Below are 62,896 nucleotides of genomic sequence, written 5' to 3'. Positions count from 1 at the left end.
GGGTCTCTGATACCTCTCAAGAAGGGGCTCTCTCTGGCATCAAACCAGCAGCTCCTTAAATACTTTTCGTATTCCCCAGATCCCTAGCCGGGGAATACAGTTCGAAGAATGATCTCCAATCACACGATGGCACTGATGGTACCACCCACGGCAGGGCGGTCCTGATGTTTCTTCGCAGCTCTGTCGAGGGAAAGGGAACAGGACCCGGTCACGTTGTCGTCCCCGCGGCTTCCAGGTGGCCGTGCACGTGCGTCCGGAGGGCACCTGCATGACACAGGAATGCAGGCTGTCTCCCCGCAGGTGTCGAAAGAGCTTGCACTGGTGACCGGAACGCGGAGGCTCTGTCGCAGGTGCGGCACTCGCGCATTGTTCAAATCCAGCGTGACTGAAGGGGACCACACTGATACCGCACTTCGTCGTGGCGAGGACCGGAACGAATACGCTTATGGTCGTCGCTGGCATTCCTGTTGAACGCTATCGTCGCTGCTTCCGGCATTCCTGTTCGAACACGTGGGGTCGCTATTGTCGTCGTTCCCTCTGGCAGTCCTGCAGTCACGTCTCCCCCAGAGGCTCACCCACCCTCGCGGTGGTATTCAGGAATCCTCCCATGCCAACTTCGCCGAATTTTACAGCAGGAAGGAAGCGGGAGCACAACAGCGGGCAGTGCCGCGGACAGAGCGGATAGAAGTTGACGAAGACGATGCTCTGAATGTACAGAGCAAGAGTGCGGTGGAATTCCTTTAATACGAGGCATGTTTCCGCTGTGGCGGTAGCCTCAGTTGTAGCATCACAGGCTACAACTTAGGACGTTTATGACAGAACAGGCTTTCTGCAGGACTGGTTTCAGCTGTTGAGGTGTGTCTATGTTTCCGCCGTTTTAGTTGCGTTGCCTTTTGTCGAGCTAGTGCTGTGCAGCCACTAGCTGAGTGCTTAGTAAATAATCTGTATATAGCACCTTTCTATACATACATAACCTCGTGCAGTAAGCTCCATGTTGAAAAAAGGCGGTGATCGATATCCAAGTAGCCTGGCGCAGCGGCCTTTGTTCGCGTCTCCGCGGGCTCGACTCCCATTCTTTGATATTTTTCTTTCCTTTTCTTCCCCTTTTTTTCCATGCTCGGGACGGAGTGGACACACAACGGCAAGAGACGATCTTCTCTAGGCTCTGAACTTCCGGATTTGTGCTTTCGCACTTATACATGCCCATGGAATAATTTTACACAGCCCAAAGGAGAGCTCAAAGTGAGAATTTGTAGAAATCCACGTACCTGGCATGGCTACGACTGTATGTGAGAACGCCGTTTTAGTTGCGTTGCCTTTTGTCGAGCTAGTGCTGTGCAGCCACTAGCTGAGTGCTTAGTAAATAATCTGTATATAGCACCTTTCTATACATACATAACCTCGTGCAGTAAGCTCCATGTTGAAAAAAGGCGGTGATCGATATCCAAGTAGCCTGGCGCAGCGGCCTTTGTTCGCGTCTCCGCGGGCTCGACTCCCATTCTTTGATATTTTTCTTTCCTTTTCTTCCCCTTTTTTTCCATGCTCGGGACGGAGTGGACACACAACGGCAAGAGACGATCTTTCTAGGCTCTGAACTTCCGGATTTGTGCTTTCGCACTTATACATGCCCATGGAATAATTTTACACAGCCCAAAGGAGAGCTCAAAGTGAGAATTTGTAGAAATCCACGTACCTGGCATGGCTACGACTGTATGTGAGAACTTATCTATAGCGTCAATGATTAGGAGCTACATTTTTTGGCCAAAGTCCTAAAAATGACCTTAATGAGCTTTCGAATACAGTTTTAGCGCTGAAATTCGTCTCGCTTCCACATTCAGCAGACTGAAGCGAAACCTTGCGAAATTCGTTTGACAGTACTAAAAAAAACAGAAACTTTGCAACCAACAGCGCAGAGAGGGATTGTAACCGACGGCGCCACAAACTGGGCATTCTTTGTTTCCGTACGCTTCATACCACTGAGCCACAGCCGTGGCATCCCGCGCTATGATAAGTGCTTGCTGGTAGGAGTTACCTATATGGTCGTCATCGTCATCTTTAATCGGTTCGATCCCTGGTTCGGAGCGGTCGTGCAGTGAAAGCGTACGAGTGATTAACGGTAATTTAGGGCTCGTCACCCACAGCAAAAAGGCGAGAGGCCGACCATTTCTTGTGTGATGTGCATACTTTCAGTAGTTTTAAGAGCGTTAGCTCTTACTGATCACGTTCCGAGATTTTTTGGCGCCTGCTACCACCTCCTTTTCGTGCGCAATTTTCTAAGTCCGAGGAATTCAAGATGGCAGCCTCCATAGTAAATCGATACTGCAACCCATTCGGTGATTGACAGGCAACATCTTGAGTATATTAAATTGGTGATTGAATGGTGACGTCACTTATAAATCCAAGATGTTAGATTCGTATTTCCATTGCTGTACCTCACTTTCATCTAATTCATATCATTTCTAGTAAACCACACAGCTAACGCTCGTTACTTCAACGTCTTCCAGACGGTGGCGGCATCTTTTCTGACAGATGACCGCTCAACGCAGGACGAAGAAAGCGCGTGCACGCCGCGTTAGCTACGACCCGACTTTTTTTTTGCACCCCAGCGAAGGAAGTGAGTAGGGCCGCCACACAGTCTGTCCCCCTTGAACAGGCTGGGTGAGAAAAGAAAAAAAGAAACAGAAAGGCAAAGGGGGCCCTCCACGAGAAGCTGGGCGTGAGGGGAGGACGCACAAAGTGGACAATGCGCGAAGCTTATCGGCGTCTCTCTCCCAAACCAGCGAGGGAGAATATAAGAGAAGAAGGAGGAGCTCAACTTCATGCGGCGCGTGGTGGCGGTTTTGTGAACTAGCGGCGCATGAATCAGAATCCTGGCCATGTTTGCCTATTTAGACGATGTTGCTCTCCTTAACAGATTACAATCCTCCGTACACCTCATATTTATTCACTCTACATGCTCCAAACGTTGTCAGCCTCTTTTTAATACATTGCACTCCCTATTTAATATCTTGTAGCAGTACTCGTTAATGCACCAAAGCCCAAATTCAATTCTATTTTGTTACATTGTTTTCCTTTTCCCTTTTCTTAGTTCTATACTATACAATTTTGTGTGCCTCTCTCCTTCCGTGGTGAAAAATGCTGATGAATTTTTCATGGCGGCTAAAATTTCTGCTTTTCATTAAACGGTTTCTCTGTTTGTCTCACTACGTGAGGCAGTTGAAGCGATACTCTTGAAATATTGCTAGCAGGTTTTCTGCTGATCAACGACAATACAAAAGGCCACAAATTTTGCAAATCACCAGCAGCTACCAGGTAATGCTAACTCATAGAGCTTAGCCATCTGCCCTTCATAACAGTCCTGACTCCGAGGGATGACTTTGATGACTCTAAGAAATTTCCACGAGGGAAATGATTTTCTCGTGACAATGCATTAAAACAGGTCGCAGGCGCAGTGGACCCTGCAGCAACAAAAAGTGTCCTTTTGTTTACATGGCATCTGATCCGTAGGAGCAAGGTGTGTGGAAGTCGATGCGAAATTTAGTGGAAAATTTTGTTTTCGTATTCGAAAACACCGCTTTGCTCCGGGTGGAATATGTGTTAAAAGGCTTACAAAATGCCCACTTCAGACAAAAAAAATATACAAGTCCTGCTGCCATAAAAATTTATGTACGCACTCAAGCACATTGTGGTTAATGCGTTGAGGAAATCAAAGTACCCTCTCCCCCAATCCTCATAATATTGGTTGTATGAAGCATTACTTCAGTCAAGAACGAAAATATACGCCACTATAAGGTGGTAGTGCTAACCATTAGTGAATAGACTTTAAGATGACAAAGTAAACACATTTCACTGCCAATGGTAGGCATATTACTTTCGCAAATCCCGATGTACGCAAACTTTCGCGAGAGGAAAAAGCTGCGGGCTGGGCGTCTCCCGCAAACAACGTCAACCCGGACGCGGATCTTTCATAATTCCTACTTTCTGGTTGCCCACCTGTGCATTGTGGAGGAGCACGTCTTCACCTCGGCAGACTCACTGGCCTGGAAATCGCCGCTGTATTAACGTAGGCCTCAAAAAGATTCGCCATGCCTTTTGCCGTTGCTGTAAAGAAGAGCTAGCATAAAATTCTTGCGGATTACTACGTACGTATTGTGGACGGGCGCCTTACAGCAGTGATATGCGTGTTAATTAAGACGGGTACATGCGTTCGGTGTTCAGTACGTATCCCTACGCTTCATAGACTGGTGCAGAATCGCAGATTGTGATAGCTTGTTAAATTACGAGGAGATTGAGGTCACAGATTACGAGACTATTTACGTCGCGTCGCCTCTCGCCGTTTACTTGCAGCCAAGTGCTCGCCCCGCTCAACCGGGCGTGAATTTTCCGATCAGCGTGATTTGTGGGAGTGCGAAGATGTAATGGGCGATCGAACTTATCTTTGCAGGCCGTCGAAGGCAGCGGATGTAGCCTAATTGCGTATACGTTCTGAGGGCAGTGCAGAGCAAGCAGCATGACGGACATACTTCGGGCGTGACTTGAGCTAAAGGGACGTGCTTACCTTTAATGAGAATCGACTGGGTGCGGCCGACGTATCTTTAATCTTAAAAACCACCGTTTGCTTCAGCAGTAACCGCTGCACATACGGTGGAATGGAGCGGTTGTGCAACTGCCGACGCATGACATTTTGACATGAGCCAGACTATCTAGACCATGAGAAGAGCCCTAAACAGCGTGAATGGCTGTACGGATAACAGTGATTAGTTTGCTAAGCGCGTCCGCTATCCACTTAGGCGTAAATAATGTGGGACTAACTTCAAGCTGATAAGCTGGACAAGGAGCCACTGAAAGAGCTGCCATCGGGAGTTAGGCAGCATTACTTCCGACTTCGAAACACAGGATTGAATCAGGAGGCGTTGTTTATCTTCACAGTCACATTATTTCCGGCTTCGAAACGGCAGGAAATAAGGACACGTTGTTTTTCTACATAGTCACATAGCGCAAAAAATTTGATTACGGCATTTCCCAGATATACTCCTAAGCAAAGCAGTTCATATATTGAGCTTTGGAGTTCAGTTACCACATGTCCTGTTGAAATTCCTATATAAGCAGATGTGTGTTTTGTGTGTATTCTCCCAGTAAAAGCTTAGAACTCTAACTCTCAAGCAGGCCGGAGCTCACACCAGGCAGGATTCCCGTCAGCCTCCGACTATTCAAGTCTAACACTGAAACTACAAGTTGAACACTGCGGAATCAAGCCATACCCCGTTACCCCCCCCCCCCCCCCCACCGAACCATCCAACCCACTTCTGCCCCCCCCCCCCCCCCCCCCACACACACACACACACCAGTATAAGCATCTATAGCCTGTCGTCCAACAGTGCCCTGAGGGCTAAACTTACGCATTTTTACTGTGTAATATCACCTGAATTTGGCGACTAAAAAAAAAAAAAACTCGTGTTTTAAAGCAATTATTAGTGAGGGTTTAGGTGAGGAAGGGTTGGAAATGTGATGGTGAGGGACAGCAAGCAAGTTTTGCAAAGTGTGGGTGAAGCAGCAACTGTAAAAATGCGGGCATTTTTTTCACCTCTGCTGCTAGCAGACGACTTCGGCCTGGGTCAATAACAGAGGGGGGAGGCCGTCTCCTGCAGCGAATCTACAAGCAGCGGCTGACAAGTAGGTCACGTGACCATGACGATGTTTCCTGTCCGAGCGGAAACGGAGTCCTGTCAGCAAGTAGCCCGGGAATAGAAAATCGAATACGGCCAGCAGCTATACGTAGGCTTTTCATTGGCGTCACAGTTGCTATGGCAAGAAGCAATATTTTTGCTCAGCATTGGCGTCACAGTTGCACGTGCGGTGCACAAGCAAGATTTCTGCACGGCTCGGACGATCGTATGACTGTTTTCGCATTAATAGACAGCAAGATGACAAAGCCGTAATGCTAAACCGCACCGCTGACTTTCAGCACGTAATACAGCTTCCTCATTAACCTTGTTTCATACAGGCGCTATTCATACGCTGAGCGGAATGGCGGTTCAGCAAGACCGTGAAAGGGAGCTAAGACCAAGCTATAAAATTAGTACAAGCAAATTTCAAGCATCCTTTTTTTTAAACAAAGAACCTAATTACATTTATTCATGCACACGACAATACTTTACCTGTGTTGTTAAACTATAAAATACTTTTCAATTGCGCTGTAGTTCAGTACAGTTTTACCTCCATTCCCGACGTTCCTTACTATCGCATTTTTACAGTGGATGCCACTGGCAATAGTTTCTGGCACGCTTTTGATCCTTTCTAGCGCTACCAGTTGATGGATCTTGTCGCTTCTATGTTAAATTCGCCCGCAAGCAATGCGAGGTTGTGCAATATTTTGGCATCGCACCAACGCTGGATCCCATCATCTACTTCTACTTATATTTTCTTATCTTAGGTCGGCCGAAATTTCTGGTGTCGCGTCAAGTCGGGTTTCCCCTATCTGCGTCTGCTTTTTCTTATCTTCGCCCCCACCATGGACCCTGTCCTCCTACCAGCTGTGTCATCGGATGACAGGAAAGCTCGACTCAAGGGGGGGGGGGGGGGGGGGGGGGAAAGCAGCTGTCGTCGTAAAAGGTTGAAGAAATATATGGTTCAAATGTTACCGCGCCCTCAAAGACTGACGGAGAAATTCCCTTCTGAGGCTAACTGCACCAATATTTCGGTCAGAGGTTCATTAAAGAAATTAAGGGACGAAGAATAGCGGAGGAGAGGAAGTCGGCATGCACAATTTCGAACCTGTACTTTCGAGAGCATGATATCTTATAAATCGCTCATGGGACGCAAGGGGACATATGTCCTCGTTTCGACACGCCGTCTTTCTCATCGTGCTCCCGAATTTGCATCAACCCGCTGCGCCTTTTCCAGGACAGCTCTCTGATATGGGCCTTTTTTGCTCGTTCAAAGGGTTGTTTTTTGTCAGTGGCTTCGTGAACCTGTATCGAAAGGGTGTGCCGTTTTCACGTGTTGGCTAAGATAGGGGATGAAAGAGGGCGTGAGTGTTTTTCAAGAAAATGAAGCACCGCATGGAGCCCAGACCGCATTGGCATTCTGCGCCGCATGCGCAACCGTTCCAGCGGACTAGATAACCCAGCCAGCGGTGCAGTTACGCTAGAGCTGGCAGTCGTCATTATCACCAATCGCCCGCGCACTGGGATTTCGCCACTAGGCAGGCTTAGGGCCCAAGAGGTGTTTACACGTAATTCATGGAGAACACGCTCGGTCAAATCCTGCTATCTGGGGAACAACCAAGTCTGGACACCAGATGACGTCCGAGTTCCCTGACAATAAAGCTAAACGTCGTCCTCGGTACAGCACAGAGCCAACACCGTCTGCAAACGAACGGCACCATGACGGGCGGCTTCGGAGCTCCATTCACACGCGCCACCACTACCTACATTCTGTGTTCTCACCAATGCTTTGAAACTCAGGGTGCCTGTAAAGTGTACACAGTGGCGTTTGAGAAAAGAGGGGTGAGCGAGGCCTTTTCAGTGGCGCATGCACCTATCGCGGACGTCAAGGAAGTCTCTTCTCCCCCCTCCTCCCTCATTCGCCGCTTCGAGTCATTGCGCAAGGCGTGATGAAATGCGAATCATCTTCCGTGGGTACCTCACAAAACATTCGCGGATTACTTCCGGTGGTTTCAATTGTTCGTGCTTGGCGCAATAACTTGCATGTTTCGGCGCAGTGCCCATTCTTCCGGAGGAGCTGCGTCGCCGGGGTTCGAACGGAACGCAGCCGCTGGGCATGCTGCTCGCCTCCAAGGCCTTCGTCGAGCTGCTTGTCAATCCGCTCGCTGGAGCCTGTACAACACGGTGAGAATGGCGGAAGAGGGCTCATGCTCTTTTTGTAAGTGAAAAATTTGAATGATTTCAGCTCGCATTCTCGGGAACTGCAGTTAGGCAAACTGCCTGCGAAAGCCTGGCCAGTTCGCTGGCAGAAAGCTGCGTTCGGCTGCCGTCGCAACTTCGGAAGCGGCAGCACAATTTGGGTCATAGGCGAGCTTTCTCATCTCCTCACTCATCTGGCTACACTGCACAGCCGACGCGGCAGCAGCAATACGATAAGGACGGCAACCACATTGATTAGGGCAGGCGTAACGCCGAGGCTTAGCCAGGTGAACTGCGATGCGCTGCTCTAAATCTATAACAGCCCTCCGTTCTAACATCGCCCTCGCCAGCACGAGGGATTCAATCCTACATCGCTGTGCTGATGATGGTTGCTGCAAGCGCCCTCACCCGAGAGAGAAGCCAGGGCTGAAATGATAGGAAAATGTATCAGAGTGCTGGGCGCAAGCAAAACGCACGCGACCACACAGGTTACCAATTGATATTATACACAAGGCACGTTGAGACTGCTGCATTCGGGAGAGCACAAAATGTGCGAGTAGAAGCCAAGGTCGGAGATCCAGGTTAAGCTTTTAGAAAACTGTCGAGCATTTGGAGGAAGGGCGTATCCAAGGGAGCGGTGGCACTGATCACCCCCATCCACGAAATATAGTTGACACTGAATTTGTAGAGGCCGTCAGCAGTATTGGCACGCTCCCTTCGTCAACAGCAGTTTGCATGTAGCCAGGGAACATAACGGTGGAAAAAATATCGCTGGCATCTTGCACGCAGTCCACGGCGCCATCGGCTCACGGCAGAAGACAGGCAACTTCTATCTGATTCAGGTAGCGGTAGTCTTCGCAGAGGGGCCAGTATTCGTGTTTCGTTTTGATCAACACCATAGGGATCCTGCAAGACTCTATAATTTTGTTCGCCAGCATCTCCTACACCTATTTCTGGATGACGTGGCTCTCCAGAATACAGACACAATAGAGCGATTGGTGTATCAGGCTGGAATTGCCCGTTGATGCGATGGGTCACGTTAAAAGATTGGCTCAGAGGACGGCTCCGAAACTGAATATGTCTTTGTAGGAAACTACACAGACACCTGTAGGAACAGTCCTGATTTACCCCCCTCCATAACGAGCACGGCATCCAAGTATTATCTGCTGCGCTGCTTCTATGGCGGCCGCTGACACTATTACATCTTCAAGCATTAAGGGACTAGCCAAAGCAACAGTTTTACTTGACTTTATCAAGTTACACTGGCCAAGAACAAAAGAGGTAACAGAATACGCGATCAAATCATCGTAAACGAGGAACGACATCCCCAGGGCTTCACCTAAAATTGTCTCAACACCTCGATGGATACTGCTTTCCGACAGCAGTGCGGCAGAGTGCGTGGGCCAGCATACATGATGTCATTCTGTCTGTCCAGGCATCTACCGGATATACGGCCCCTTCATTAGTAGCACCCAGCATAAGAGTTTTCTGTACTGCAATGCTTCTTTGAACGCCGCTGACACTATTACATCTTCAAGCATTAAGGGACTAGCCAAAGCAACAGTTTTACTTGACTTTATCAAGTTACACTGGCCAAGAACAAAAGAGGTAACAGAATACGCGATCAAATCATCGTAAACGAGGAACGACATCCCCAGGGCTTCACCTAAAATTGTCTCAACACCTCGATGGATACTGCTTTCCGACAGCAGTGCGGCAGAGTGCGTGGGCCAGCATACATGATGTCATTCTGTCTGTCCAGGCATCTACCGGATATACGGCCCCTTCATTAGTAGCACCCAGCATAAAAGTTTTCTGTACTGCAATGCTTCTTTGTCGGCCGCTGACACTATTACATCTTCAAGCATTAAGGGACTACCCAAAGGAACAGCTTTACTTGACATTATCAAGTTACACTGGCCAAACACAAAAGAGATAACAGAATAGGCGATCAAATCATCGGAAACGAGGAACGACATCATTAGTGTTTCACCTATAACTGCTGCGAACTGGGCGAGTTGGTATTGATTCATATTTTAACAGCGCAATAAAATGACGGGACACAACGAAGAAAGGACACCACAAGCGCTGACTCGCAACTAGATTTATTCACGTCAAAACATCTTAAATACTAAGTACGCCAAACACAAACAAGAAGGAAAAACCAAAAGAAAACAACAAAAAAGCTACTAATCATGCCCAGAACGGTGACAATCGGCACGTGTGCGAGACTACACATCTAGGCCGGATAAAGACATCATCTCTCTATCAATTAGTGTGACAGAAGGATCACTAATGCAGCTATCTGATTCCAAGCGGATGTGAAAAGCCTCCAAAATTTCCCGCGTTCGGCTGTCATTATGTTTTCCTAGGATGACGATGTTAGACAACAGAGAGGGGTGCAAGTGCCTTCTCTCTAGTGACGGGCAAGGTTACAAGAAGACCCATTATCTCGGGACCTGGGGTGCTCACTTAGACGAGCGTTAACGCAACATCCTGTCTGGCCAATATAACTGACCCCGCAAGTGCACGGTACCCTGTAGACAACCCCCACATTACAGGGCACAAAAGGGCTCTTATGGTTGGTCTGACAACCCCCCCCCCTCTTTTTCTTCGCAGTTTTTTCCTTAGCCTTCTCTTCCACCTTCCTGCAAACACCTCTAAGTTTTCTAGGGGCTGAAAAAACCACATCAACATCGTATCTCGCCGCAACATTCTTTAACCCCCCCCCCCCCCTACCATGTGTGTAAGGCACCGCCACAAACTTCCTTTTTCTTCTTGTTTTGGCTTATCCCCTCTCTTGATCCATCTAAGAAGCTTATCCCATTCCCTGGAAATCACATGAGAAGGGTAACCGCTAGATTTTAACCGGCCAACTAGACGCAAATTGCTTTCGTTGATTCTTTCAAGGCAAGACTTGTTCATGGCAGATTTCAGGCTAGAAAAAACAATGCCATTTTTTACCAGTTTTGTATGGCCTGATTGGTAATTTAGGAAAGACTTGATAGAGCAAATGAAGTATTCCCAGCACACATGACGCTCTTCCAACAGCAGTCTTAAGTGCAGAAATTGAAGTACATCTTTAGGAAGTTCAGTCGTGAAAGTTAGGCCCATAGCGCATTCTTTGAAAACCTTCAGTACTTCTACCACGCTACTGAAGGGGTACTTGAAGTGTAGCGTGGTAGGTGTACTGAAGGTTTTCAAAGAATTCGCTATGGGCCTAACTTTCATGACTGAACTTCTTAAAGAAGATGTACTTCAATTTCTGGACTTAAGACTGTTGTTAGAAGAGCGTCATGTGTGTTGGGAATACTTCCCTCGCTCTACCAAGTCTTTCCTAAATTACCAATCAGGCCATACAAAACTGGTAAAAAATGGCATTGTTTTTTCTAGCCTGAAATCTGCTATGAACAAGTCTTCTCTTGAAAGAATCAACGAAAGCATTTTGCGTCAATTTGGCCGATTAAAATCTAGCGGTTACCCTTCTCATGTAATTTCCAGGGAATGCGATAAGCTTCTTAGATGGATCAAGAGAGGGGATAAGCCAAAACAAGAAGAAAAAGGAAGTTTGTGGCGGTGCCTTACACACATGGTAGGGGGGGGGGGTTAAAGAATGTTGCGGCGAGATACGATGTTGATGTGGTTTTTTCAGCCCCTAGAAAACTTAGAGGTGTTTGCAGGAAGGTGGAAGAGAAGGCTAAGGAAAAAACAGCGAAGAAAAAGAGGGGGGGGGGTTGTCAGACCAACCAAAAGAGCCCTTTTGTGCCCTGTAATGTGGGGGTTGTCTACAGGGTACCGTGCACTTGCGGGGTCAGTTATATTGGCCAGACAGGATGTTGCGTTAACGCTCGTCTAAGTGAGCACCACAGGTCCCGAGATAATGGGTCTTCTTGTAATTTGCCCTTCACTGGAGAGAAGGCACTTTCACCCCTCTGTTGTCTAACACCGTCATCCCAGGAAAACATAATGACAGCCGAACGCGGGAAATTTTGGAGGCTTTTCACATCCACTTGGAATCAGATAGCTGCTTTAGTGATCCTTCTGTCACACTAACTGATAAAGAGATGATGGTTTTATCCTGCCAAGATGTGTAGTATCGCACACGTGCCGATTGTCACCGTTGTGGGCATGATTAGTAGCTTTTGTGTTGTATTCTTTTGGTTTTTCCCTCCTGTTTGTGTTTGGCGTACTTATTATTTAAGATGCTTTGACGTGAATAAATCTAGTTTCGAGTCAGCGCATGTGGTGTCCTTTCTTCGTTGTGTTCCGTCGTTTTATTGCGCTGTTCAAATATGAACCTATAACTGTCTCAACACCTCGTTGGATACTGCTTTAAGACAGCAGTCCGGAAGAGTGCGTGGGCTAGCATACATGATGTCCTTCTGTCTGTCCAGGCATCTACATGATAAACGGCCCATTCATAAGTACCACAGCATAAAAGTTTTATCTACTGCCCTCCTTCTTTGTTGGCCGCTGACACTATTACATCTTGAAGCATTCAGGTACTAGCCAAGGCAAGTTTTACTTGACTTTATGAAGTTACATTGGACAAGAACAAAAGAGATAACCGAATAGGCGAACAAATCATCGGAAACTGGGAACGACATCCCCAGGGCTTCACCTAAAACTGTCTCAACACCTCGATGGATACTGCTTAAAGATACCATTCTGCTGTTCAACGGTTGCAGTCCGGCAGAGTGCAGGGGCCAGCATACATGATGTCTTTCTGTCTGTCCAGGCATCGACCATATAAACGATTTGGTTTTTTATTCATTTGGTTTAGCGTTTCAAAGCGACTCAGGCTTTGAGGAACGCCGTAGTGAAGGGCTCCGGAAATTTCGACCACCTGGGGTTGTTTAACATGCACTGACATCGCACAGTACACGGGCCTGAAGAATTTCGTCCATCGAAATTCGACCGCCGCGGCCGGGATCGAACCCGCGTCTTTCGGGTCAGCAGCCGATCGCCATAACGACTAAGCCACCGCGGCGGGGCCGGCCGTATAAACGCTAAAGACCACTAACACGAGATATGCAAACAAACAAAACCCATTTTCTTCACCGGGCACTGCGACAGCCCGATGGCCGGAGGATGCGACGGGCCGTCCTTCTAGAAGACAGGCGCGCATTGGCTCGCTAGTCAGCGGCTGGTTGATCCGGGAATCGTGCGGGCGCGCTTCTCTGAATGTTAAATGGCGGCACGGGCTGACAGAGAGCGGTCAACACCCTTCATGCAACTATATAGGCGCGCTCCACGGCTGTTCGTTCTTTGCGCCAAGGCAGGCGCGCACGTATACGAAGTCTTAAATCTACAGTTTCTTACTCATTCTCGCGCGACGCGCGTCGCCATTGGTTAGGCGTCGAGGTCGTCTTCCCGAATGTTCGAGTCATGGAGGAAAAAACTTTTTAAAAGTTTATTTTGTTTTCCTCCATGGTTCTAGTCTTGCTTGCGATACGCCGCCGCCGGCGTGCCAGCGAAGTGGAGAGAGCATAACTCTGCATGCTCAAGGCTGCGCCCTCTCTCTCCTTTGGCAAAGAGTAGCATTTACTCCAGCCTTCTCGATTCTTCTACGGCGCACGCGGACATGTTTCCTTTGGCGCCACGTTGACGAGCGAATTCGAGAGGGCAGCAACACACACAAGGTTAGGCCTCTCCGGGGTTCCTTTCGCCACTGTTCTAGATTTTTTTAGGGCGCGCGCTGGCGAGATTGCTTCCGCGCTGCACCGATCTTCGGTATGTACATGCACCGAATTTTTTTACATTATGTGTTTTTGGTAGGAGGAAATCTCTTTTTGTCTGCGTGTATGTTTTGTAAAAATTCCTGCATGGGTCCGAAAGGACCTCAAGTGTGGTTAAATAAATAAATGAAATCTGCCGCCGAGTATTGGGGAGAGGTCTTTAACGCTGCGAGGTTAGAGGCAGGGCAGAAAGTGATTTGATGACAGGGGGCGCAACCGATCTCGCAGGCTGGGCTGCAGGAACCTCCTTGCGCTGGGCGACGCCGTGCTGCTCGTCTCCTGCATGCGTGAGCATGGTGTGTCCTGCCCTTGGAAGTGGCGCGCTGAGTCGCCTCACCCGCAGTGTTCGCCGCGGGGCGGGCGTTCGGCGTGCTGCTAGCTGCCAGGGCTCTTCACGGGGTGGGCTCCTCCTGCCTCAAGATCGCCGGTAAGTGAAGGCATCTGGGGAAAGAATGCTCGCGCCAGCAGACTCTCTCAGGCACAAGGGATTTGCTTGAGAAGCTATGAAAGTTTTATGGACGTACACTGCCACATTTCCTCAGAGAGTCCGCTGAGATATTTTGGCGATTTTGTTCGACAAAAAATGTTCCATAGACCAGAAATCGTAGAATGAGCACTAATATTGAAAAGGCTCCTACTGAATTTAAGTGCACAATTTACAATATATTCAAAAACCCTGACTCTCTATGCGCGCATAAAAACTGTACAATCTGCTTTCTGATGAAAGCAAGACATGTACCTGTGCCATTAGTCGTGAGGGCACATTTTCTGCACTCCTGAATTTTTTGTCAAGAAATCTTGTGGTGCAGATCATATAGTATTTGCATTCCTCATCGATATATATGCGGAATTAGTATCCCTTTCATTTTTAAAGTTACCTTGAGCAACGTTCGATATAGAGTGACTGGCTAATCGTTATGGTAGTCACAGTACAAAACTTAGGCAAAAACTTTGAAACTTTAAATTATAGACCTGTTTCTCTAATCAGGTCGTGTCGCAAAGTTCCAGAAAATATTATAGCAAATGACGGAAAGTAGCGCTCGATCAGAATGGACAAAATGAAGGGGACACCTCTCTAATCAAGTGCTACTTTTCGTCATGATAAACGAACTCGCCCAAACAGCTACCTTCATGTTACCGCAGTCACATAAACTTTTTGTCGATTGCAACACAGGCTTTGTAAAAAATATCTCTAATATAACTAAACTGGCTTCCAGCGTTCATGTCTGCTTCCGCTATCAATGAAGAGCTACGAATTAATGGCGTTCTTTTTTAGATCTAAGGAATATTGGCCTTGTTCCAGGCGCCTTAATGAGAGCAGGGCTAAAGGAAGTAAAGCTCCCTGACACACTAATTAACTAGATAAACGCGTATCTGCCTATCCACATGCAGTCAGAAGTTTAAAGAATGAAAACACAGAACAAGTAATGTTTGCGGTACTGCAAAGTATTGTTCTGGGCCCGTTACGGTTCCTGATCCATTTGAATGGTATTGCGGAAAACGGGGATGATTGCACAAAAGTGAAACTTTGTATTGCCTCATTTACTCGTTTCTCTACAATATCTCTTGCCAGCTATTCTTTAGTGAAACCTCTGTAAAGTTGCAGACTGAGGAGAGCATAAAGCTATGCAAATTAACATGACTAAAATTGCTTCCATGATTAAAAAAAAAGAAGCCACTGATTTTACTCATAATTACCACTGTCATGTCATTAACAAAATCACCCGAGTAAAATATTTTGGCTTGAGGATAAGCGGCAATATTAAGTGTGGAAATGCCCATTGAGAGCGTATGCGGGAGGATTACCAACTAAGGCTCCTGCACAGAAAACTGGCAAAACTAGCAAAGTCAGGCTCGAGGCCTATCGCATCTTGGTTCGCCCGTCTCTCCAGTACGCGACAGTGACTGTTGCCATCCTGGAGCGGATCGAGTCTCCAACGGGCGTCATCCGGCCCAGCGCGCAGGAGCGGGATTGCCGGGGAGACGATGCTTCTTGGCGGTCGTGGAATCCTTCGAGGAAAACCTCACATCAATGCTGTGAAGGTTTCCATTCCAGCCGAACATCCAACTTTGTTAAACATATTGAAGAAGTGAAAAACACAGTATTGAAACAATTTAATGGGCTCACAGAGGACATCATTGCGGCTGAAAAAAAAAAGTTCCAGGTACAAGCGAAGCTTTTCGCCCCACACCAACATAACACTCCCGCGGTGGTTGAGCTGCTTTTTAAGAAATTCGCGTAGTGGGTAGAGCCAGCTTTCCCGCTACGTAATATTTAAAAACTCTATGCATCCAACTATTTGGCGCCAGGTTTATCTCAACAGATTACAGGCCTTTGCCACCGGTTTCTAACATGCTTCAACTGGAGCGGCTACAAGGACAATGTGATATATCAAAATTAAAATTCCTATATTATATCTAATATCAGTAAACAAATTTACAAATAAATAAATATTTGCTTCCCCCTCCGAAAAGATTGTAACACCACAACAATGGAAAGCATTGCTCTCGTACACTCGAAGGACGAAACTGTTTCCAAATTTGTTTTTCCACATATCAGTACCATCGAGAAAGGTAACTGTCGACCTTCATCTATGGTCGAATGCGCCGATGTCTTCGTGTTTTAGCGCTCAGTGCAGACTCTGCTCCTGTAACCTATCCAGCCTGGACAGCGGCGCAGCGTGCAGTATTGCGAAATAAATAAATAGCTAAGTATAATTCGCACTAAAGTACTATACAAAAATTTTTTCAGGTACTTTTGAGCAGATTCAAGAATCTTCACTTCACATATTGGAGAACCTTTGAGTAAACAACGCCTCAACAGAATATAATCGGAAACTGAAATCCCATTTTTGCAACGGTGTGCTGTCAACGTGCGAGTGCTGCAGCACCGCACGGCGCGATAGCCGATAGTGCGATAGCCGCAGGAGTCACATGCGACTCCTGCGGCTATCGCACTATCGGGGCATAAGAGGCAATCAGTGCGCCGATTGCAAGTATCAAAGTCAGCGAGCACCTGCGGGCACGTAACGGCGCTCGTCAGTTGCAACATATCCTTGGCGAGCGCTGCGAACACCGCCAGGGACACTGGGGAGAGGAAACTGACCAGTCTCGAAAGGAAAAAGGCTGAGGCAAAGATTCCTAAATGCACATCCGCAGGGATAGACGAAATTCTAATTAAGCTGAATAATGAACTTGGTCCAAGAAGAAAGGAAAGCTTATTAAAGCATTGGGGATATTGATAACAAATAATCAATTTCCGCAAGCTGGTAACAGCGCAAAATTAATTTGATTAATAAATGGAAAGGAGATAGGATGCAGATAAAATCCTTGAGATCGATTGCGATAATATATTATATGAAGGCTGGCTATGCAGACGATGAAATTTAAAATGCAGTCGTGCGTAGAAATCAATAAGATACTCGGACAACTTCAAAAGGGTTGAGAAGGGGTAGGCGCTTCAATGATAGTTCGTACTTACCCAATGCATAAAAATAGCAAAGGCGGAAAACAGACCTATGTTTTCCTTATAGGACATAAGGAAGGACGTAAGATCTTCATGGACATAAGCAGTGCGTACGAGAACATGAACAGGGAACTCCTGTGGAACATATTAAAATATGAAGGTATCGGTCATAAGGTAATTTATTTCGTACAGGACATACACCGAGATAAAATACCTGAAATTGCAAGGTAAAGGGATAAGAAGTACAACTGTCGGGGTACGCAAAAGATTATGGCAAGGTTGTACTCCGTCACCGCTGCTCTTCATGCTTTATATGACAAATATCGAAAGAAGGCTACAAGAAAGTAGTCTAGGTTATAATCTGTCGCACAGATTAGGCAGAAAGGTCGCTGAGCAACGGGTTGCAGGTTTAATGTATGCGAACGATATTGTACGGTTAGGAGACAGCCAGGAAGATTCTGGTTGATTGATATTCCGGTTAATTGTTATGGCGACGAAGGAGATTCTCTAGGTTTCAGTTTTAGCGCAACTAGGTTAGGTGTGGCAATTTTCAAAGATACAACTGACCAGGAGCTTACAGTGCAAGGCCAAGAAGTACCCAGGGTGGCCGAATACAAATATCTCCGGCTATCGGTAAATGAAGGACAGATATACACAAAACGGAACAGTCTCTTAGGGCAAAAGGGCGAAGAGATGCCGGTTTAATGAAACATAGGGCGTTATCGGGGTACAATAAATATTCATCTTTAGGCAGCGCGAAACACAGGAAAAGAGGAAGAAACACGAGACGACACGAGCGCTATTGTCGTCTAGCGCTCGTGTTGTCTCGTGTTTCTTCCTCTTGTCCTGTGTTTCGCGCTGCTTAAAGATGTATACATTCCAACTCGCCCAGTTTTCTGTTCTCGTTAACCACATTTCTTGTACAATGGGTTCTTTTCCTTCTGTAACCTATTTATTTATTTATATGAAATACCTTACAAGCCCGTAGGGCATTGTGTAAGGGGGGCGGCAGAACTTCAACAACAAATTTAAAAGGGGACAGACAAAGACAAGGGAAGAAGGGACTATACATGATCAGTAAAAAATTGGATACACTTCAGTATAATACAGAACAGTTGACATAGGGGTAAGTAAGTGTGAAGTTGACATAGGAACACCGAAATAAATCCAAAAAAGGGACCCAGGGTACATCACACAAAAAATAAAATTAAAAAGTACATGGCGCGTTTACTAGTGTCAATAAAAATTGGAAACAGAAATACAAACAAAAGTAGAGAAAAAAATAAACGAAATGTGTAACAGAAAGCGTAAAAGAGATTGCATCAACATGTTAAGATGGCTGCAGTGAAATGTGCAATGAGTTGGTGATGGAAGGTATCAGGATTAGAGCGAGGCGATGTTGTCTGGGAGGTTATTCCATAATCTGATGGCTCGCGGAAGTGCTGATGAATTGAAAGCTAATGTGTCACCATAGATGCGTGTAAAACTGAGACGATTGTGCAATATTTTGGATGTGCGGGATGGGACATCTAGGGGAAATGAGCATGATCTATTGGAGTGCACGTACTTGTGAAATAATGTTAGCAAAGCGATGTCACGCCGTATGCCTAAAGATTGCAAAGAATGGTCGGTTTAATCTGAGTGAGACTTGAATGGTAGTTATAGTGTTTAGAGATGAATTGGGCTGCCCTATTTTGAATGGTTTCTAATGTGGTGACCATGTTGTTGTAATAAGGAGACCAAATGGAGGAAGCGAACTCAAGTTGTGGTCGAAAAAATGTTAGGTATGCTAGTTTCCGAATATTAGCAGGAGAATTTCGTAAGTTACGGCGTATGTAACCTAATGACTTTGAGGCCACAGCGCATATGGATGTGATATGAAAAGACCATGAAAGATCGGACGAAAGGTTAACACCAAGGTATTTGTAATGGGATACATGGGAGATTAAGTCATCTTGAATATGGTATGTGTAGTTAGAGTTGTTATGTTTCCGGCTGAATGAGATGATCTTACATTTTGATACGTTAAGGGTCATTAACCATTTAGTGCACCACTCATTAATAAGAAGAAGATCTGATTGGAGTAGCAGATGGTCGTTAGCAGATTTAATAGGGCGGTAGATAATACAATCATCCGCGAATATTCGCATAGAGGAAGTTACGTTATTAGGTAAGTCGTTTATATATATAAGAAATAATAAAGGGCCGAGTACACTGCCATGCGGCACACCGGAGGTAACTGGGGAAAGGATAGAGGACAAATTATTTACAAATACGAACTGTTGGCGATCTGTGAGGAAGTTACGAAGCCATGATAAAGTTAACGTGTCAAGACGGAGTGATGATAATTTTGTAATCATGCGGCAGAGAGCTACGCGGTCGAAGGCTTTGGCAAAATCAAGAAATATACAATCAGTTTGCAGGTTATCGTTCATATTAAAATGCAGGTCAGTGGTTAGTTCGAATAACTGTGTTTCACAGGAATGATCCTTTCTAAACCCATGTTGATTACGGTAAAAAAAGTTATTGTGCTCAATTTGACACAAAACATGAGATGCAATTATATGTTCTATAATTTTGCAGCAGATGCACGTGAGATATTGGGCGATAGTTTTCGACTGAGGTTTTCTTGCCAGTTCTAAACATAGGTATGCCTTTAGCTATTTTCCAGTCACAGGGCAGAATTTCTGTAGTTAGTGATTGCTGAAAAATATGGAATAAGAATTTACTACTTACTGAAATGGTATTTTTTAATATTTTAGAATTAATGCCATCAACCCCAGCTAAAGTAGATACCTTAAGATTATTTATGAGACACATAATACCTTCCTCAGTTATTTCAATGGCTTTCATGTAGCGATAATCGAGATCGGGAACTTCGGGTAAATTAGAATGGTCCTCAGAAGTGAACACAGATGAGAAGAAGGTGTTAAATATTGCGGGGCACTCATTGTTTGGAATGGGGCTGTTGTTAGTTTGTAAGGAAAGGGAACTAGTGTCGCGACTAGGGCATATCTGCTTTCAAAACTTTTTAAGATTAGTTTTCATAAGTGATGGAAGATCGTGTGTGAAATATTTATCCTTTGCTAATGATAAGGCAGAGCAGTAATGTTTTAGGCAGGCACTGTAACTGTCCCAAGCAGAATGGGTACCCACACGCTTAGCAGTCCGGTATAGCCTCTTTTTCCTGTTCCTTAGTTGCTTAAGTTTCCTTGTAAACGAAGGGTTAGTTTTATCTTTGGTAATTGTGATCAGAGTAACATACTGGGTTACCAAGGACGAAACGCTGTCTTGAAAGAGAATCCAGTTTTCTTCAATGCTCCTGCTGTTAAATGAGGGTAGAAATTCATGGTAAAAGAAGGTTTGCAGTTCAGTGTTGATAGCTGTGAAGTTAGCTTTACTGTAGTCGTAAATTTTTTTAGTCACATAGCCCATAAACAGAACCGGAATGTCTACACTTAGTTGAAGTAAATGATGATCACTAAATCCTTCCAAATGTCTGACTTCTCGTATCTTATCGGGTGCTGTTGTAAGTACTAGATCTAAAATGTTGTTTTCGCGGGTAGGTTCCTTAACGATTTGAAAGAGGTTGTAATCGAGTGTCAGGTTACAAAATTTTGTTGAAATATGACAAGATGGTGATAGTTGAGCCCAGTTGATTAAGGGGTAATTAAAATCTCCTATGAGATAGATGCTATCAGCAGGACATAGTTCGGTTGCCTTAGTAATACTGATGCGCAGCTCATTAACGAAAGACTGACTAGAATCAGGTGGACGGTAACGAGCGCCTATCAATAACTTAATGGAAGACATTAGACAGGCTGCCCAGACAATTTCAAGATTTGACTCTGTGTTGATTGCATATGATGATATTGCCTTCTTTATTCCCAGAAGAACGCCACCGCCTCTTTTATCAATACGATCACGCCTGTATATGTTGTATGAATATGCACCAGGAAGAATTTCATCGTCGGTAATGTTAGGATTCAACCATGTTTCAGTAAGAATGACGATGTGAAAATCTCTATCGTGCAGAAACGAAGAGAGGAGATCGCGTTTTGGCACGAGGCTACGGATGTTGGCGTATGACAATGATAGTGGATAATACTTCGTGCTTGCACTCGACTCGCGGGAATCCTTTGCACGTTTACTATGGTCTAGCTATCTGCTTATCGGTACAACACTGTCTGTAATGGTGTCATAAACATAGGTCTTTGCTGCCATGTGCAATTTATCAAAAGACAACCTGAAAGGCTTCTTTTGTGCTTTGGCAAATGTGTACAATTTCTTTCTAATATTTCGTGTTGCTGGCGAGAAATCTTCTCCGATGGAAAATGAAGTTTCTTTCAGTTTACATGCACATGACAGAATCTGCGCTTGGTCCTTGAAAGACAGCAATTTTGCTATAATTGGCCTACGCTTATCGGCGCCATATTTCCCTACTATGTGTACATGTTCGAACTGTGTACTTGTTGCACTTATGTCGAGCCTTTCTGAACGAAACTGGATGATTTTCTGCTCCGACACAACCCAGTCTTCGTCAGAATCGTCTTCCACTCCAAAGGAAAGAAGGTTGCACCGACGCAACCGATTTTCGTTATCATCGCACCTAGATGCATTAAGGAGAGCTGGTCCGAGACAGAACTAAGAGCGTGTTCGGATGTGCCGGCTTCTTCTGAACGTTTCTTGGCGACCGATGTTTCTAGTGTGACTATCCTTTGATTTAAAAGTTCTACTTCTTTCTGCGAGGCCGCTTCCTGGTCTTTTGCTATTTTACCTTCGCCTTCATTAGTCTCGCGCGCCTCCAGTTCAGCCACCCTTTCGGTCAAGTGCTTCAATGCGTTCGCAGCGGCAGCCTCCCTCTCCTTGGAACAGTTGAGCTCCTTTAACAAAGTAGCTTGGCCTTCTTCCAGCTTACGGGCTGTTTCTAGTAATGACGCACACGTTTCGTCCAGTTTCTTTAGTCCTTCTAAGGCAAGGGAAAACTCCTCAGCTTCAGCGTTCGACATGGGACCGGGATTAGATTCAATATCACCCGAAAGCATCAAAAGTACTCCAGACAGTAATTTCCGCATCCACTTCAACAGACCGAGTAACCCAGTGGTGGTGACCGCTATCATAGCAATATGTGTGTGCAGAGCAAGAGCGGCATCTTGGCATGCGAGAAACCAGCAGTGCCCTTCCGACGCCCAAGTTTGGTGCGGTTGGCTGCAGCCCTCCCCTGGGCACACGAGACGGTTGTGCCGTATCCTTTTCTCTGAGTGGTGAAGACAGGCACGTTTCTACAGGTTTTGCCTTCGCGTCCACTGCGGGCATGCAAGGAATGAGCAACACAAACTCCGGCTTTACGCGGATTGGTCCAAGACTGCATGCGGACCGCGTAACCGAGTTTTTATGGAATACCATGCGGCCTACGTGTCCCACTAGGAAGAAAGCTTCAGCAATGAGAGGAACGGTTTGTCTTTTTGGCAATGGGGAGATTGGAGATCGTCACCGACGCACTCTAGAGCTTGGTCCCAAGTTCTGCTTTGAGCCAACCTTAAGACATCTCGAGAAGGTAGCGCTCGCGCGGACGGTGTCTCAGGGCGTACCCGAAGGAGACAAACAGAGGTGTGTCAGTGAGTGCTCAGAAGTCGGCTGCAACTACAAGGGCAAAAAGACGTCAAGACGTATGAAGGGATTGATCAACTACTTGGCGGCTGAAGGCTTGAGGCCTCTCCTTTCGGACAAAGAGGGATTCTTTGTTCTCGCACCAGAAGGTGTGTTCACCAAGAAGGCAGAGGAAGCTGTGAAAAAGAATTTCATACAAGTGGAGTTGAGGCCTGCTGCCGTCAAGAAGCAAGCCTTGAGTATGTTACAAGGAATGAGCCTGGATGGACTATATGCCACCGTCAACAACACAAAAGGTACGGTGTTGGACCTCTTTTTTACGGCCAAGACCCACAAACCCGATGTCCCTTTCCGGGCAGTGGTATCGGAACGTGACACTTGGCTGCATGCTGTTTCAGGCTATTTGCAGCGGCATTTAGGCTCCCTTAAGCTGTCCGATCCTTTTCTGGTGAAAAACACTACTGAGGTAGTTGATTTCCTGTCGATGATGGAGGACAAGAAACATTATGCCTTTAGCATGGATGTGGAGGATCTATTTTACTCCCTACCCCACGCTGAGCTGTTGAAGAACGTCAAGGACTGCATTGTCAACGATAACGACGAAACGGGCTTCATTGCCAACTGTGGCACTTGTGTGGAAATTATTCTTGAACTTTTGTCCTTTTACTTACGTTCTACCTTTGTTGGATGGGGTCAAAAAGTTTTCGTCTAACGGTCTGGTGTGTGTATTCGGTCTCGAGTCGCCCCGGTGTTGAGTGACATTTTCCTCAGCAGGACGGACATGAGACTTGAAGAAGATCTTAAGGACTTAGCTGTTAAAGTGTTTCGCTATGTAGATGACTTTTTAGTGTTTCTGAACCATGGGTCCCCCTGGAGTGTTACCAATGTCATTAAGATTTTCAAAGAGAGGAGTCAGGGTCTAGGTTTCACGTTTGAATTTCCAGACTCGGGTTCTATTCGGTTCGGTTCCTTGACTTAAAAGTCATCAGCCATGAAACAGGAACGTGTTGCGAATATAGCCCTAGAACGGCTAAGCCGCTCCTAACTTCCAATTCAGAGCGCTCAAAATTAGACAAGGCGGGTATAGCGACTACGATCGTGTCTCAAGGCTTCATTGCATAAATCGTGCTCTCACAGGGTTGAGACTAGCTTCCAGGGACAGGTTCAGAGGCTTAGGGGCGCTGGTTTTCCAGATGTGGCTCTGGCTCAAATATTGGAAAGGATATTGGCTAGGGGAGACAATCTCGCAAAAGAAAAAGAAAAAAGACGACGCGTTAACAAGAATAGTCGGGATTCCGTACCTGCATGGATTGTCACACCGGTTGAAGAAGGTAGGGGCAAGATACGGGGTAAAAGTAGTTTTCACAGCTAAGAATAAGCTTAGCAGAGTCTGCAGTGCAGTAAGAAAGAAGCTTGAGGGCCGGGATGACCGAGGGAGGATCAGATGCACAGTTGGACATAAAAAATCGCTTGTAGACTGCGACACTGGAGTGGTTTATTCTATCCCGCTTTCCTGCGGCAAGACGTACATCGGCCAGACAGGCCGCTGTATAAACGAACGGCTGTTTGAATATCGAAGATCAGTAAAAGGGGCAGTTTCGTCGAACCTTGCAGTGCACTGCCGGAAATATAAAGATTGTTTCCCCCATTTGTACAGGACAAATAACTTGTTTAGTCACCCAGACCGGACCTGCAGGGAGTTAATTGAAGCATTTATGATAAGGCAGGAGTCTGAATCTTGTGTCGCTTCGCCTTCTATCAATCTTGTGGAAAAAGAGATTCACGCTCTCGGGGAATGTGTAGTGACCGGGTCATAGCTGGGTGCATGTCATGTGTTAAGATTGCTAGTGTGCTTTGTTAGAATGAGGCGATTAACCTCCTGCTGCAATAGCGCTCGTGTCGTCTCGTGTTTCTTCCTCTTGTCCTGTGTTTCGCGCTGCTTAAAGGTGTATACATTCCAACTCGCCCAGTTTTCTGTTCTCGTTAACCATTAAAAATATGAACTACTGAGAGGTATTTGGAAAGAAATAATAGTGTCGGTGCTTACGTTCGGGAATGGGTTTCTGTGCTTATAAGCAGAAGTTGTCGATTTCATGTCCCCGGTTTCGGCAGTTGAGGTCGATCCGCTTGAAAGATTTTAGTAGCCAGCAGACATCACCGCCTCGCAGCCATGATTCCAGAAAAACCGGATTCTTACTTCCATGTACCGAACTGTTGATGATAGGCGACAGAATCTGTAAAACTAACCCTGCGTGGATAACCGACATGGTCGCTGCAGTGCTGCCGCTCCCAATGCAGACAGGGACAAATTGGGCTGCTTTCATGTCCTCGGTTTCGGCCGTTGAGGTCAATCCGCTAGGAAGGTTCCAGTAGCCAGCAGTGACGACGTAACCGCCTCGTAGCCATGATTACAGAAAAACCGGATGCTTGCTTCTATGTACCGAAGTGTTGATGACCGCCAGCAGAATCTGTAAAACTAACTCAGCGTGGTTAACCGACATGGTAGCTGCAGTGCTGCCGCTCCCAATGCTAACAGAGACTAATTGGGCTGCTTTCATGTCCTCGGTTTCGGCCATTGAGGTCGATCCGCTAGGAAGGTTCCAGTAGCCAGCAGTGACGACGTCACCGCCTGGTAGCCATGATTCCAGGAAAACCGGATGCTTGCTTCTATGTACCGAAGTGTTGATGACAACCGACAGAATCTGTAAAACTAACCCTGCGTGGTTAACCGACATGGTCGTTGCAGTGCTGCCAGGGAATAATTGGGCTGCTTTCATGTCCTCGGTTTGGGCCGATGAGGTCGATCCGCTAGGAAGGTTCCAGTAGCCAGATGTGACGACGTCACCGCCTGGTAGCCATGATTCCAGAAAAAGCGGATGCTTGCTTCTATGTGCCGAAGTGTTGATGACCGCCAGCAGAATCTGTAAAACTAACCCTGCGTGGTTAACCGACATGGTCACTGCAGTGCAGCCGCTCCCAATGCTGACAGGCACTAATTGGGCTGCTTTCATGTGCTCGGTTTCGGCCATTGAGGTCGATCCGCTAGGAAGATTCCAGTAGCCAGCAGTGACGACGTCACCGCCTCGTAGCCATGATTCCAGAAAAACCGCATGCTTGCTTCTATGTACCGAAGTGTTGATGACCGCCGGCAGAATCTGTAAAACTAACCCTGCGTGGTTAACCGCCATGGTCGCTGCAGTGCTGACAGGGAATAATTGGGCTGCTTTCATGTCCTCGGTTTCGGCCGTTGAGGTCGATCCCCTAGGAAGGTTCCAGTAGCCAGTAGTGACGACGTCACCGCCTCGTAGCCATGATTCCAGAAAAACCGGATGCTTGCTTCTATGTACCGAAGTGTTATTGACCGCCAGCAAAATCTGTAAAACTAACCCTGCGTGGTTAACCGACTTGCTCGCTGCAGTGCTGCCCCTCCCAATGCTGCCAGGGACTAATGGGGCTGCTTTCATGTCCTCGGTTTAGGCCGTTGAGGTCGATCCGCTAGGAAGGTTTCCGTAACCAGCAGTGAAGGCGTCACCGCCTCGCAGCCATGATTCCAGAAAAACAGGATTCTTGCTTCTATGTGCCGAAGTGTTTATGACAGGCGACAGAATCTGTAAAACTAACCGTGTGTGGTTAACCGACATGGTCGCCGCAGTGCTGCCGAAAACTTGAATCATGAATGAGTCGCACGGGACATCGCAAGGCTTGCAAATTTCCGTCGGTACGTCTAAAAGGCATCGTGAAACCGGTATGGCTTTCATATTGCGGTGAGGTTGTGCATGCCCACAGCAAGATCGCACACTGAAAAAGGTGGAAACAGAGAGCGTTTTTCAGATGCATGGTTGCTTCATTCCAACGCCCACTGAAGTCCGTTAAAGGGCGGCAGGCGTTTATACACATGTGGGTGACTGTTGTCGATGTTGGTGTGGCTGGCGGATCCACGCGAGTGAAGAAAACTTGAATGATGGATGAGTCGCACGGTGCATGGATTGGCTTGCAAATTTCCGTCGGTGCATCTAAACGGCGTCGAGAAACTGGTATGGATTTCATATTGCGGTGAGGTTGTGCCCGCCCACAGCAAGATCGCAAACTTAAAAAGGTGGAAACAGAGTGCGTTTTTCGCATGCATGGTTGCTTCATTCCAACGCCCACTGAAGTCCGTTCAAGTGTCAGACGTTTATATACCTGCTGGTGACTGTTGTCGATGTCGGTGTGGCTGGCGGATCCACGCGAGCGACGAAATTTTGAATCATGAATAAGTCGCACAGGGCATCGCAAGGCTCGCAAATTTCCGTCGGTGCGTCTCAAAGGCGTCGAGAAACCGGTATGTCTTTCAAATTGCGGTGAGGTTGCGCACGCCCACAGTAAGATCGCAAACTGAAAAAGGTGGAAACAGAGCGCGTTTTTTTGGATGCGTTGTTGCGTCATTTCCACGCCCAGTGAACTCGGTTGAAGGGCGGCAGGCGTTTATACACATGACCGCCGCGATGGCTGAGAGGTTATGGCGCTCGGCTGCCGGCCCGAAAGACGGAGGTCCGATCCCGGCCGCGGCGGTTGAATTTCGATGGAGGCGAAATTCTAGAGGCCCGTGTACTGTGCGATGTCAGTGCACATTAAAGAACCCCAGGTGGTCGAAATTTCTGGAGCCCTTCACTGCGGCGTCTCTCATAGCCAGAGTTGCTTTGGGACGTTAAACCTATATAAACTAAACCAAACGTTTATACACATGCTGGTGGCTGTTGTCGATGTCGGTGTGGCTGGCTGATCCACGCGAGCGACGAAAACTTGAATGATGAATGAGTGGCACGGGGCATCGTAAGGCTTGCACATTTCCGTCGGTGCGTCTAAAAGGCATCGAGAAACCGGTATGGCATTCATATTGCGGTGAGGTTGCGCACGCCCACAGAAAGATCGCAAACTGAAAAAGGTGGAAACAGAGCGCTTGTTTGGATGCATGGTTGCTTCATTCCAATGACCACTGAAGTCCGTTGAAGGGCGGCTTGCGTTTATACAAATGGCCGCCGCGGTGGCTGAGTTGTTATGGCGCTCGGCTGCCGGCGCGAAAGACGCGGGTTCGATTCCGGCCGCGGCGGTCGAATTTTGATGGAGGCGAAATTCTAGAGGCCCGTGTGCTGTGCGATGTAAGAGCACGTTAAAGAACCCCAGGTGGTCGAAATTTCCGGAGCCCTTCACTGCGGCGTCTCTCATGGCCAGAGTTGCTTTGGGAAGATAAAACCCTATAAACTATACTAACCGAAACGTTTATACACATGCTGGTGGCTGTTGTCGATGTCGGTGTGGGTGGCTGGTCCACGCGGGCGACGTAAACTTGAAACATGAATGAGTCGCTCGGGGCATCGTAAGGCTTGCGAATTTCCGTCGGTGCGTCTTAAAGGCGTCGAAAACGGGTATGGCTTTCATATTGCGGTGAGGTTGCGCACGCCCACAGCAAGATCGCAAACTGAAAAATGTTGAAACAGAGCCCGTTTTTCGGATGCATTGTTGCTTCATTTCGGCGCCCACTGAAGTCCGTTGAAGGGCGGCAAGGGTTCATACACAGGCTGGTGACTATTGTCGATGTCGGTGTGGCTGGCTGATCCACGCGAGCGACGAAAACATCAATTATGAATGAGTCGCACGGGGCATGGCAAGGCTTGCGAATTTCCGTCGGTGCGTCTAAAAGGTGTTGAAAACCGGCATGGCTTCCATATTGAGGTTAGGTTGCGCACGCCCACAGCAAGATCGCAAACTGAAAAAGGTGGAAACAGAGCGCGTTTTTTGGGTGCATTGTTCCTTCATTTTCACGCCCACTGAAGTCCTTTGAAGGGCGACAGGCGTTTATGCACAGGCTGGTGACTGTTGTCGATGTCGGTGTGGCTGGCGGATTCACGTGAGCGACGAAAACTTGAATCATGAATGAGTCGCACGGGGCATCGCAAGGCTTGCAAACTTCTGTCGGTGCGTCTAAAAGGCGTCGAGAAACCGGTATGGCTTTCATATTGCGGTGAGTTTGCGCACGTCCACAGCAAGATCGCAAACTGAAAAATGGAAACAGAGCGCGTTTTTTGGATGCATTCTTGCTTCATTTCGACGCCCACTAAAGTCCGTTGAAGGGTGGCAGGCGCTTATACACATGCTGGTGGCTGTTGTCGATGTCGGTGTGGCTGGCTGATCCACGCGAGTGTCGACCTTGGGGTGTGCCCGTGCTTCCTAGCGGGAAGGAGGAGGATTCCGCGGACCCAAGCCTTATCTCCTCCGTCCTGCTATTCAGAATGGCGGTTATATAAGTGTGTGTTCTAGTTCCTACGCCTAAGTCAGATAGGGCGTTTAGTGTGGCTTCGTGCTGGACGTTGCCAAGCACTTTCGTGGGTTCTATGGCTAGTAGTGCTCTCGTGCGCTTGCCGTGTCTGGGGTGTAGAATTTCTTCCGAGATTGAAGCATCACGTCCTGCGTGGAGAGGTTGGTTCTAAATTCCAGCATCGTATGGGGGAAGAGGTCCTGTTCATGCATGTAGGTTTGGATACGGCCGTGAATAACGTGTTCAAAGAGTTTTCCTAGGCATGAGGTGAGCGAGACGGCACGGAGGTTCGCCAACTGAAGTGGTTTTCCTGGCTTTGGAATAAAGGTGACCTTAGTGTGGGTCCATTCCGGGGGGAGGGTGCCTCCCTCCAGTGTTCATTGAACAGTTTGGTTACGGCTTGAATCGAATTTTCGTCCAGGTTCTGCAATGTTCTGTTTGTGATTTTATCTGCGCCCGGCGCCGACGTGGTGCACGGTTTGTGCGCGGCTGATTTGACTTCCCACGTCGATATGCCTTCGTCGAGCTCGTGGTTCGGAGGGCCTAGTATTGGGGGAGTGGGGTCCTAGCTGTGGTTTTGAGATACCTGTCTTTTAAGTTTTGGATCAGGTTGCTGTTGTCCACATCTAATTTGTGGACGATGCGAGTGACGTTACGTTGTTGGAAGTCTTTAGTGTTTTCTGGTTCCAAGAGGCAACGTAGGAGTTTCGACGCGTCTTTCAGTCCCAGATTTCCTGCCATGCGGTTGCAAATCTGGCCCCACTGCTGACGGGTTAAGTGTGCTGAATGTGCTTCGTTTTTTTTTTACTAAGGCCGCTGTCCTTAGTTTAAGAGGTCTGTTGCGTTTGTTTTTCAGCCATATTTTTTGCATACTGGAGTTTGCTTCTCACATGTGGAGAAGTCTGCTGTGCACGATTTCCGTTTGCCGATTGCGCGGGACTTGGGATGTGGCACTTCCGACGTCCTTCGTGAGCGTATTCACGCATTTTGAAAGGTGTTCTATTTCACTAGAGGAGATGTGAGAGATACGGGGTTAACTGCTTCCTTCGGCTGTCCGAGCGAAACTGTCTGATCTCTCAAAACGGCGAGCGCAGGAAAAAACCCTCTTCCCCCAGCTTGTGGTGCGAGGGGGAGAGTAAAGAGCGAGTAGTGGATATTTATTTCTTTTTGAGAAGCATTGTTCCCCAAACGTTTCTCGACCCTTAGTGGGAGCACTACACTTTTGCTTGTGTTTCTATGTCCTGCCTCTAAGGACTGGAAATGTTTGACAAATGTTGCACTGGGACTGGGACATTCCATCCTTTTTGGGTGCACATGGGGAGGTACGTTGCTTGCTGGGGTTATAAGTATTATTTTCTAACCACTAATGCAGCGCTCTGTCTTACTGCACCGATACTCCGCCTGCACTAAACGTATCCTAGCTGCCACCTGCGTAATTTCTGTTGGCAGAACACACGCCTCTCAGCGAATGCTCCATTTGAAGGAAACCCGCGAGACAAGCTTCCCCGCCTTTAGGCAATCACGGCACCACTTCGGTCATCGCTACCCACCGACCAACATAACCTACTTGGCACCCGCGAGGGTACGAGCGCAACGGGCGAGAGCAGCAGCACGCGGAGAGAGAAGACTTAGTGCCCGATCAACGCTTTAGAGTTCTGCCACTAGGGGAGGAGGGGCTTTAAGAGCTACTAGGGTGCCTCGATGGCCGCTCTCCTCCGCTGTCAGGGTGGGGAAACCGTTTGTACTACCCCGCGACGCCGTTTCTCCCTCGCAGCGGCATGTTGGGTCCCACACGTAAGTTGAGTGCAGCGCGCTATTCGTCTGGCACGGTCTCTGCGCGGTCGCGTGGCGACTGTAATAATGCTACTCATCTGGAAATAGTACATACTTGTTTCACTCGTTGCAGCAGTGTTTTTGCAGTTTTGAGCGTATTTTATGCATGATGCACTTGCTCCGACTACACAATAATCAAAAAAGTTATGACGGACTGCTGTGTTTCCCAGTCAACGGCTGCACTTTAAAAGAACAGAAGTTATTTGTGTTCCTTGGTAGTGATAATGTCGACTACATTAGGGACACTGAATTCCATAGAATTATGCTGTTTTTGATGATTTGAACGTAAAGACTGTTCACAAGGCCCCAAGTTTCTTTTGTATACAAGCAGCGCGTAGCATTCATGACCTGCCGAACATAATATTTTTGCGCCGTCAACATCCACTTTTCCAACATTATGTGAAGTGCTTTTGTCTTGTTGCTGCACCGTATGTGAAAAATTCCACGGAATAATGTCAAATTTCTCTTCCAAGTAATCTGTCGCCTCACTGCTCTGAAGTGAAAAGCTAAGGACACGACTGAAACCAAATGGTCATGTCTTCTGAACTGCTTCGCTTAGTGGTTAGTGCCGCAACAAAATTAATTCAGTTGTTTGCGTTTCCTTTTCAATGGTGTTGACTACACGTACACTGATGATGCGATGCGACGATGTCTTCCTAATTCGTAGTGACTAAGTCGCTTTCTTCGAGGACAAATTTAACTTAACAGTTTATTTTTCCTTTCAAAACATAAAGAAAAATCATCAAGAGCCATTGATCCACAAAGAGACCTCACAAAATCTGCCCCTGATAACTACTTGTTTTCAATCCCATTGTCCCTGCCAGGGTAAAATAACAAAGAGGAGCCGGAGCAACACAGGAAAAAATTGAAACTTGGTTTTCGAAGAAAGGAAATAGCCCAGTAATTGTCTCGCATGTCTCGATGGACACCTGAGCCGCGCGGTAAGTGAAGGGAGTAAAACTGTGGGAGTAAAAGAGGAAAGAGAGAAAGAGGAGTAAAACTGTGGGAGTAAAAGAGAAAAGAGAGAAAGAGGTGCCGCGGCGGCTGCGTTTTTATGTAAGAAAAACGGTAAGGCGCCCGTGTGCTGTGCGATGTCAGTGCACGTTAAAGATCCCCATGTGGTCGAAATTATTCCGGAGCCCTCCACTACGGCACCTCTCTCTTCCTTTCTTCTTTCACTCCCGCCTTTATCCCTTCCCTTACGGCGCGGTTCAGGTGTCCAACGATATATGAGACAGATACTGCGCCATTTACTTTCCCCCCAAAACCAATTATTATTATTAGAGAAAGAGGTGCCGCAGTGGAGGACTCCGGAATAATTTCGACCACCTGGGGGTCTTTAACGTGCACTATCATCGCACAGCACACGGGCGCCTGAGCGGTTCGCCTCCATCCAAGCGCAGTCGCCGCGGTCGGGTTCGAACCCGGGAACTCCGGATCAGCAGCTGAGCGCGCTAACCACTCGTGACACCGCGGCGGGTCCCCTTACTTCCTTCTGCGGAACCGTCTGCTCCAGTTGCTAAGAGGCGCTTGCTTGCTGTCTCACTCGATAGTCGTCGGGCAAGGGAATAGATCTCTCATTAAGGAATGAGTCTGGGCTTGTTCTAAAACCACGTTTGAGGTAAAGCACGCTGGAAGACGCGGGCTAGTGAACACGACTGACAAGCTTTCATCCCGGCTGCTGCTGTCATCGAAAAAGGGAAAAAAGTAATCTATAGGATATGGTTGCCCAGAAATACGCGTGACGAATTTTACTGATGTGGCTGCGTGACGGAAATGAAAAGACCTTTTTTTTTTCCCCCCAGTTGCGGTCCCCCAGTTGCGGATTTTTTAAAGCGATACGAAAAGGAAGCAAAATAAACCATTACTGGGGGAAAAAGCCGCCTTTCGTTGGCGCCACGCAGCGGCGGCTTCTTTGCTTACTGACGCACAGAAGATATGTTTGGCGCCACGACATTCGTAGGGAGCTGGCGCAAAGTAGTAGAGAGAGGGGAGGGGTAATAATGCCTTCGTGGCATTAAGATAAAATAAATAATAAAGTGAACAAAATTAACGCTGCGACGAGAGCTTCACATACTCGCTTACCCGCAAGAGCGCCTGAATATTACGGCTGGCTTATTGGGAAACGCTTTTTTTATCGGGTTGTGAAGAAGCCGCTCGGCAAATTTTAATGCAGGTTTTAGCACTCGCATTTCACCTTTCTTGGCCGACGTTCTTAGTTTTCTTGGCCTTGGCCTAGTGCAAGCGCTTGTGGTCTGGTGGACGAAACATGCGACTTCTGACAGCGTGGTGCAGAACGTGCGATGTGTACCGAGGCGGCTGTGATAAAGAGAAGAAAGGCCGCGACGCGTAAAGACAACGAGGCGCCTCTAATCTAAAAAACAAAAGCGGTGGAGAACGCGCAAAACTTGCAAAAGCAAAGTGTTGTGTATCAGACGGACGCCAGGCTGGAACTGAACAAACGTTTATTGAGACAGTGCCTTTTTATAGGCCGATGAACATGTGATCTGCCGACGACTGCTTGCGTGGCTGATAAGCGATACATGAAAATGCAGTTTAAAACATGCGCTATCAGTATACCACACTCCTTTCTCCTAAGATTTGCACAATCCAAAACGGACTAGCTAGCCATTAATGCCATAACGCAGGACAGGCCGTCGAACACGCGTTGATCTTCGCGGCTCGACCGGTACTTGGGTGGCTTGGCCTGGACTCGCCCCAGGGGTTGCTTCTGGGCTAGCAGACAGCGGCTGTGGCTGCCTGGCTGTAGGAGGAAGCCTGACGTGGTAGTCCTCACTTGTGACTGGGTCAACTACGAGCCGCGTCCAGGCGCTCCTCAACTGGTTGCGGTGCCTGTGATGACCCTCGCCGTTGTTTAGCTGTACCACGTACGACACCGGACCTCTGACTGCCACAACACTGGCAGCCTTCCACCTTGGACCTGGGCAAAAGCTTTTAGCGTAGACCGCGTCACCGACACGAAACCTCTTAGTCTCCGGTCGTTGTAACTCAGGCGCGTGTTGCCGGTCCGGATGGAGTCTGTCTAACGCTGACCTCAGTCTTCGTCCGAACATTAACTCTGCTGGCGATTTTCCCGTGACCGAATGTGGCGTCGTGTGTTGCTTAAACAGAAACCGGGAAATCTTGCACTGTGTCGAACCTTCCTGCTGCTTCTTCAATGCTTCTTTAACTTCTCTTACCATCCTCTCCGCCCTACCATTGCTGGCTGGATGATAAGGTGCAGTGAAAATTGCACGCACGCCATTACACTTCAAAAACATTTGCAACTCTGTGCTAGTGAAAGCTGTGCCGTTATCTGAAACGATAACGTCCGGTACACCATGTGTCGCAAACATCTTCCTTAAGCTGTTGACGACAGCCGTAGCTTTCATGGATGGCATGATTTCGACTTCAGCCCAATTGCTGTACGCGTCTACCACGACTAAGAAAACGTCTCCTTTGACTGGGCCAGCGAAATTAATGTGCAGTCGACTCCAAGGCTGATCTGGCTTGATCCAAAAATGCACTGGAGCCTTGGCATCACTTTGCCGGTTATTCTGGCACGGATGACAGTGCCGAACAAACTCCTCAATTTCGTGGTCCATCTTCGGCCACCACATGAGCCCTCTAGCTGATGCTTTCATGGCACTCATCCCTGGATGATTTGCATGCAGGAGTTGCAGCACATTCTATCTTGCTGCGGTTGGAATTATGACGCGATTCCCCCACAGTATGCAATCACGATGCAATGACAACTCCGACCGTCTCACCTCATAAGGCGCAAACTTGCTGTCCACTTGTGTTGACGGCCAGCCACTGAGTAGCCATTCCTTTACCCGGGATAGAACCGAGTCCTTTTGGATCAGCGCAGCAATGTCCGCCGCTTGCAGCGGTGCGCAGTCGACCGCTTCCAACAAGAGCACGTCCCCAGGCGGTCTTGGCTCGTCCTCGTCTCCCGGGGCTGGTAGACGACTGAGTGCATCGGCGTTGGAGTTGTCTTGGCCTCGTCTGTACTCAAGGTGGTAGTTATACGCAGACAACAGTAAAATCCAACGCAGCATTCTGGGCGACACAACTTCGGGCACTCGCTTGTCCGTGTTAAACAGGCCGAGTAACGGCTTGTGGTCTGTTATCACTGTAAATTCTCGCCCAGCTAGGTACTGGTGGAACTTTTTTACGCCAAAGACCACAGCCAAACCCTCTCTATCAATCTGAGCATAGTTGCGTTCACTGACGCCAAGAGTGCGAGAAGCATAAGCTATGGGCTGCTCCTTCCCGTCATCCGCACGATGGGCTAGCACTGCCCCCACCCCCACAGGCGATGCGTCGCAGCACAAAATTAAAGGACGCTTGCAATCGTAGGGCACAAGTACGGCGTCTGAGCTGAGTAAATTTTTCAGTCTCTCAAAAGCCCGCTGATGCTCACCTGTCCACTTCCATTCGTGGTCACGGTCTAGCAGTCGATAAAGCGGTTCGGCCGCTTCCGTCCTGCCCTTGAGGAAACTGCTGTAGAAATTCAGCAATCCCAAAAAGGCTTGCAGCTCCTTTTTGCTTGCGGGCGCAGGCGCTTGCTGGATGGCGTCCGTCTTGCTTCGGCTGGGATGTACTCCTGAGTCATCAATCCTGTGTCCCAAGAATTCGATGCTCGTCTGGTTAAATTCACACTTGTCCTTGTTTACTCGTAGCTGTGCCTTCTGCAGACGCGATAGCACAGTCTCTAATCTCTCGGCGTGCTCTTCGGCGTTACATCCAGAAATTAATATGTCATCCAGATAAGCTTTCACTCCGGGAACGCCCGCTAACAGCGTGTCGATGACTCGTTGAAAAACCCAAGGTGCGACCGAAATGCCAAACGGCAGCCGCTTAACCTTGTACAGTCCCTTTATCGTGTTAACTGTGAGCACCTCAGCCGTCTCGTCGTCTAGCGTAAGCTGCTGATAAGCTTGGGCTAGATCCAACTTGGTAAAAACTTGCTTGAACTTAGAGCTGTGAGCATTTCCGCTGTAGTGGGCAAGGGGTATCCACTGCTCTTAATAGCTTTGTTTACGGTACTGCGATAGTCGCCGCAAAGACGTAAAGTTCCATCTTTTTTTCTTACCACTACCAGTGGTGTTGCCCAGTTGGAGTAGCTGACGGGCTCCCATACACCTTGTTGCACCAAGCGGTCCACTTCGTTGGCCACGTCGTCCTTGAGGGCCAATGGAACTGGTCGACTTTTGAGGAACACCGGTTGGGCGTCATCTTTCAGTTCGATGTGAACTGGCGGTCCGTTGAAGCCAGGAAGGTCTCTGCGAAACACCTCGGGAAATCGCGAAGGCACGTCCTCCACGTTTACTTGCTGTATACCCCGCAAGCCAATACCTAACGGGTTAAACCAGTTTCTCCCAATCAGGCTGTTGCCTTGCTTCTGTACTACGAGCAAAGGTAGCTTTGCCTTCCTGCCTTTGAATTCCACCAAGACACTTGCTTGACCCAGCACGGGTAACGCCTCCTTTGACCAGGTTACGATAGTTGTTCCAGAATCTTGCAGTGGTATTTTACCGTGATTCCTTTCAACAACCCTGAACGTATCTTCACTCACAATTGAGCACGATGCGCCAGAATCAACCTCCATCGGAACTTCTTGCCCTTCAATCGTTACTTGAACCATGAACTTCTGTTCTTGCTCATTCACTTCGCACAGGGAAAACAACGCACTCATTTCGTACACGCCCTTGCTCTTATCTCCTTTCTTCTTTTGCTCATACGCTGTCTTCCGAGCAGTTCTACTGTCGTCTTTCGACCGACAAGCCTTAGCTATATGTCCAACCCTTTTGCAGTTGAAGCATGTCGCCTTTCTAAAACGGCACAAATGTGGAGCGTGCTTACCGTTGCACCGGTAACAGCTGGACCCCTCCGCTGGGGTGTCTTGCTTCGCACGGGTTGCTTGTACCATTTCCTGGCAGTCCGTCTCGTATCGACCGTGTTTGCGTATGTCTCGCTGTTGCTTAGCGGTTGCTTCTGCAGTTGTGGCCAAGTCATACGCAACCTTAAACGTAAGGCTGTGTTCTGCGAGAAGTCGCTGTTGAACCCCTTCGTTCCGGAGTCCGCATACGAAACGATCCCGCATCATGACGTCCAACGGGAGTTGGGCGCTGCCAAAACCGCAGTCTTCGGCTAGCTTCCGAAGCGCCGTGACGTAGTCCGCAACCGATTCCTCGGCAGCCTGGTTTCGCCTGTAGAACAAAAACCTTGCATACAGCTCCGAAGGCTTTGGATGCAGGTGCTTGCGAACGGCAGTCTTGATTTCTTCGTAGGTTGCTGCTGTCGGTCTTTCTGGCTTCACCAAAGTTACGATGAGCCCGTACACTTCTTCGCCGCAGCTGCTCAACAGGACTGCTCTTTTCTGCTCTTCTTTCGTTATCTGGTTCGCTTCGCAGAACATTTCCAGGCGCTCGACGTATTCGTCCCATGACGCGTTCGTGCCGAGACGATACTCGCCGATCCTGCCGACGGCCATCGCCGTCGCTGCCTCGTCGCCAACTGTTGTGTATCAGACGGACGCCAGGCTGGAACTGAACAAACGTTTATTGAGACAGTGCCTTTTTATAGGCCGATGAACATGTGATCTGCCGACGACTGCTTGCGTGGCTGATAAGCGATACATGAAAATGCAGTTTAAAACATGCGCTATCAGTATACCACACAAAGCGATAGAAAACTGGCCACGCCTCTTTGCTTGAAGTGAGCTCATAGTGCGTGTGATGCAGCACTCAGAGACCATGTTATGAAGGAGTGTTGTGTTCTCGGGTGCTCTGTCTACACTATTAAAGTACACGGGCTATTTGGCTTTGCTCGTGACAGCGAGCGCCGAAAAAAATGCCAATCGCAGGTCAAACCAGACTGCCTGATCAACAGTGAACCCCAAAGTATTAGAGGTAAGGCATGCGAAACATTTGTTTTCGAGAACAATTTCCGCTGGGACGGAGCTATAATATTGGACAGCTTATGTTTGCATCCTCATAATTATTTAAATTAAAAGCTATAAAACCCACCTTTTCGCATTGATTTCATGGCTCGAAATAAGGAATCCTGATTGTTGGAAAGTACTTGAAATGTAGAGTACCCGGGTCAATATATTACAGTGGAATATGCTACGCAAGTTAAGAATGCTATTATGAAGGAACAGCGCAAAATGAACGCTACAGGAGAGAACCAACACGCATGAGTGCACCGACTGTTCATTAGGTGCCGACTTTGTCCGCAGATTAGCTGCGAAAGATAGTATACTTTGGAGTAGCTACCTCTGGTTCACTGTTCAAACAATCTCTGCTACCACTCTGTCTCAGTAGAAAACCACATTTCCTGAATTCCACGCGGCAGCTGCAGTTTTCTCTTTGAAACGGCGCGCCGCCGCATTGCGCTCAATGCAGCTGAATGGGAGAGTGGGACCTAACATGACCCCGCCGAGAGCGGTGTCTTCACCCTGAAAGCGGCACTGGCATCGAGGCACCCTAAGAGCTGCGGATGTGTCCGTCTACGCGTAGCCGGCTTGGCGGTATGATCACGTTGGTGAGGTACGTCGTATAGGCACGGGTTCTCGTGGTACGCGCTAATAGCTCCGCAGCCCTTACCGATACGAAGATGCGAGAAACTCACGCAGCTCCTACAGTGCGAAACCGCCAAATGCGGGTACTGTGAGGTCGAGCGCGTATCGACACTTGGGGCCAAGATGAACGATTCTGCATGCTGAATTTATACCAAGCCGAGCAGCAGTTGGCAAATATTTTCATGGAAGATCACCATTACCTTCGTTTAGAGCGCCTTTTATTAGAGGCAGATAGGAAGGACTTCTTGCCCCGGCAACATGCAGAAAGCCACTGACGACAGAAGGCCAACTATGTCTGCCCGCAAGTGTTCACGCAGGTAAGAGTGTAATTTGGGCATCGTGGAACAGCACATCGCCTCTGGTCGCAGTGCGTTGCCTAAAATCGGGAATGCCTTGTGGGTGCAGGTTTGGCGGCTGTGGCGGCCGCGTACCGGGGCGCCCAGCGGAGCAGCAGCCTGGGCCGGGCCATGGCGGCGGCCGCCCTAGGAGTGGTCGGTGAGCAGAGCACGGAGGTGGCGGGGAGCCCTCCTCACACTTCCCCCCTCCCCGCAGTGGGCTACCCGATGGGCGGCCTGCTCTTCCCGCTCTCTGGCGCGCCGGGGCCCCTGGGCCTGCTGGCGGCACTCTGCGCCGCCGCCACCGGTACGCTTCAGTGGGGAGATGTAGTCGCAGACCCTGTATTCAACGCCTCTGGAGTAGGGAGAGCTGGGCGAGTTGGTTGGGAATTCCTATATTGAAAAATCAGTGCGAAAGGCGAGACAAACACAGCGCTGACTACAAAAGGATTTGCCCAGCTGTCAGCAAGCGAGTGAGCGCCACAGGTAACAACATTAGGAGCAGGTGAAGTTTTTGCCCTCAAGGGGCATTTCTGTCAGGAGTAGTGTGTAGAACTCCTCTGTCCTGTGGTAAGACTTGCATAGGACAGATGGGGCACTGTGTAAGTCATCATCATCATCATCAGCCTGACTACACCCACTGCAGGGCAAAGGCCTGTCCCAGGTCTCTCCATTAACCCTGTCCTTTGCTAGCTGCGCCCACCCTATGTCTGCAAACTTCCTAATCTCATCCGCCCACCCAACCTTCTGCCGCCCCCTGCTACGCTTGCCTTCTCTTGGAATCCACTCAGTTACCCTTAATGACCAGGTGTGTAAAAACACGCCCTAAAGAACATCTGGAATCCCTTGCATAACCGCCTAGCTCAAATCTATCTCTGCATTGCCGAGACTCCAGCGGCTGCCAACCAGATTTGAAGGGCACGCAGATACTGTATTCTAACCGATTCCAAGTGTCGAGCCAAGCGTTGGAAACATGGTTCATTCTAGATTAATGGGAAATTTGTGCAGCGAAACCTTCAGTGAGCCTGCAGAAAAATGAGGTTGCGTTTCTGCAATATGAGCTCGTAAGGCATTATTGATTGTTTTTGCATACGTTGTGATGATGTACTTGGAATTGTGTTTTGGCTGGTGTGTGAGGGTCGAGGGCATATGTGTTTCTTAATTTCCATGTGTTAATTAATGTGTTAAAAGACTAGCGCATATAACAAAGACACTGACATAGAAGTAGACAGGACGAGCGCTAAACATCAACTGAGTTGTTTACTGAACATAAAGGAACATATAAGCAATTCGGTGGTGCATGCGCACACTGGGTTAACAATACATAGACAATCTAATCAAGGTGTGGCAAACTGTTCTTTAGGTACATTTTTTCTTTTTTGGTCAAGGTAAGTGAACTAGTGCTTACACAGTTATCACCTTCTCTGTCAATGTGATAGGCCTCACAAATCTCACGACCTAACTTTGTGCCTCCCCTACCAAGCACACACGTGGCACCAAACGCCGGCACGCACCCGCACCGCTTACAATGCTTGGCCAAATGACCGCCCCCCGCCAATGAATCTACCAGCGTGCTGTGCTCTCGTAGCCGCTCGTTCAGGCACCGTCCAGACTGCCCCACGTAGCATCTACCGCAGGAGAGGGGTATGCGGTATACGATGCCAGCAGTGCAAGGCACAAACTTGCATTCGTGTTTTGTGGTGCAGACCGGTTTCCTTTCTTCGTTGACCGCTTTGCACATGCGCACCAGCTTTTCGGGGGCAGTGAACATCACGTCCACACCGCACCTCTCTCCAACTTTCTTCAGCCGGTGCGATAACTGGTGCACGTACGGTATAGCGGTACGCCTCAGCCTCCTGCAGCTAGTTTCCGCTGCCACGCCAGGGCGGCCACCTGCCCTGATTTCTTTCAGGAGGCACTGCGCTACAGCCGTCACGGTATCCATAGGGAAACCGGCGTTCTGCAACCGGTGCACTTGCGTCTGCAAACTGATCTCAATTTTATGCTGGCAAGACTTCTCGAGAGAACCACGCAGGCAATTTTTTGCAATGCCCCGTTTTACCAATTTCGAATGAGCCGAATTGTACGCTAAAATTTCCTTTTTTGTGCGTGGCTGGTACGACCAGCAGATGTGCCCCGTGCCAAAGAACAAACAAATCTCGAGGAATTGGAGACACCCGTTGATCGGAACTTCATGCGTGAATCTCAGCTTGACAGAACATTCACCGAAAATATCTAAAACACTTTTTACAACCTGTGGTTTGTCACTCTCGTTCTCAACATTCACAAACACAATAAAATCATCCACATATCTAAAACACCTCACTACACCTTTTTCCCTTTTCATGCACGCTGCAACGCGTTTTCAAATTGACCTAAAAATATTTCGCTAAGTATTGGAGCTATGCATGAGCCTATGCAAATACCGTCTTTCTGCACGAACAACTTGTCGTTAAAACAAATAAAGGTGGATGAGAGGTAACACTTAACTAACGCTACAAAGTCATTTACAGAAACCCCGCTGCTATTTTGGAACTTAACAGCCCCCTAGCTTTCAATTCGCTCTTTTACTGCGTCTAATAACTCTATTTGGGGAATGAAATAAAAGAGCTCCTCAATATCTACTGAAAAGGCGAAATTAGCTCCTGAAGCACCACCTTGCTCACCCATATGCGCTAGTCTTTTAATTGATGATGAAACACCAACTAGCCCAGCTTTCCGCCTTGATTGAATTAATGTGTGTTTGTTAATTATCGGGATTTGCTGCGCATGCAGGGTTTTATCTTGCCTATAAATACAGTACCTTCTGAATAAAAAAAATCAGTTCTTAGTCAGCGCTGTATTTGCCTCGCCTCTTCTCTTCTGTCGCCTCTCGTGCTGCTTTTCAGAATGGCCGTATTCAACGCGCATAGTCATCACACCTTAAAAAAGCCCCAGCTTGTCTAAATTTTTTCGCAGTCATCCGGCGTACTTCAAAGCCCATATGCCGCCTCGGAACTCTAAAGTCCCAATTTACAGTTCGTAGACGGCGCTATTCGCATCCTTGAGATGGGTATCGTGCTACGCCACACCGCAAAGCGCCCACTTTGTTGAGGCGTAGAACGAGCCCACTAGTTAAACACGGCAAGAGGCCGTGCGTGCCTCCAGTGAGCACAAGCCCCTGCCTACATGGCGCCTCCAAGACGCAACAGCCTTTCATTTTTTTGTTCAGGCTGGTGCGCATGTACACAACCGCAATCTTGAGTCGCGGCTGGGAAGCGATGAAAGGAGCTAGAAGCGTTGCAACAGACTCAGGCCAGCCTCTTCTTGGCTGGAGGATGGAAAGCGTCGCCATACCGGAGCTAAAAACATCCATGGTTGCATAATTTCATATTTATAATGGCGGCTAATATAGTCACATGGATCGCCATGTTTTATTCGCCTACATTCGCTCATTCAACTCCTTCTCTCGTGCTGTTTCCGACGCTTCGTGCGTGCACGTGCACCGCGGCAAGACCCTGGCCAGTGACGCGCCATCCTGCATCGTGCCCGTGCGGAATGATACGCAATTCGGAAATGGTGACGACCCATGTTAACATATTTGGTAGCCGCCGACGACTCAATTCGTACGGGGTTAAAGTGGCTTTGTCGCGTATTGCCAAACCATATCTCGTAGGTGCTCGCGAGCAGAAGTCGCCCAGGAGTGCCATCACATGACATGACGTCACTTTCGTCCACAGCAACGTTTTTAGATAAGGATAGTTGGAAAACTTGCTCCGTTGATGCGGCCCCATTCGTGTCGCCGCTTCAATCTTAAATAGAGTGCCTTGATGCCCGCTCGCCCCCGTTTTCAGGGTTCATGGATACCCTTTGTACCATCCCGCGCCTCCGTTTCCCCCTCGGGGCGGCATGTTGGGTCCCACTCGCCGCTAGCGTACAGTGCGCTATGCGAGTGGCGCGGCTTGTATGCGGTTGCGTGGCGACTGAAACAATGTGACTGAACTGGAAATAGGCAGTTAATAGTTGTTTGTCTCGTGGCAATAATATTCTGGCACTCTCGAGTGTGTATAATGCACGATGCAGTCGCTCTAACTACACGGCAATCGAAAAGTTATGACGGACTGCTATGTTCCCCAGTCACTCGCAGCTCTGAAAAAGGCCAGTAGTTAATTAGCTTTCCTTCGTATTTGTAACTTTGAGTATCAGCTAGGTCGCTGAATTCAGCATAATTATGCTACATTTGTTCGAACGTAAAAACTGTTCACAAGGCCCCAATTTTCTCGGGAATGCTAGCAGCGCGGAAGATGACCTGCCAAATATAAATATTTCTGCGTGGTTAACACCCTCGTAGTTAACATGTTCTCTGGGATCCCTTTTCTTTAATACTGCCCATATGAGGAGAATTCCACGCGATAATGGCAAATTTCTCTTCCAAACGGTCCGTCGCCACACTGCTCTCAGGTGTACATCTGTGACACGCGTGAAACCCAATGGTCGCACTTTCTCAACTGCTATCCTTAGCGGCTTGTTCGACAAAAGAATCATGCAGACAGCTCGTTTCGTTCTGGGCGGTGTTGACTACATGTAGATTGATGATACGATGCGACAACGTTTTGTTGATTCGTTGTTGCTAAGTAGCCTTATTCGAGGACAAATTTAACTGATACGTTTTATCGCTAAGCATGAATTGAATGAGAGCTCGAATTAGAACGGCGACTTAACGAAGCTGAACCAGTTGAGCGGTCAATCAGTATCCACGTGTGTAACTCAACCATGTCTATAAGTTGTGGAAAAGGCTGAACACACCTGCCCATGATGTTCTGGTGCATACGTACGCGACAACGCATCGAGATATCGCGTATATATACGCTTGTACTGTTTTCAGTCAAAAGGAGGTGGCTTCGAATTCTCTTGGTTGTTCTGAATGAAATTGTCGCCATTTGCCAACCCACCTAAAAAAAAAAATTCCCATCGCTATACTTCAATGGAAAAGTATTCAAACCTAGATGAGGCAGAAAAAATGTTGAGAAAAGTTGACGTATTTACTGCTTTGCAATGGGGACCCCGCATGAGAATTAAACTTGATAAAAGCTAATAAAGTTCTCTCCTAATTATGTCACGTAGTACAGTCAAGAACCAGTGGGAAATTTATACTATTACGGAAGCTAATCAAGCGAATGAATGGTGTGAAGTTGTGTTATTATTAACCATCGGGGAAAAGAAAAGCAAATGACATCTGTCGGCCCACAACCCAACCTTTAACGTATTTTATCAGAAAAATGTTCCACAGATTAACCCCCTTCGCTCCCCCCCTTCCCCTTAGAAAGTTGCTAATTTTTATTTCATATAGGTGGTATACACTGGCGCACAGCCGCGCCGTGTCACTGCGGTGCGCACCGTACTATAGTGTTCCTGTGGGAGCATATACAGGAACACTACACCGCACCGTCGCCGGCTGCAATGTTTGAGGTGCACGTAGCAGGCGAACTGCTCCGCCAGCAAGTTTTCTTCGCGCGTGGCATTCAGACTGCCGTTTGGAATCCGCGTTAATCGGAGATTAGGCCCCTAGTCGCTGGGTGCAATAGACGCGCGTAACTACGTCGTAAACGAACGCCACTTCGATTCGGCAGCTTCTCTTGTCAGCGCTGCTCGAGCTGGCCGAGAAAACATGCGCCGCGACGAAAGTTGGTCGCGGATTTGGTTTCGCTCAATTCGGGGATAGAAGCATAGATAGTGGTCAATGACAGCAGCGCTTCTATGAAACCAGAGAGCCGCATTTAGTTAAGACACATTGGCGAGGAAATGATCGGTGACCCTGCGCCACTCGACAGCTGCGAAGCGTCTGCGGTGCTCCTTGCATAACTGTGAACTGCTTATACTTGTGTAGAGCCGTTGACTTCCCAGCTGTACTACATATCTGACCTTGATATATTGCTTCAGTTCTTAATCTTAGGTTGACCAGCGATATTTTTGGACGAAGTGCATCCTAAACAAACGCAAGACAGCAAGTTTGCTTAAATGTTGAATGAATTGGATGTGACCTCGTGCTTTCTTTGATCTTGAAGTGAATTATTCAGGCATGCGCTTAGTTTTTCGCTGAAGTCGTGGCCACCCAGGCGGCGTCTTTATATCGCGGACGATGTGAGCTTTGCGCTTGCGTCGGGGTGATACTGCACGCTCGCGAGCTGGCGCGGTAACCTCAATCCCTACCAAAACAGCCCACTAATTTTTGCACCGTGCGCTGTGTTGTCAGATGCTGGCACGAAAAAGAGACACGACACTGACTAAGCGCCGACCCCAATGTTTTCCAATCCAATCCAGCAGGAGTCTACGCCAGCGCTAAAAATACCGTCGCGGTACTGTAGCCGCGGGGAAAGCTGCATCGGGCACCGGGCGCACATTTGCTACCACATAATCTTCTGGAACAGTGCCAACAGTGCGCGTAGAGTGGGCGGAAGTCATTGCGCTCTGTGTATTTCGTCGCGTGGAAAGAAGACATTTTGCGTTGTGCAACGTAATCGGGCACATTGTAAAAAGGCGACCTGAGACCCATGTACTGGGAAGTGCCAGCAAGTACTGAGCAACTGGGACTGGCAGGCAGCTGAACAAATGTAAGTCAGGAACCTTCTTTTGAAGCAGCCATGGATGCCCAATCGTTGCGCGCGTACGCGCGGTGTGTGCGCATTCGTGTGTCGTCCTTGTCTAGAGCGCCCGAACGGCGCGCTCGGTTGTGCACTTGTGACACTCGCAGCTGCCTGTCGGACCTGATACAGCTTTTAAAGACGTGAGGGGTTAAGCGAAATTCGCAGGCGTTAAGGCACTGCAAGGTGTTTTGAATCCAGGTCGCTCGTCAATGACGCCAGTCTCCTCCACTGTGCGCTGTTGGGCACTCTAGACAAGGTTGTGGACGTCTGCACGCGGGTACGTGCGTGCGAGAGGAAATGATCGGGATTGGCCCAAGGAAATTGCGCTGCACAAAATGGATGGCGAAATTGCACCCACGTGTGAACTCGTGCTGCTGTAAAACGTGTAATAAAAAAGTGTGATCATATTTGATGCACTCCTATCACCGGCACTCAGCGCGGGCACCTCATGATGCAAAAACAGCGCAAAGAAATGGCTGCGGTTCAATGTGGCTTGAACCTAGGTATATGAGTGAAAGCTCTGTTACGTTGTCTTTACTCTCACAAATCAGCTGTAAAGGTCAAAGGTCTAGGTCAGGCACCCAGTGGTCATAGTCATATGATCGTAGTCATACTGCCGTAGCTTGAGCCATATAACCACGCATCTAAGTTCGGTTTGAGCTTGTGAGACATTGAAGGTCATTGTGTCATCCGCATCGAAATCGGAAGTTGCACCCCGAAGGGTAGTGCTCTCGCTCTGAAACGACGGACAAGAGGAAAGACAGACACAGGACGAGTGCTTTCTTCTTGTCCGTTTTTTTTTGCATTGTTTTAGCAACATGGAACCCATATCAATTCGCCCAACGCAACGTTTTCCTAACGGCACCTCGTTAAAGCCAGTTTTCTATGCTACCCTGCATCGTGTTTCTCTAGTCTGATTGTCAGTTGAATGTCAGTTGTCCATCAGTTGTCCACAGCGCCTGATAAGCATTCAGCCTTTCTGCTGATGGTGCGTAGAATGGTCCAGAAAATAATGCATAGAATTTGTGCATTTATTTGACGAATTCAACAGTTAAAGGGACCTTAAAACGTTATTTTCTGAGGTTAAGAAAAGCGAACGAGTGATCGGTATTCCAAATTTTTAAGCTAAAGTCGGATACAACTTAAGAACAAAGTGGCAAATGCCCCTCAAAGTAAGCCGTCTAGCCAATAAACTCGATCAATTCCGATGGCGTCCTGGGTGATTGTCATTGACCTGCTGGTGTGAAATCGCAGGATGTGGCAGGTGAAAGAGGATTAACCATGGCTTAATCGTATTAACCGTGAGGTGTCACGAAAATCTGTCCATGCCATTGGCTGTAGCGTCTCCTTTGAGGAGCATCTGCAGCTTCATTCTTCAGTAGTAATTGACTATAGGTTCATAACACTGAAAATATCTGCTTATTAAAACCGATGTTTCTCATCTACCCCTTCATCTCATACACGATGAGACGCGAGCAATAGAAAAAGAAATCAGGTCGCAACTGCACCCCGCCTTATTCCATCCCGCCCACATCAATTGGGCGCACCCAATGGATTTGGCACACACTGCCTATTCGCATCATCGGGATAGGGGCGGCTGAGAACGCGTGGTGAGCTGTCACTCAAATCGGTTGAGAGCGGCAGTCTTAAAAATTATTTGTAAAGTATAGACTGCATGCAAAGATTTTAAATTTGACTCAGATACTCACAAGACCTGTGCAGGTCAATTGCATTTGAATATGACTATCATAGTCTTTTCAGGGAAAGTTCCTTTAAACTTTCCATGTACTTACCAGGTAATTAGAGCCTGTGTAGACGGCCAGCACCAGTAGGCTATTTCCCCAATATGCACTTTCCTGGTTCAAGTGGTAACACTATGCATTTCTTTTTTTGTTTTTCAGATGCCGTTAATGCGATTTTTTCAGTGCCACAAATGCAAAACGAGGGCAGTGACATTGAAGTCCCTCTTTCGGCACTTTCATGCCAAACATGGGCGTGATCAAAACTGGGTGTGTGGTCTTCAAGTGTGTTTGAAGTCATATAGATCATATGGGGCATATCGCAAGCACGCCTCAAGGTTTCATGCAAGAGCGTTTGAAAATATTTTACATGACACACAGGCAAGCGAGACATGAGTGCAAAGCCTGCAAATGAGCGATGGCAGCAGTGGAGGCTTGGCAGCAAGTGCAAGTATGAACGAGCTGGAGCCGCTCCAAGGTGCTCCAAGGGAACAGCCGGACTTGTTCAAGCAGTGTGCACTGCTGCAGTTGAAATGGAAATATGCAAAGCGCCTACCAGCTGCAACACTTCAGGAGCTGTCTACTGATGTTTTATTGTACTTGCAGTCGTTCTCTGAACACTTGCTTTCACCTCCAGTAGCGTCAGACATCACAAGTGAAAGTGCAAAGGCATTCATTGAGCAGGACCGGAAGAAGCTCATGGGTAGGTGAAAGCGTGAAAGATATTGGAAAAGTATTCTGCGTTTTGTGCAACCACAGACGATTCGCATTGGACGCGACTCCAGTGGAAAACTTGAAACTCATAGCTATGTGCCTGTGTTGAAGGTTTTGGAGCATTCAATGGAAAAGTTTTCTTCTCATTTGTGCTTCTGGCGTGCAAAAAGGCCCGGAGGCTATCTTATTGATGTTTTGGATGCAACGGCATTCGAGGAGCATGCATACTTTCAGGGAGACACTAAGAAAATTTGCCTACAGTTTTACACTGATGAATTTGAAGTCTGTGATCCTCTTGCAAGCAGACGAGGCAGACATAAAATTATGGCTGTATACTACACTGTGTTGAATCGTTCTGTTGAGACAAGGTCACGGCTTCCAGCTATTCATTTGGCAGTGCTTGCGAAAGAGAAGCTTGTTGTAATACACAGCTGACGAAAAATACTAGAACCTCTTGTCACTGACATTGGCTTGCTCGAAACTGCGGGCATTGTCATAAATGGGGAAGTTATGAAGGAGTCTGCTCTTGTTTTTACAGGCGACAACCTGTCACTCCACAGACTTGGGGGATTTAAGTGCAATTTTAGCCAGGGACGAATATGCCGCCATTGTATGGCATTACAGAGCGAAATTTCTAGAAAGCACAGACGATGTGACTTTGTTGAGAGGACACCAAGTGCACCCAAGCACCACTTGAGTTTGCTTGCTCTTGGTGTTAGTTGTTTTCCCATATATGGTGTGCCAGAGGAGTGCGCTGTCACATTTTCTGGCTTCGAGTGTACGCAGCACCTCCCCACCGTTATCATGCACGACCTGCATTAGGGTGTCATTCCATTTGTGCTCAAGCATATCATTTTGTCCCTTTTAAATGACGGCTTTTTTTTACATTGGACCTGTTAAACTCTGCCATTGATGCGTATTCGTACAGTGGAAGTGATAAGCGTAACAAGCCAGAAGTAGTAGCTGTGTCACAGGGAAAAGTGGCAATCAAGGGAAGTGCATTACAGATTTTTTGTCTCTTTAGGCACCTGCCCTTCTATGTGGGAGCGTGCATACCGAGAGGACAAAGAGAATGGTGCCTGTACCTTCTTCTGAGAAAGATTGTGGATGTAGTGATGAGCCGACGAGTGAATGTTGAACACATTGCTTATCTTGATCGCCGCATCACATGCTTCTGTGTTCACTCCAAAGAAATGTTTTCATCTGTCCACATCCCTTGCAAACTGCATTATCTCATACATTACCCCAAATACATGTTAATGTATGGTCCCCTCATCAGACTGTGGGCTATGCGATTTGAGTCAAAGCACCAATATTTTAAAGATCTGGCTGGTAAGCTGAAAAACTTCAAGAAAATTACGTCAACCCTTTCAGAGCGCCATCAAGGTCATGAGATGTACCGGCAGTCTTGTGAGGGCAACAGCAGCAACATAACCCTTAGCGCAGTGGGGTGTAAACGGATTCTGTTTGAGCATGTGGGTTTCTCAGTAGGCACAGGCCACTACCCACCGCGGGTTCGAGCTTCGCGCGAGCCAAGGGCCCCGATCAGCCGTCACCACACGCACCCTGGGGCACCGCTGCGGCGGCGTTCAACCTCTGCAGAGAGGAGAGTGGCTCGCCGCAAGAAACAGGCCTCCAAGTTCACAAAGGAGACGTTTATTGACGCCGTCCTCCAGCGGTACATACACACACTCAACAGTCACCCCGTCCCGGGGCGCGTTCAGAGCAAGGCTCCGGTGCGCGCTCGGGGCAACAAGAGAAATGCGCGCCGCTAGCACGCCGCTGCAGGAGATTGTCCCCGCGGCAGTGCTGTGATCTCTCTCGTGTCGGCCGTTGGGCCGTTTCCGAGAGAGAGTGGGCAGTCAACGCAAGGTGCGCCTGTCAGAGGTCATTGGACCCCTGGACAGGCTCGAGCCGCGGCGGATCGAGGACCCACGCTGGCGAGCTCGAGTATGAACTGGTCCGAACGGCAGAGGCCGGCCCGGACGAACAGTAACGTACGCACCTTACGCTGTCTCGGAGGGGTCTCTCTCTCTCTGGGCCCCGCTCGGAAGGTCGCGCGACCACCCCAAACGGGTCCCGATTTCCCGCCAAAAGTCACCAATGGCAAAGGCCCTTGGGAAGCCGGGGGCGGAGCTGCGGCCGAATGACAGCGATTAACCACCAGCCGTCTCTCCGCCGCCCGAGGCGGGAGAAAGGGAAAGAGAGCGACGCGGGATGCCGCGCAGACGCCACGGCGGGAATCTAGCAGGCTTCCCACATCCACCTCTCCTTAAATGCCCTCCTACCCATCGGCGGAAGCGTGCGGCAAAATAATAAAAAAAAAATCCATATAAAACTACCACACTTCAGTTCCTGCCATAAACTCAAAAGACAAACAAACAAGAACAGAAAACAAACAACACTTGCATACGTTCCAAGGATACAAAACTAACTACAGTGTACACAAGGCCAGCTGACAGGTGGCCTGCAGCCTCATAATGTTCGGTGGCGCGGCCCATTGGGCCTGTTGGCGGCCAACTCACGCTTTTGCTGCCTTCAGGGTCCCGGTGGACGATTTATTGACGACGGTCCCATGTCCTCCACAAGGTCATCAAAGTTGAGCATGAGGACGTTGACGACGCTCGACGATCCCGAAGAGGACCCGCACGGGAAAGGGTGCTGTCCTTCCTGCCCCCCTCTCGGCGTTGCCTTTGTTCTTGGGAACACGCACATCATCCCAGGCACGCACCGGCACAGAAGCGGACATCGATCAGTCACAACGACCCGCTTGTCGGAATCGTTGCGAGGCGCCGTGGCAGGGGTCAAAGGACAAACTCTTCAGACGCACTCTTCACGCTCCCCATAGCCACACAAAGATCATGCCGCGAGACACTCGCTCCTTAACGAGCAAACCACTCCCCAGCCGGAAGGGGAGCATTTCGCCGACCCCTCCGCGAACCAGCCGGTCCCGTGTTCGCGAGGCAGGCCGCACCAGTGAGGTCAGAACGTAAATGAAAAGAAGGCGCGCTGTACAAAAGAAGGCCATCTCTGCGCTACAAGAAAAGTGCAATCGCGAGTAGGTTGAAGTTTACATATGTACAAGGCTGGTTTAAAAAAGACTGAACGCCAACGCAAACGTATATTACATATGTACAGATCTCGGAACGTTAGAAGAAACAACGAATAAACTGGAAACAAAAACATGCTACAGACTGACTAAAACAAACAAACGACTAAATAACTGCACAAGGCTGGAACTGAGCATGCGGCAAACAAACAAAAAAAAGAAACCGCCGTGCTTCACCTGGGGTAGGGCCCGGCGAGAAAGCTCACCCGCTAGCTGAGGCTGCGTGCCTTCGGTTGCGGAAGAGTCCGCCATCCGGCATCAATCACATCGGTGACCGTCGCCTCAGATTGTACCGGTTCTCGGTACGGTTGCGTTCCGCAGCACCAGTTGTGCCTTTGCGCTTGCTTGTGATACCAATGGGTACCGACGCAAACTCGTCAGACCGTGACGCATAGGCCTTCAGGTCTGCGATGTGGGCACGGCTGGTTTTCCCCGTAAGGGGATCCTCCAGCAGGTACGCGAGCGGCGACCAGACTCTGACCACTCGGTACGGACCAAGCCACTTAGGAGCGAGCGAAGCTGAGAACCCCTTGCTCGCATCACTAAGAACGTGGTTGCGCTTCAGGACAAGATCACCCGCCTCAAAAGTCAGGCTGCGGTGCTTGCGGTCATACTGAGCCTTCTGCTGGGCTCTGGCTGCCGCCAAACTCTGCCTTGCTCTGTTGAGAGCCCGACCAAGCCGGTCCCGAAGCGTCGACGCATAAGCAGAGCAGTCTGCCCGCGTCTGCTCATCCCCGAGCTGGCTCTGCACGACGTTTGACATCGGATTCGCCAGCTCCCTTCCGAAATTGAGGAAGGCGGGAGAGAAGCCAGTTGAGCGATTCTCAGCTGTTCGAATGGCGAACGCAAATTCGCTCAAATGGTCTGCCCAGTCCTTTTGACACTCGGCAAAGGCCGCCAGCATTGGCTTGAGCGTTCGGTTGGTTCGCTCGGTCAAGTTGGACTGGGGATGGTAGGGTGAAGTGGTGTAGTGCTCAATTCCGAGGGAACGGCACGTGTTACCGAACACCCGAGCGGTGAAATAGGACGCATTGTCCGTGATCAGTCTCTCCGGAAAGCCGAACCGACTGAACACTTCCTGGAGTTTATCCAGCACCGCTCGTGCTGACACTTTCCGAAGCGGGTACAACGCGACCCATTTGGAAAAATGGTCAGCTACTACCATCAGGTGAATGAACCCCTGCTTACTCCTGGGGAAAGGCCCCATCAGATCGCAGGTGGCCATCTGCCACGGACGCACACTGTCAATTGGTTTCATCATTCTGGGCGGCTTGCCGCCCCTTGACTTCACCGCTTGACAGACATGGCAGGAACGGCAATAGCGGAAAATGTCACGCTTCATGCCGGGCCACGTCACCGATTGACTCAGTTTTGCAAAAACTTTGGAGCCACTCAGGTGACCGGCCAGTGGTTCGTCATGAGAAAATCGCAACAGTGCGCCTCTCAGACTTTAGGGATAACCTCATTGAACGGGTCAATGGACTCATCATCGGTGGCTGTGTATTTCAGCATGAGCCCGTCATGGCCCAGCAAATATGAATCCCCCGGGGCTCGCCGCGACACACGCTGGCTTTCACCCCCTGCGCCCGCTACAATACAAGTAGCGTCCCGGCGCTCCGTCTCCCTGAGACCGTCGCTCATCTCGCGACACATGGGGTCATTTTGCTGGGCTTTCAGCAGCTCTTTCCGGCTGAAAACGATTCCAGTTACCCCAGAGGGTGGCCTGGTCTCGTCCCCCTTCAGGTTTGCAGCCAAAATTTCCGCTCGCGACGGCGTCTCCGAGGCACTCACGCGGAGCTTTGCCTCTCGCCCGCTTTGCGAAGCGCTGCTTGCCTGGTTAGCGGAATGGGTTAACCCGTTTGCGGGCTCCCCCTCCTTGCCGCCCGGCGGCTCGTCCGCTTTTTCGCCCGCTCCGCCTGCTGGCGTCAAGGCGCGTCAGCTACCACGCTCGTGCTCCCCTTTCGATACTGCACCGAAAAGTCGTAATGCTGTATCAGGAGAGCCCAGCGCGCCAGCCGACCCGCAGGCTCGCAGAGCCGCATCAGCCAACTGAGCGCATTGTGGTCTGTCTGCACCACGAATTGCGTTCCGTCAAGGTAGACGTCGAATTTCCGCAGTGCAAACACGATGGCGAGGCACTCCTTCTCGGTCACGGAATAATTCCTCTCCGAGGGCAGCAAGGAGTGGCTGGCAAAGGCCAGCGGCTGCAGCACGCCATCGAAATCCTGTAGGAGAACTGCTCCTAAACCCAGATCGCTCGCGTCAGTCTGGACTACGAACTGTCTGGTCAAGTCGGGTAGCCTGAGCTGCGCTGTCTCGGCAATGGCACTAGACAGGAGGCGAAAGGATCGCTCTTGCTCGGGCCCCCATCGCCACGCGGCAGTCTTTCCCAAGAGCTTGGTCAAGGGTGCCTGCACGTGGGCACAGGACGGGATGAACGACCGATAGAAATTGGCCATTCCCAGAAAACGGCGGAGGCCGCGTACGTCTTTGGGCACGGGAAACTCGAGTATGGCTCGGAGTTTGTCCGCATCGGGCTCAATAGAGCCCTCGCCCAGCGTGAACCCTAGCAACTGAACTCGGGTCCGCGCTATTTGGGCTTTCGCAGGATTCAAAGTCATCCCGGCAGCCCGTACCCTCGCGAGCACGTCGGCAATGTGGCCTAAGTGCTCATCGAAGGTTCGTGAATAAATCATGATATCGTCCAGGTAGCACATGGCGTGAGACCATTTAGCTTCCCCCAGGACGCGGTCCATGAGCCTCTGAAAAGTTGCAGGACCATTGCAGAGACCGAAGGGCATGCGAGTGAACTCCAACAGCCCTTTGTGGCACGTGAACGCGGTCTTAGACCGGTCAGCGTCCGCCATCTGGACCTGTAGGTAACCTTTGGAGGCATCTAGCGTGGAAAAGTACCGCGCACTGCCCAGGTTTCCTACGATTGAGCTGATCGTCGGGAGCGGATAGGCATCCTTTCGAGTCAGCGCATTCAGACGTTGATAATCCACACACAACCGGTGGCTGCCATCTTTCTTAGGCACCAACACAACCGGAGACGCCCAAGCGCTGGACGAGCGACGGATAATGTCCGCCGACAGCATCTCATCCAGCAACCCATCGATCACCTGCCTTTTCGCAAGGCTGACGGGTCTGGGGTTGCACTTCAAAGGAAGCGCATCTCCGGTGTGGATCTTGTGGCTCACTAAATTAGTACAGCCAGATTGATCCGTGAAGAGCTCATCGTACTGACGCAACAGTCCTGTCAAACGAGCCTTCTGAGTGTCATCCAACGTTACCGCAAAGGCGGCCAGCGGATGTGGTGCCTGGTCGTGCCGCGCCGCTCGGTCCCAGAGGGGAGCGTGAACGACGGAACGCTCGACACAAGGGCTTGGCCCTGGTCGCTGAGCGTGGCACTCTCCGAACGCCTTCACTGCGCAGGCAGTTATTGACGCCGGTGGGCAGATGAACGGCTTCAGCTGGGAAAATGGTCCGTCGCGATAGCCGCCATTCGCAATGTCCACCACGATCCCGGTTTTCAGGAGAAAGTCCCTTCCGAGAATCACGGCACACTGAGCCCTGGGAGGTGGATGAAACGCGTGCGTCTCGTCCGCTCTCCCCACCTGACAGTCAGCCTCGCGGCGCCAGCCGAATGGGCTACGCCTTTCGCAAGGTTGAATGTCGTACGGCAGTCCCGTAAGCGCACCGAGTGCTTTTGCAAGTGGGACAACACCTCTTCACCGAACAAGGAGGCAGTGGCTCCCGTATCCAGTAACGCCAAAAATTCGCGGCCAGCAATGGTGACCAGAATAAACGGCGCGTGCGCATTAGCAAGGCAGCTTGCTCTGTACGCTGAGGGGATTAGCAAGGATTGGGCCGGTCGTCCCTTTACGACCGACCCGCGCCGCCATTTCCCTGCCTCAAAGGAGGCCTGGTTACGGGGCATTCTCTCGTTAAGTGCCCCGTCTCTTGACAGCGGTAACAGCGCACACCGCCGCGAGCTTGGTCGCGGAACAATGGCGCCTCTCCCTGCCTGGTTCCGCCCGTTGCACGGCCAAAGGGCCGGCTGATTCGGGTTTCCCCCTCCGCTGTGCGTTGGGGCGCTTGGCGTCCCTGGGCAGGCGGTCCAGAAAACGGTGCAGCGCAGGCTGTCCGTCTCCTGTAGGAGTAGGGATCGAGAGCTCGTTCGCTCAACTCCCATACTTCGTTTTGCCCGCTAACGGCTGTAGAGGCAGCGAGTACGGGTGGTCGCCGATTGGGTCGGGGCATGGCCCCTCTCCATGCACAGCGTGGCTCGAGGGCCTCGCTTGCCGGCGGTGGCGGACGATAGGCGCGCGCGGCGAGAATGTCGCCTTGAATGCGCTTTGCCTCGGCGGCCAGCTCCTCAAAATCTCGTAACCGGCCTCCGCGCAGGTATGCCGAAAAAGTCGGATGTGCCTGCCTGATCGTCCTTTCCACACGTTCCTCGTTCGAGGCTCTGGGCTCGGCGATTAAGAAAAGGTCCTCCATCGCACGTACGTACTCCAGGAGTGACTCATCCGGAGCCTGTGTACGGAGCTCCAACTCTCGCCGCATCCTACGCTCATAGTCAGCGGGCAGGAATTCGCGCAAGAATGCTGCACGGAACTCCTCGAGAGTCGCTGCCCGGTGGCCGGAAAGCCGATGCCACCTAGCTGCGGTGTCAGTCAGTGCTGCGGGGATAATGTGTGCAAGCACAACCTGATCAGTGAGACCCATAGCTCTCTGGTAATGGGTGAGGGACTCAAGGAAATCCCGGGCACTGAGGAGGTCATCATACCCGCGGTATGTTGGCATGGGCAACTTGACCGCGGGGTGAGACACCTTCGGCGCGGCCAAAAACGTCTCAACCGCCCCTGACAGCGACTGAATCATCTGGGCAGCACTTCTTAGCAGCGACTGCGCCCCGGCCGCAGAGGAGGCTTGGGCGGGCTGCACGAACGCAGGAGGCAAGGCGCCCAGTTCGATGAGCGGCGCGGTTTCCACAGGGAGCCGGGCCAGCGCCTCACCGTTCCCAGAGCAGAATTGACTGCTCGCGGGGCACGGCTGCTGCTGTGCAGGACGGCCGGTTGCGGCAGCGTCGCACGCACCGCTTTCGCACGGGGCGCAAAGCACGCACAGCGGAGGCATGTGATTGACGGGTGCACCGCAGGGTGCTCCCGATACAGCTCCAATGGGAGCTGCGTGATCGACGCTGGGGGTTGTAGCGCCGTATGCCCCAATGGGGGCCGCGGCCAACCACGGTGTTTGGCTATTCGAAGGAACAGCAGCCAACGGATCAAAGGACGCTACGTCTCCTAAGGGAGCCGACACGTAGCTGCCGAGTGCCCCGATGGGGGTGGCAGACATGGTGCGCAAGCGTGATCGTCAAGGCGACGTGCTCGGCAAATGTGCTATCAAAGGCTAAGAGCCAGTGACTTAGCACGTTGGGCGCCAGTTGTGGGTTTCTCAGTAGGCACAGGCCACTGCCCACCGCGGGTTCGAGCTTCGCGCGAGCCAAGGGCCCCGATCAGCCGTCACCACACGCACCCTGGGGCACCGCGGCGGCGGCGTTCAACCTCTGCAGAGAGGAGAGCGGCTCGCCGCAAGAGACAGGCCTCCAAGTTCACAAAGGAGACGTTTATTGACGCCGTCCTCCAGCGGTACACACACACACTGAACAGTCACCCCGTCCCGGGGCACGCTCAAAGCAAGGCTCCGGTGCGCGCTCGGGGCAACAAGAGAAATGCGCGCCGCTAGCACGCCGCTGCAGGAGATTGTCCCCGCGGCAGTGCTGTGATCTCTCTCGTGTCGGCCGTTGGGCCGTTTGCGAGAGAGAGTGGGCAGTCAACGCAAGGTGCGCCTGTCAGAGGTCGTTGGACCCCTGGACAGGCTCGAGCAGCGGCGGATCGAGGACCCACGCTGGCGAGCTCGAGTATGAACTGGTCCGAACGGCAGAGGCCGGCCCGGACGAACAGTAACGTACGCACCTTACGCTGTCTCGGAGGGGTCTCTCTCTCTGGGCCCCGCTCGGAAGGTCGCGCGACCACCCCAAACGGGTCCCGAATTCCCGCCAAAAGTCACCAATGGCAAAGGCCCTTGGGAAGCCGGGGGCGGAGCTGCGGCCGAATGACAGCGATTAGCCACCAGCCGTCTCTCCGCCGCCCGAGGCGGGAGAAAGGGAAAGAGGGCGACGCGGGATGCCGCGCAGACGCCACGGCGGGAATCTAGCAGGCTTCCCACATCCTCCTCTCCTTAAATGCCCTCCTACTCATTGGCGAAAGCGTGCGGCAAAAAAAAAAGAAGTTAATCCATATAAAAGATCAAAGGCAACGCCGAGAGGGGGGCAGGAAGGACAGCACCCTTTCCCGTTGGGGTTCCCGCCGGCGGGCGGAGGCCAGCCCGGCGTTCGCCGCGCTGTTGGCCCCAGGAGTGCCGGCGCCTAGTTGCGGCCAGGCAAGTGGTCCACCGGCGAGGAGGTGTCGGGCTGCGGGTCCTCTTCGGGATCGTCGAGCGTCGTCGACGGAGCGTCGTCGACGTCCTCATGTTCAACTTTGACGACCTTGTGGAGGACATGGGACCGCCGTCAATAAATCGTCCACCGGGACCCTGAAGGCAGCAAAAGCGTGAGTTGGCCGCCGATAGGCCCAATGGGCCGCGCCATCGAACGTTATGAGGCTGCAGGCCACCTGTCAGCTGGCCTTGTGTACAGTGTACAGTGTAGTTAGTTTTTGTCTCCTTGAAACGTATGCAAGTGTTGTTTGTTTTATGTTCTTGTTTGTTTGTCTTTTGAGTTTGTGACTGGAACTGAAGTGTAGTAGATTTATGTGGATTATTTTTTTTGTTTCTTATTTTGCCGCATGCTTTCGACGATGGGTAGGAGGGCATTTAAGGAGAGGAGGATGTGGGAAGCCTGCTAGATTCCCGCCGTGGCGTCTGCACGGCATCCCGCGTCGCCCTCTTTCCCTTTCTCCCGCCTCGGGCGGCGGAGAGACGGCTGGTGGCTAATCGCTGTCATTCGGCCGCAGCTCCGCCCCCGGCTTCCCAAGGGCATTTGCCATTGGTGAATTTTGGCGGGAATTCGGGACCCGTTTGGGGTGGTCGCGCGGCGCGCGACCGTCCGAGCGGGGCCCAGAGAGAGAGAGACCCCTCCGAGACAGCGTAAGGTGCGTACGTTACTGTTCGTCCGGGCCGGCCTCTGCCGTTCGGACCAGTTCATACTCGAGCTCGCCAGCGTGGGTCCTCGATCCGCCGCGGCTCGAGCCTATCCAGGGGTCCAACGACCTCTGAGAGGCGCACATTGCGTTGACTGCCCACTCTCTCTCGCAAACGGCCCAACGGCCGACACGAGAGAGATCACAGCACAGCCGCGGGGACAATCTCCTGCAGCGGCGTGCTAGCGGCGCGCATTTCTCTTGTTGCCCCGAGCGCGCACCGGAGCCTTGCTCTGAGCGCGCCCCGGGACGGGGTGACTGTTGAGTGTGTGTATGTACCGCTGGAGGACGGCGTCAATAAACGTATCCTTCGTGAACTTAGAGGCCTGTTTCTTGCGGCGAGCCGCTCTCCTCTCTTCAGAGGTTGAACGCCGCCGCAGCGGTGTCCCAGGGTGCGTGTGGTGACGGCTGATCGAGGCCCTTGGCTCGCGCGAAGCTCGAACCCGCGGTGGGTAGTGGCCTGTGCCTACTGAGAAACCCACAACTCCTCCGCTGTGCGTTGGGGCGCTTGGCGTCCCTCGGCAGGCGATCCAGAAAACGGTGCAGCGCTGGCTGTCCGTCTCCTGTAGGAGTAGGGATCGAGAGCTCGCAAAGGAGACGTTTATTGACGCCGTCCTCCAGCGGTACATACACACACTCAACAGTCACCCCGTCCCGGGGCGCGCTCAGAGCAAGGCTCCGGTGCGCGCTCGGGGCAACAAGAGAAATGCGCGCCGCTGCAGGAGATTGTCCCCGCGGCAGTGCTGTGATCTCTCTCGTGTCGGCCGTTGGGCCGTTTGCGAGAGAGAGTGGGCAGTCAACGCAAGGTGCGCCTGTCAGAGGTCGTTGGACCCCTGGACAGGCTCGAGCCGCGGCGGATCGAGGACCCACGCTGGCGAGCTCGAGTATGAACTGGTCCGAACGGCAGAGGCCGGCCCGGACGAACAGTAACGTACGCACCTTACGCTGTCTCGGAGGGGTCCCTCTCTCTCTGGGCCTCGCTCGGAAGGTCGCGCGACCACCCCAAACGGGTCCCGAATTCCCGTCAAAAGTCACCAATGGCAAAGGCCCTTGCGAAGCCGGGGGCGGAGCTGCGGCCGAATGACAGCGATTAACCACCAGCCGTCTCTCCGCCGCCCGAGGCGGGAGAAAGGGAAAGAGAGCGACGCGGGATGCCGCGCAGACGCCACGGCGGGAATCTAGCAGGCTTCCCACAAGCACTTGCCTGAAGATGTTAAAGACTACATCTCTGCGAACAACATGACTTCTGAGAATATATTTTCTCTGATGTCAGCCTGTCTCGACAGCACACACTATGCAGCCGAAAACGTCTTAGTGACTGACGTCTCATCAGATGAGCCTACTTTTGTTCTCATCAGACATTTTTTCCGTGAGGAGGTGCCTTTTATTTTACGCGCAGAAGCTTGATACTATTCAATTTGATGAGCATTTTCATTCATATGTTGTCAGAAAGTGTCCAGAGAGTGACGTAGTGACTGAGGCCATGAGTCCTCAACTGGATGCACTTACCATGCATACCATTGGAAACAGGTATCTTGTGTCCTTACGGCATGCTTTAGTGTAACGTTGCTGTTAACTTGCTGGATTTGTCTTGTGTGGTTTATAGTTGTGTATTTATGGTTTGTGCCATTTGTGAAGTCGAAGTAATTTGTTGAATGACCGATTTTGAAACTAAAAGTTATGTTCTGGAAGCTGTGTTCTAGATGTTTCATTTGTGAATGAATTGGTGGCTTGTCAGTATTTCCCTATGTTATTAGGACATATTATGAATCGGCAGGTGGCGGGTATTCAGTGTTGAGGAAGGAAGGGCTGAATAAACTGTTCGAATGGGCATTTCAGTCCCACTATAGTATTCATGACTTTTTCGTATAGGTTAAACATATTAATATACCTTGATTATTTTCATTTACCATAGGCATGACCCTAACAGCAACACGAAGGACAAATCGAAACTTATGTGTTTCAACAGGTTACTGCATTCTAACACTAACTTGGCTGTATAATTCTCCTGTGAACTGAGCTTTTGAGCATACAGGTGTCGTGACCAATGAATGTTTTCCAAGGAAACTTCGATGGCTTCAATCACTATGGGTAGGATGCACCGTTGCTCACTTCTAAACAGATCGCGGGGATAACTTTGTACTTGGTGTGTCAAGTTTGAACCGAGTGCTGAAAAAATGTGCCAGTAAGCAATGGCTCTTGTTCCAGAGCAGCCCTAACCACAAAGAGGCGCAGAATTTTTTTAAAGAAAACTTAGATGGGCTTGTTAGCTTTGCACCTTGAACAAATGCAGCTTCAAATAGCATTTCATTTTTCACAAAGCCAAACATCGGCTCAATGGCAGTGTGCATCAAAGGACTCACAAAAAATTGTGGTATGCTATATAGTATGTGAGGTTTAACATCTCCAAGCGACTCAAGATGTGAGGGGCACCCTAGTGGAGGGCTCTGGATTAATTTAGACCACCTATAGGGATACTTAACATGTACTGACATCGTACTGAGCATAGGCGTATTTTGCGTTACGGCTGCATTGAAACGCGGCCATCGCGGTCGGGCTTGAACCCGGGAACCCCGGCTTAAGTAGCCGAGCGCTCTAACCACTAAGTCACCGCGGCAGGTTGAATGTGCCTTGCCCTCGTGTCGATTACATAGACAAGCTAAATATGCTTCGAGTACTCCCTTAAATTATTTGAGAGTTGTAAATTAACTCTTTTTTGGAGTGGCATTCAGATGGGCGATCAATTCTGCCAGAAGCGAGGGCGACCTTATAAGACATCACACCTTCGACAAGCGGCGCGGTGACGCAGCTTCGTGCTTTGGCGGTGGGAACGCGCACTGTTTGCTCGGCGGAATGAACAATCCTCTCTCCCCATGCTCCTATTGGCGAGTACTGGGCGTTTTCGCGTCTGCGAATTTCGATCGCAACATGCGTTCCCCAGGGTGCCGCGACGTCGTTCGCTGTGCACACAATGCCTCTTGGCATTTGTTCACTTAGTCCGTACATGTTCGCCTATATACATTCGAAGCATGCCTGGATGGCTATGTCACACTTGCGACTAGTGCATCGTATTTGTAACATAATATTGTGCAAACCTGCATTTTCTGCTTGTATTGCAGTGCTAGATCTATAAGGCTAGCCCTCCACCCACCCGTCCCTTTCGCATCATCGCTGTCGTCAACCTCCTGTCCGCATGCCCCATTCCACAGCAAAAATAATAACCATACACACAAAAACAGATGTACAAAGCTGCCAGCTCGGCGGCATGGCCACTCAGCCTTGTCTTTATGCTCTTGCGAAGATCAGCTAGGACAACCTAATAAACTAGAAGCCATAACAGGGACCCGTGGTATACATGTGGAAGTGTGTATATGGTCGAGGGTGGCGCTGGTGAACACTCTCAAGGTTCGCTTACACCCAATGAACATAAATACCCACGAGAGCAGCAGAATGGACAGCCGTCGCCGTAGCTCAGTTGGTAAGAGCACCGGACGCGATATTCGGAGGTCGTGGGTTCGGATCCCACCGGCGGCATGGTTGTTTTTTCTGCTGCTTTAAAATTAATTTTCTTTAAGTGATTTATTAATCTAAGTACTATAATATCCCACTGATAAGCACAACACATAAAAAAAAACATTCCCCTATGCACCTTGGTTTCGGTGACTGTGAGCTCCCTTCATAGGTTTGTCAAACGGGCCCCTCATTTCATTTAACTTATCTGCTAATAGGTTAACGAGGGTCTCGGTTCTGGCAGTCTTGATGCCATAGGTAGCTTAAGAGGGCTCTCGCACAGTTTCCGCCCTTGCCGTTAGATGACGTTCCACGTCACCCTCGCGGTATTACAGGACGTGCTACGTCCGCCGCTATGGTCGAGGGTTGCGCTGGTGAACACTCTCAAGGTTCGCTTACACCCAATGAACATTAATACCAACGAGAGCAGCAGATTGGACAGCCGTCGCCGTAGCTCAGTTGGTAAGAGCACAGGACGCGATATTCGGAGGTCGTGGGTTCGGATCCCACCGGCGGCATGGTTTTTTTTTCTGCTGCTTTATAATTAATTTTCTTTAAGTGATTTATTAATCTAAGTACTATAATATCCCACTGATAAGCACAACACATAAAAAAAAACATTCCACTATGCACCTTGGTTTCGGTGACTGTCAGCTCCCTTCATAGATTTGTCAAACGGGCCCCTCATTTCATTTACTTAAATGCTAATAGGTTAACGAGGGTCTCGGTTCTGGCAGTCTTGATGCCATAGGTAGCTTAAGAGGGCTCTCGCACAGTTTCCGCCCTTGCCGTTAGATGACGTCCCACGTCACACTCGCGGTATTACAGGACGGGCTACGTCCGCCGCTATGGTCGAGGGTGGCGCTGGTGAACACTCTCAAGGTTCGCTTACACCCAATGAACATTAATACCAACGAGAGCAGCAGATTGGACAGCCGTCGCCGTAGCTCAGTTGGTAAGAGCACAGGACGCGATATTCGGAGGTCGTGGGTTCGGATCCCACCGGCGGCATGGTTTTTTTTTTCTGCTGCTTTATAATTAATTTTCTTTAAGTGATTTATTAATCTAAGTACTATAATATCCCACTAATAAGCACAACACAAAAGAAAATTCCCCTATGCACCTTGGTTTCGGTGACTGTTACCTCCCTTCATAGGCATATATATATATATATATATATATATATATATATATAGATTTAAGAGAAGTGGGCACTTCTACAAAGACACTTTTATTTATCAACGTTTCGACCGCGGTGCGGTCTTC

General features: G+C 49.6%; 1 long non-coding RNA gene across 1 annotated transcript; it reads left to right on the top strand.

The window, feature by feature from the left end:
- The first annotated feature begins 13,845 nt into the window (after positions 1–13,845).
- On the top strand, positions 13,846–38,960 carry LOC144130111 (uncharacterized). The gene is made up of 2 exons (XR_013313971.1): positions 13,846–14,030; positions 38,801–38,960. It is a non-coding gene; the product is annotated as an uncharacterized LOC144130111 (long non-coding RNA).
- The last annotated feature ends 23,936 nt before the right edge of the window (positions 38,961–62,896 follow it).

Source organism: Amblyomma americanum, chromosome 1 (genome assembly GCF_052857255.1).
Source record: "Amblyomma americanum isolate KBUSLIRL-KWMA chromosome 1, ASM5285725v1, whole genome shotgun sequence".
Taxonomy (NCBI): Eukaryota; Metazoa; Arthropoda; class Arachnida; order Ixodida; family Ixodidae; genus Amblyomma; species Amblyomma americanum.
Note: the sequence above shows the minus strand (reverse complement) of the source record. Positions and strands in the feature narration are given on the sequence as shown.